The sequence below is a fragment of the Prunus persica genome, chromosome G6 (genome assembly GCF_000346465.2).
Source record: "Prunus persica cultivar Lovell chromosome G6, Prunus_persica_NCBIv2, whole genome shotgun sequence".
In the NCBI taxonomy this organism is placed as follows: Eukaryota; Viridiplantae; Streptophyta; class Magnoliopsida; order Rosales; family Rosaceae; genus Prunus; species Prunus persica.
Window position 1 is genome coordinate 17,188,938 of NC_034014.1, and position 72,089 is coordinate 17,261,026.

The following is a 72,089-nucleotide window of genomic DNA, read 5'->3' on the forward strand; positions in this document are numbered from 1 at the left end:
ACAACTCAAAATAGTGGAGTTTATTTACTTGCACATACCATGCAAGTTGCTAGTGCCAAGGATAAAAACCCAATTCTCTCAAATATGGGTTTCTATGGTGTCATTCAAGAAATTTGGGACCTTGACTACCAAAAGTTTACAATCCCAGTCTTTAGGTGTGATTGGATAGATAGTTCTGGTCTTGTAGTCGACGAACTTGGATTTACCCTTGTAGATTTGAGTAAAATTGGACATAGGAATGACCAATTTGTTTTGGCTTCTCAAGTCAAACAAATATTTTTTGTTGACGACCCGATGCATCGTGGTTGGTCGGTAGTGTTATCAATGCCTAGTAGAGAATATAATGATGTTATTGGTGATGAAGTATTAGGTGATGTGATAATTGAGTGTGAGCCATTTACTAGAGGGATGCCAAATGTTGACACATTTGATGAACTGGTAGGTGAGTTAGGCGGTCAAAATATTCGAGATGGGTGTGAAGATATATGGATTGAATGATGCTTATGTAATTGGCAGTGTATGACATTAATTTTGTAATATATTGTAATGTGATTTCTTCACTTTCTACGTTCAAATAAAACACGACGTTATTGTGAATCAGTTATTCAGCATATTTACCGACGTCTTAAAGCAACGTAACAATGAAGAACCACGACGCTATTGTGAAGCAATTATTCAGGATATCACGTCGGTGAAGGATAAAGAACCGCCATGTAATTCAAAATAACACGACTCCAATCCCATAATACCGACGTCTAAAAAACGAGATATATAATCTGAACGTTAAAAAATACGACGTCATCATACATTTTCCACGTCGCAAGTTCTTTTATAAACGAAGAGGAACGAAATTAATTCCGACGGAAATTCATTATAACCGCCGTCTAATAACAATTAAACGACGTTATTTGTAATACGGCTCCCATCATAATCTACGCCGTCTATATGTTCTGTAATACGGCTCTCATTTATTTGGAACCGACGTTGTTTAGACGTTCAACGTCGTCTATATTATTAAGTGCGTCGTGAGTAATGAATACATATAAATACAACGTCGACTATATAAATGTATACGTCGTAAATAATGACACTGACAACTATTTCCACGTCATCTTTTTTAGAAAAATCGAAGTGGAAAATTTATTTCACGACGGTTTTTTGTAAATAAGAGACGTTGTAGAACTTTAGCAGACTAAACACGTCTGTTTTTATTGTTTTCCGACGTTGTTGTATTTAACAACGTCTAATATTTATGGTCGTTGTTTGTTTCTGAAAATAGGACGTATAAATTTTTTAATACGACTCTCATATATTTGTAACTGACGTTGTTTAGTTTTTCAACGTCTACTATAGAAACACATACGTCGTAAATAATGACACTGACAACTATTTCCACGTCATCTTTTATCGAAAAATCGAAGTGGAAAATTAATTGTACGACGGTTGTGTTTATATGTGCGACGTAGTAGGTATCAATAACGTCGTCTTCTAATGTATTTAAAGACGTCATATTTTTTATTGTCGTGAAAATTATATTTAACGTCGGCGTATTTTTATTGTCGTCGTTGTATGTCTATCTTGCGGCCTTGTTCTCTTAATATGTGTCATATTTTCCCTTTTTAACGACGGTCTTTTTAGAGAATTGGTCGTCTATTATCATCCTCGATTGCTTTTTTTAGATCTTTTTGCAGTACAAAGACGTCGTTTTGTATTTTTTGATGACGTTGTATTGTTTAACAACGACGGTTATTTAGCGTCGTGGTTTATGAGGGAAAAGATGACGGTGGATTCCACGACCATTGAAAAACCAAATACACGACGGTGATTTACCGTCGTCTTTTTGCTTTTTTGTAGTAGTGAATATATTATGAACAGATTTTTCCTTAAAACAAACAAATAGTTATATAAATATAAATCTTTTGACTAGCTTTTGAGTAGAAAAAGTGCTTTTCACCCTCATGTTGTGTTTTTGTTTTTGAAGTAAACATACGTGCCTCCATCTTATTAATGGAAAAAAAAAAAAAAAAAGCCACGAAGTGCATGAAAATTTGACACTCTCTTACTTTAGAATCACTTAAAGGATGCTATACGTATTAAAAGGAGTGATTTGAGGTGAGGTAAAAAAAATGTGATTAAAATAATGTAGCCTTGGATCTAATCTGTGGCATATTAACTGGCACTTTGGAGGACAGGTGGTGTTTTCAGTAAGCAATTCCAAAGAATTTCTTACAACACAAACAAAGGGATCGCAGGGAAGTCAATATCAATATTGGAAGAGCACAAATAATCAAAGGAAATGTTGAATATACTCACAAGGGTCAATCGAAGTTTCATTTTTGTTAGGCAAATACCTAATTTCTCATATCAAAGAGGGAAATAATGAAGCATAAAATAAAAGAATCTTTTGCATACGTGGGCTTAGCCAAATTGATTAGATGAATGTGCTTTCCGTAGTTTAGATTAATCTATATATATAAAGCAAAAGGCAGAGAATGGTGAAACATTCAAAATACCAGAAAATGCCCTTGGTTAATGCAAACATTAAGAATTCAAATTATTAATTAAATGAGGATAATATGGTAAATTCACACTTTTTCATATTTAAAAAAATTAAAAGAAAAAGAAAAATATAAAGCAAAAGGCAGAGAATGGTAAAACATTCAAAATACCAGAAAATGCCCTTGGTTAATGCAAACATTAAGAATTCAAATTATTAATTAAATGAGGATAATATGGTAAATTCACACTTTTTCATATTTAAAAAAATTAAAAGAAAAAGAAAAAGCAGATAATGGATCCTATTTTTATGGAACACAACTACCCATTATCTTTTTTAATTCTAAAATAAATTTACTTATTTTTTTAAAAAAACCTCTCGCAAGCGCGGAAGCGCGTGCAGAGAGGCTAATGTAAAATAAAATATCTCTTATATAAAAATAAAAATAATAAAAATAAAAGAATCGTTTGGCCATTATACCTAACAAAAAAGGAAGAAAAGGATCTTTCATAACGCATATATTTATGCCCAAACATAGTTGAAAGTTCAACTTGGTCCATCATTAAAGGCAGAATTGGGTTTTCAACAAACCCATTTCTATCACCACATGAACAACAATGAAAAGAAATGGAAAAAGATGGCACAAATAGAGAGAAAATGACACTATGCGCCAAGCCAACACATCAAAAACCTATTTTATATGTGATAAAATACTAGATTTTGAAAAACCCAAAAGTGAGAGATTTTAAAAGAAGTCAAAATAGACAAAATTGCTCTTATTTATTTTTGGATTTCCTAAGGAATCCTTTACATTTTCATGTCTTTGATTTGAAAGTTGAGAGGTTTTTCTGTCTTTTTTGAAAAAGCTTTAGTTTTTTCCAAAAGTGAAAGTTTTCTTTTGGTTAAAACCTAAATTTACTTAAAAGTTAATCCAATTTAATGAATATTAGCTTACAAGGTAACCCAATGTTTAAAAATAAACTCAAAACATTCTATATAAGATAATGTGTTCAAGTGGGAGACCCGTTCAGGACAATTACAGTAGTCAAATTTTGTAAGGAGTTTGTAGTTTAAGTGGTTAAAAATAATTATCATGCATCCGAAATAATGTGTTCAAATCCCCCTCCCTTAATCTATATATATAAAGCAAAAGGCAGAGAATGGTGAAACATTCAAAATACCAGAAAATGCCCTTGGTTAATGCAAACATTAAGAATTAAAATTATTAATTAAATGAGGATAATATGGTAAATTCACAATTTTTCATATTAAAAAAATTAAAATTAAAAGAAAATTCAGATAATGGATCCTATTTTTATGGAACACAATTATCCATTATCATTTTTAATTCTAAAATAAATTTAAATTTTAAAAAAAAAAAAACTCTCGCAGGCGCAGAAGCGCGTGCAGAGAGGCTAGTATTACTTATGTGAATAATTAAAAAATTATCAAAGCATTCAAACTTATGTAGTTTAGAAATTATCCAACCAACCACAAAGTGTAGTGCGGTTGGCAAACTGCCACCTTTAATTGGCAAGCTACCTGGTGCCTCAATGGTAAAAGTTCGAAACCTGTTAGAAGCATTTTATGGTTGAACTCTGAGTAAGAATTAATCACAGCCTTTGAATGTGGGGGATGGATGACTATTGCTATAAAAAATAAAAAATAAATAAAAAGATCCCAGAAATATTTCCTTGCTCCTTATATCACGGAATGCGCACAAAATGAAGCACCTCCTCTAAATCAAAACCCAATTAAAATATTAATTAAACCCCATTAAAAAAAATAAACAATAATTAATTAATTAATAATAAGATAAAACGTAGAGGTAAGAGCGGCTCATTCACTTTCTCTCAGTCTACGTCTCCATCTCTGGCTTTAATGGCGAGGGCGGCGTTCCTTAATTTCACATACGCCATTGATTTTTTGACGTTCTCTCAGGCTCCTATTAACTGCGCAGATCCCGAGGCCTTCTCCAAACCTTCCTCGTCTTCTTCGTTTCTGAGGTTCGTGCTCTGAGCTTCGCACTTTTGTTTTTGCTTTTCATTTCACATCTCGAATTTTGTTTCCGGGGAATTTCATTTCATCTGAGCAATGGGTTTGCTTGCTTGACTTGACTTCCATTGAACTGTTCTCGGCTATGTGATTTGCAATTCAAATTATTATCATACTTTGCTTTTCTGTGGTTTTCTGTGGATCTGTGTGGGATAGTAATAATAATGCCGCTTCAGTTTCCGGAAATTTGTTTTCCATTTTGCTGTATTGCTATGTTCTAGTTCTGGCATTCTCTTTATTTCTAGTCTGAATTCATCGATTTGATAATTCTTTGTTCTTTCTTAGAAGTATCTTAGTCTAGGAATTCAAATCAGGGATCAATTTGGCTTATTTGAAGCACGGTATGTGAAACTGCTGAGTTCAGTTTCTGTTGACAAGAGTTGATTAGTTTTTTTTAGGGTTTTTCTTCAAATCTGACAATATGTGGGTGGGGGATTTTTTAACAGTTTGTCCCACAGACTTGTCATTTAATTTGTTTTATGTTCAATATACATTGGTAAACTAGTAAAATATAATCTGGTACAGCATTGTCAAAGAGTGCTGTGCCTTTTCTGGGGTTTACTTGCACGCAAAGAGAATGCTTCATTTTTTTCTTTTCTTAAATAACATGATTTTTTACACAGATAGAACTATTGGTCAATGATATTCAGCTCATAGCTTTATGAAGACTGAGCAGTGAAGAATCTGGTGATCAATTTGAAGCTATAGGTTAAAAATGACTTCAGCAGGCAAAGCAGATAGGAAGGCGTCTCTTGATGCTGCATCATGGTTGTTCAATGTTGTCACATCTGTTGGAATAATCATTGTCAATAAATCATTGATGGCTACTCATGGGTTCAGTTTCGGTATGTTTCTGTTGTCGTGATTTACTCACCGAATTTCTTCATTCGCATTGCCTATCTAATCAGTTGATTTTTTTTCTTCTTGATGCCTTCGTTTAGAAGATCTATCAATTTCTGAGGATTTTAGTTCCTAGAATCATATTGATTGGCGAAAAGGAGGTTTTCTGTTTTACATTTTTAAGTTTTGTAAATTAGATGAAACTATCTATTCTTGGCCTTTGGGTTTCTATTATCCTCTCCTGAGTCGGAAAAGTTTTATTCACTTGCTTTTCGGAACGTTGCCTTTTTTTTTTTTACCAAATTGTATTCACTGCCCTTGATGCTCTGTAATCACTCCTCCATTTCCCCCCAATGAAATGTAAAGATGTTAATTATACTTAATGATTTAGGTTCCAATAGTTTTAACTGAAAGTCGGTGCAGGAAAAGAAACGAAAATACCTTTATAATGGAGATGTTCCAATTTGTTGTAGACTTTAGGCCCTTCATTTCTTGTCAGTTGCAAGATCAAAATGTAGGGATGATGGGCAAACAATTTGGCATACTAAATAAGATAGATTGCATATAGTGATGATAAGATTTGGATAGGGTACTTTTTGAATATACGTTTCTTATTAGTTTTTAAAGATTTCTCTGTAAAACTATGATTACCATCAGACCATTTTATTTAAGTTTAATCCTAGTATAGTTGTAAGGTTGGTTTATAAGCAAAAAATTTCTCGATGAGGAGATTGACTTTTGTGCACTTGAGTGTCCCTGTCCTTAAGTGGATTAAAATCCTCTAAATCATATTTTGGAAATACTTTTTTTCTTGACGGAAAAAGTAACAAGTCTGTAAGTCTGGATATAAATGCAAAATGATTTACTGTGGACTCTGTCCAAGTTGTATTCTTAATGTGTAACAGGCACGGCCACCTGCTAGTGGTGTGCATGCTTCATAGTCTAACATACTGCTTCCAAAGAAACAGAAGATTTTATTTTGGGGTAAATGTACCAGAAGATTTTCATCCATGTTGACATTTTTCTCTACATAATGTAGCTACAACATTAACGGGTCTGCATTTTGCCACAACAACCTTACTGACAGTTATTCTCAAGTGGCTGGGATATATACAGCCCTCTCAGCTACCATTGCCTGATCTTTTGAAGTTTGTTTTATTTGCGAATTTCTCCATTGTCGGAATGAATGTGAGTTTAATGTGGAACTCTGTGGGATTCTATCAGGTGAGTTTTGGTAAACTAGTGAACACTTCTCTTTCTTCGATATAGATTTGATATGCTAACGTTCTTTTTCTTTCAAATCTTATTGTCAGATCGCAAAGTTAACTATGATCCCAGTATCATGCTTTCTAGAAGTTGTCTTGGACAATGTTCGATACTCAAGGGGCACAAAACTAAGCATAACATTGGTTCTCCTTGGTGTTGCAGTTTGTACTGTTACTGATGTGAGTGTCAATGCCAAGGGTTTTATAGCTGCTTTAGTGGCAGTTTGGAGCACTTCCCTGCAACAGCATGTAAGTAACTCTTAACTGAATTCATGATCTTATATAGATAGCGCCAGGATGGAATGGGTTAGGGGTCGTTAAGCGAGTCCTGGGCTCCCGAGGCCCGACTGAATCAAGTTTCAGTTTCATCGGTGCTTCCATATTTCTACCTGTTATTTTTAACATGCATACTAAAGAAATGTTCAAGTTATTTAACCAACTAACGATAATATAATAACCGTTTTGTTTCTAAATGGGTGGGGCTGTGAGATGTTGATTATCAGGATCAGTTTGCGTTTAGGATGTGATCCTAAATGAAAGATTGTATTGACTCATGTAGGTTAACTACAAGCCCCACCTTAGCCAGATCTGATTTTATATATCCCCTTGCATTGTGTTACATTGTTCAATATCTATGTTTGTGCAGTATGTACACTCTCTGCAACGGAAGTATTCGCTTGGATCTTTCAACTTATTGGGACATACTGCGCCAGTACAGGCAGCATCTTTGCTGATATTGGGCCCCTTCTTGGACTACTGGTTGACAAATAAAATAGTTTATGCATATGACTATCATTTGATATCCATGGTAAGTTATATATATGTTGGTCTTATTATTTCTAGATTTTATTGCAAGGTTTACGTTTCTATAGTCTATACAAGCATGCCTTCACATTTGGGCCCAATTACTTCATGATTCATTTAGCCTTTACACGCTTATGTGATATGTGCTTCCATTATTCATGCTCAGTTGCATGTGCTTCTATACTTATACACACGTCTTTGTTTGTGACTGCATGTTCATTATTTTCAGTATCATAGTTAACCCTTCAAAATAGTGCTAGTCTTAAGGTTTCCTATTTAGTTTTTTACCTTGTATAACATGAGAAATTTGCATAATAATTAATTGAGTCTATCTAGCTAGATCCTTGATTGCTTCAATGTAATGTTGATTATTGTTTCAACTGTAAGCACTACATGCATGGTTGTGTTAATTACTTCATGTATTTTCTGTCTACTCAATGGGAGGCAGCTCCTAATCTGGTGAACCGGAAAATTTTGCTTGGCAGATTCCATAAGAGATTTATGGTGTCAAGTCAATTAGTTTTTGCAATATTATTTATAAGGAATAAAAACCATCTTTCCTGTCTCTGTATTGTATCTCTCTGAAAAAGAGCCAATATTACTGCACAAAATTCTTTGCCACTTCAAGCGTTGATAAAAACCTTTTAATGACAAAAACTTCACAAATAGGAGTCTGGTTCTCCTGTGCAATAACTCTTCTGAATATGCAACGTCTCTCATTACTCTGTTGATCCTAATGTCTTCATCCTAAGGTGAATGTAATTGATGATGCATGATCACCTACGATATCCTACAACCAAATGTTTGCTTATAAATAGATCTCTCTCACTCACACACAAAAACACCAACACACACTCCCTTACCCGTTGATGATTTTTTTTTTCTCTTTCTACCATTAAAATCGAACAAAGAAGTGATCATTCATCGTGATACTTCTTAAGTATAGATCAATTGATTTTCATGTTTCGTTTAATACACAGTTTCTTCATTGTGGTAACCTTCATAAGTGTACAGGTGACTTTTTTCTCTTGTAGAGCTGTGTTTCTGATGCAGGACGCGTAGGACCTAAATTTATTAGTTTCCAAATATATTTGTTAGTTTCCTAGATTCTCTAGTTTTCCAAATTCTAGTAGGATTTCTACTTTTCCAGATTTCCAGATTTCTAGTTTTAAGTTTCCTATTTTATTTGGGTTAGGATTTCTGTTTAAGCGAGGGATTTTTATCCTATTATTTCTAGGTTTTAGTTTGCTATAAATACCCCCATGTAGTTCTTTAAAATGCAGATTTGAATGTTGAGTAAACCTTTTCCTAGAACTCTCTGATTTCGTCCCTTGGATCTATATTTCTTCTCCTCAATCTCCGATATTCTTCTTTGTTCTACTGTTTCTGTCCTTTATCTCGTCTTTCGATCTCTATTTCTTCTCCTCAGTCTCTTATATTCTTCTCTGTTCTATTGTTTAAGTGCTTAATCTAACACCTACGGGCTGTACTACATCAATTTCCCTCCCAGGGGCTGATTGGCACAAATATTCCTCAATGTTAAGAAAACTTTAGCAAGATCATAATACCATAGTTCTTTTCAGACAAATAAAAATGAATTGAGTTTAAATGGTGTTGTGTGTGAACCATGGTAGGATTATCCCACAATGTATAGAGCTGGAAACGTGCATGCCTGTGAGCACATATGCGAATACATTTTCCTAACAGCTGCTTATAATGACTTGTGACAACCCACATTTTGCTTATGGCTGGCTATAACTTGTGACTACGGTTAGTGATTTGCGATGCTATTTGTTTCCTGCAGTCGTTAATTGTCCTGTCTTGCACCATTGCGGTAGGGACCAACCTCAGCCAGTTCATCTGCATTGGTAGATTTACTGCTGTGTCATTTCAAGTCCTTGGCCATATGAAGACAATTCTAGTCTTGATCCTAGGGTTCATTTTCTTCGGGAAAGAGGGTCTCAATCATCAAGTAGTTATAGGTATGTTCATTGCGATATTGGGAATGATCTGGTACGGCAACGCCTCATCCAAGCCAGGGGGCAAGGAGCGTCTTCCAAGCAGCAAATCCCAAAAGAACAGTGCTTTATCAGAATCTTCTGAAGTCGATGAGAAGGTATAGAATTCAGCGACAGGTTGTGACAACAGTCGGGGATAAATCTAAAGAGAGAGAGTGAGAGAGAGCAATATAGGTCAGCTGATTCAAGGAGTTTCTTCACAACCGGAAAGCCAGATCCCTTGTTGATTATTATACTTTTTTTGTTTTCACCATAGTTCATATTTGTGTTCTTGAATTTAGTCAAAGTGAAAGTTCCCATTGCATGGGTGTAAAATTTCAGCCCCTGGAAGTTACCTTGTACCACAGTTATTTTTTATAGAAATTTGTTTATTAAATTAATTTCAGACCATCTAATGTGAGGTAATAATATGTGGTAAACTCTATTTTAACAGAATTAAACCCTATTTGTCTGTCTTCCCCTGATGCAGTTTGGCATTAACCAATGAATTCGAAATTTTTCATATATTGGGCGTCAATAAGTTGCACTGCATATCATCAGCCATTAAAAGAGCTTTTATGGAAGTCTGATATGTGTTAGGTGGGCTTAGTATATAGGAGAATTCAGAATAATTGAAACTCTCAGATTCTCACTCTTGGTGGTCCCAATACACATCATAGATCTGCCTATTTAACACAACCGTACAGGACAGGCCTGTAATAAACCATTGTTTTGAAGCATGGGGAATGATGCATCTGTGAACATAAAGCAAATTCTTTGAAATTATGCGATAAGGGAATTAAGAGCGGTTAATTTGCATATCAACTACTGCGTTATGTTCTCTCATTCTCTAATATTCTTCGTATAAACAAAAAATTTAAGGAAATTTTGCAAGAATACCATCTGAACCTACAATATCCCAAATTAATTTTCCTCATCGGCGAGCCCTATACATGTAGATGAACTAAAACATCCCTCCAAATGAGGGGCGTGTGATACATTTTAACAAAAAAGTGGACGAAACATGACATAAAGAGTAAACTACAACACTTTATAGAGTCAAAGTGATTAATAATAAAAATTAACAAATTCAATTGAGAATCACGCAACATGTCTAGAAGTTCAAATAGCATTTCTGTAAATTTCAACAAATAAAAAAAAATGGATACTGTGGACAATCATGGTATGAAATACCTGCATACCCTTTGGTGTCACCTGGTTCTATCACATGCTTTGTTTGAAGTTTTAACGTTTAGGGAAAAAAAAATAATTCTTCCATTTGGTCAAAGTTGGTACATGTTTTTTAGTAAATCATAACAGCATCGAAATAAAATTATAAACAAAATGATATTCTGGCAGTGATTTGACTTTGATGTATTAAGGTGCCTCTTCACCTACTTTACTGTTCAAGTACTGCAGATACCAGCTATGCATTTCTGCCGCCATTTGCACTCCAGGTGATTTCACCAAAAAATAAAAAAACATTGGTAATGTGAAGTCTAATGGCAGTGGCACAATGAAAAATGTTTTAGAATTCGCCACGAGAGTTGGTTTAGTTGATAGGGTTTTTACATTGTGTATAGTCTCATTAGTGTTTGAGTCTCTTTGCTAGCAGTTTTTATTGGTGCTCGATCTGTAATTTTCTACATAAATTCACATCAACAGTAACTGACAGTTGGATCCCATGTGTAAGTTATTTCAACTCGAGATTGTGGGTTTGCCTTGACGCTGACAGTGAAAGTAGTCAATCTTCCTCTAAACTTTAGCTCAAAAAAAATATAAAATAAAAAAATTAGAATTCTGATTTTTTTTTTTTTTTTGTGTGGTCCCAACTCTCAATACTTTGTTCACATTTAATTATGAGATATTTATTGTTAGTCATACAGTCAGGGATCCAAGAAATTTGTAATCACTCACTGTTGAATGTAAATTTAACGATTCACTCACTCTTGCACTCTTTTAAAAAACTTTTTTGAACAATTGGATTAATATCCAACGGTGGTGACCACAATCTCTTGGACTCCTGTGGTCCAAGAAATTTGTGGTCACTCACCGTTGGATGTAAATTCAACGGTTCACTCACTCTTGCACTCATTTTAAAAAACTTTTTTAAACTATTGGATTAATATCTAATTGTTTAGTCATATATCCATTCTTAACACCAATAATATAGATAAACCATATACCATTTATTTTTATAAACAAACTCAAAAAATGACAGCTGACCTTATTGAATTTAATTTTCATTATTAAATTACTTTGATGCCCTATTGAGTGTTTTGGGGCTTTTTTTATGAGGTTTTTGGGTTGGGTTTGTTCTAAAAAATCAATAGCAGTTTTGTAATTTAAAAGAAGTTAAAAGTCTTTTTGTTATGTTGTAAATGAGTTTTGGGTGTGATTTTAAAGTCCATTTCATATAGGGTTTTTTTTTATAAATAATTTGAGCTCCTATATTAGGTATAGGAGTTTTTTTTTATAAATAATTTGAGCTCTTATATTAGGTATAATAGTGAATCTTCTTTTAATTATTTGTATTTCTCTATGTACCTGAAGTCCTAAATTTTATTTCTTCTTTAATATGTTTATATTTTAAATGATAAAAAATAATAATAATTTAAAAAAAAAAAAAAGGAGTAATATATTGATAGCAGTCGCAATTCTGCAGAGTGATAGAAAAAGTGAGGCACAAACAGCCCCAAGGCCTAACAAAGCAAGAAAAATGAGAGCATGCATAGTGTAATTACCAGAAAATCATACCTAAAATTGGTCATGAATAGCAAGGTTCTTTTAATTATTATGGAGAAATGATGCACACAGAAATCAGATACAGAAGAAAATTTGGTTCACATACAGCTGCTTTGGCCCTACATTTTATGCCTATCAATTATACCCATGAGCTAGGGATAGTTTGAGTTTGACCCAAGCAAGACATTAAGGCATTGTGGCCTAACATTTTCATCTCCAACCACATCGATTGTAAAGACTCCATTGAAAACTTCTCTTTCATCTTAACCAAACGTGACATTATTAAGAAAAACTTTACCGAATTATTCTGTCACGCGACATGCGTTGTTGTATTGTTTAAATATGTCACGTGGAAAATAGGCATATAAATTTCTATCCCCGAATCTGCCTTATTAGCAATAATCGTGTGGATAATATTTTCAATAGGATGATATTGTTATGGTACAGTCTATATTTATGAGACGAAGAAGACCCTTTTGCAATTATTTATTTAAAAAGTAGATGCAAATGACAAAACTCATAAAGGCACACGAGTGCCATTAGCTGTATCTCTCCTTGGGCTAGCTGGGCTTTACAATGTGACTTCTCTGTATTTGAAGGGTTGTCCAATCACCCTTGTATGGCCCAACTCTCTCCATAGAAATCATAGCCAACAGAAAAATACTCGCCTCCTTCCTCTGGAATGGAAGTAGAAATCCTTATTTTTCTCCAAATTAAAATTTAATAAGTGTGAAATTATTATAATAAATTATTTTTACATATGTGTCAAACTATAATTTAGAAAAATAAAAAAGTTATTATTTCAAGAAAGAAGGCAAGCAGTGTCCTAGCCAAAAATAATTTGGTGGAGGTGGGGTTCGGGGGTTGTGGGTGGGGGTCAGTCCTCTTTTAATAAGTGATATCTCTCACCCTCCGTGTGGCCATTAGTTTTCATTCTCATTTTCCAATTTGTACTTTGTGCTTGATTACTTGATAGATAGAAAAGGAAAGACAAAGACAAAAAAAAAAAAAAAAAAGGACCAGAGGCCCACAACCTTGACCTTCTTTCCTCGTTCTTCAAACCCTAAACACATAAACACAAAATTAATCATATTATCTTCATTAACACCTCCTTTAATTAATCACATTTCTGTGCATTAAAATTTAGCCCTACTACTTAATGTGTGGGACCAACGAAAAACCCAACAATAATTGCTTGTGAGTTTGTGCACGTGTGGGGGGTTATTTTTAGAGATTTTTATTCATATTCCTTTCTTTTTATTTGTTGAGTGCCCGAAATCCAATGCGCACGATAGCAACAGAAATAGTAAAAATTGGGTTGGAAATAGTATGAATCCACCATTCTCTCTCTCTCTCTCTCTCTCTCTCTCTCAGAGAAGCGAAGCGTACCGTAACAGTGACAGTGACAGAATGGCCACGCTGTCGGTGACGTTGGGGTCAAACTAAACGGCTCCGATTGGTCCACGTCAGCACCACGGACATGGGCACGTGTTGATTGCAGCTGCTAGGCCCCACCCCCTCCAACTCAAGACATCATCATTTTTTTGTATATCTCCTCAATTTTTCAGTGCCCATTTATTCAAAATTAGATGAGAAGCTTATCAAACTCGGGCCCATCCGGACCCACCTGGGAAAAATGATGTAAATGTGGGCCCTCATATTACCTAGACAAAGAAAGAGGAATGGGTTGTGAGAGGTGAGATGGTGACAGTCCGATAATCATATCAACCCTGATCAAAGGAAGAATGAATGTGTCCAAGTGACAACCGAGCAATTTTGTTAACGTTTTTTTGTTTATTAATTACGACGCTAGAAAGAAAAAAAAAAAAGTAAACGTTACGCATGCTGGTGAATGGGTAAGCGACACGTCGTATAAGCGGTTAACATTTGACAGCCATTGATAAGTATCGGTGTTTGTGCACGGGAGAAAGTGACGTTAGGCGAAGATTCACTATTCTTTTCTTCTTTGCTGGTAAAAGATCCAAATAACAGTAAAAACTGATTATCTATCAGTATAGGTATTTTCAGTCACAATTATTCCTTCAAATATGTCTCAATTCAATCTTAATAAATACTTTTCTAAATTCCATCTTTACCCTCGTCTTCAACATATCAATAAATTCTTAGGTGCATTGTTATGGTTTCAAGAAATCCACTGAGGAAGAAAGAGTGAAGTATTTCATCAAAGCACATATCTATCTACTATAAATATATAACCACATGCTTCACACATGTATATTTCAATAAGAGAGTGTAATGGTCAAGTTTGGAAGTTTGCCATGGTTATGGCAAATCACAATGCCCACTTTTGTTTTTTTATTTTTTTTAATTATAATTTTGTGTTGGAATGATAACTTGTTCGTTAAGAATACTAGCCTCTTCGCACGTGCTTCCGCACCGTCGAGAGGCCTTTTTAAAAAAACTTAAATTTAGTTTATAATTAAAAAAAGATAATGGATAGTTGTGTTCCATAAAAATAGGATCAATTATCTGATTTTTCTTTTAATTTTAATTTTTTTTAAATATGAAAAAGTGTGAATTTACCATATTATCCTCATTTAATTAACAATTTCAATTCTTAATGTTTGCATTAACCACGAGCATTTTCTGGTATTTTGAATGTTTTACTATTTTCTGTCTTTGGCTTTATATATATAGATTTTATTCAGAAATAAATTTTCACTTAAACAACTCTAGCCCTACTTCTTTGTATTTTCGCTGAACCATAGATGTTTTTCTTGTTGAGCCTCGCTCTTTCTTTCCCTATCTCTTCCTCTTTATGTCTTAAGAACTTTCTCTCTTCTACCTATTTCTCCCTTATTCACCACTTCCTCTTTTTTGAAGGATGCATACACTTTTTAGGTTAATAAAGCGACAATCATGATATTGCATTTAATCTCTAGGCAACGGAAGCAATGGATTAAAACTTTGAGCTTTAAAACAAATCCAACCCAAGTATCTTTAAGCCTAAGCTTAGATTGTTCCAACCAAGACTCTATACACCAAGAGAGAGGGAAATGAAAACTTTTTTACCTTTGTAGCACTACCAATAGGAAACTCTTAGGTTGATTAGCTAAGGATGGGCCTTCAACACCAACAAGAATTTCTCAAGCAGTCCAAAAGAGGGTGCTCTATGTTTCCACACCAAAGAAAAGAGAAGGATGAAGATTAATCTAGAAGGTTGGATTTGCTAGAATCCCCTCCTAGATGGTTGACCCCTTTAGTAGAGAACGAGAGGATTTGGTTTGCCTCTTAACTCAAGAACACAAGAGAAAACCCTAAGATGAGATGATACCATCTTTATCTATATAAAGGGGTTCAAATAACCCATGTGGCCTCACCCAAACCCTATGGCCAGTTTTGGCCTTGTTACTCGTAAGTTTTTAACTACAACTTAACTTACAAGCCCAATGGGTCCAACCCCGATGGGCCTTGTGATCCCAAAATGATTTTAGGCCCAATCCAAATTTCCCGAGCCGTGATGAATTAATTAATCCTTGTTCATCATCTCCTAATTAATTTCATCTCTAGCCCTTATGGGTATACGATCCATTAGGTTTTAATAGGCAAAGGTAGTGGGCAATTCGAAATCTTTCTTAATCGATTATGAATTAAAAATCCTTTTTAATTCTCTCTTTAATGAGGACCCACATTTAGTATATCCTCAAAGTTTCCACAAGTCATGGGTAACATCTACAATCGTGCCATGACTATCCAACCCGATATAGAAGTGGTAGAGAACCTATTCAGTTGGAATTACAGTGTAATTCGGTCCTTCTCTAACTCAATGCTCTTGTTCACATCATTAAGGCTCCGAATACATGTTAAGCCCGTAATGTAAACTCTTAAGCTTATATGATTCATAAGAGCATGATCAGAATCTCTATTCTCAATCGTAGTCAATGCTTTGGCTAAAGACTTCTTAATCATATCACCAGAGCATTCTCTCTCTTTACAGAAGGTATAGATCCCTTGTTGTACACTCATCTACCTCTATGGAGTGATCATGAACCCTAACCATACCTTGGAGTCATTCCTTCGAAAGAACTCGACTATTTATTCTTATCAAAGACCCGCAACGCTTCCATAAGACAGTTGTGATGCCTTAGGTCATGGCTAAATATCTTATTTGACTATGTAGGTAAAACTTCCATACAAAATCTCTTGCTTGATCACGTTGAATGAATTCATTCTCTAATGAACACCAATACACCTATCTTAGTGTCACCTACACAAATGACTTGAGACCAATCATCCTTCCAATTGAGCATATATGGTGTATGCCGGTCTTTGTGGATCGTTAATGCCTAGTTGGATGATCCTATGACTAAGAACTCTTTAGAGTGTGAGCTATAGGGAAAGGTGTCCTAGATCTAACTTCCTTAGATCTCTTTCCTCATCTCACAGTCCATGGACTTGTTGATTAAGTAAATAATAGTTAATGAGACATATACTTAAATCAACATCAATTCCCCTTTATATCAACAACGTCTGAAATATCCAAAAGTTTACATATCATACTTGGCTTTAGTTCATATTTCCAACATTTTTATCTTCAACCAAACTGAAAATAGGCCAAACCAAACCAAAACCGTATAGGTTCAGTCGGTTCCTCTAGACACTGTGTATGAAACCCATGGTACTTTGTATGAAAACCCAACCAAACCAGATTGTGCCCATCCCTAGATAATTATGTACTTTGAAAGTTTAAACTTGCGCAAGAAAACTCAATTTAACTAGCATAACTATCTTACTAAACTAAATATACTATATGTTGGTAAAAATATAAAGATAATTGCTATATTTACAGAATTTTGAAAATAAAACTTCACTATAAATTCGAAATAAATACAAGAAAATAACGACAAGGTAAATGTTAAGAATACTTTACAGATGATTGAGTCTAGAACTTGGTTCTATCTCCTTAAGAAGAAATTGCCTCCTCACAGGTGCTTTTAGAATTTGTTTGGCAAATGTCTCCCAGGATACAACATTGACTTCTTGTTGAAGTAGCACTACAATCCCCAAGAAAAGCGGACTCAAACTTGTGTATGAATTCTCTCTTACTAACTCACTATATTTCTTAAAAAATATAATGCTATGAATGCTCTAAAGACTACTATTGTCGAATACAATTGGATGAATGAAATGTTGTAGGATCTTCTCTATTTATAGGCAACAATGTAAAATCCCACATCAACCAATGAAGAGGGGGCGATGTGCCTTATATGTGCACACCCGCATTCATCTAGCACGAGGCCTTTTGGGAGCTCACTGGCTTCGGAGTCGTAGGAACTCCGAAGTTGAGGGAGTTGGGGGCTAGAGCAATCCCAGGATGGGTGACCCACTAGGAAGTTGCTCGTGAATTCCCAGAAACAAAACCGTGAGGGCCAGAGAGGGGGGCCCAAAACGGACAATATCGTGCTACGGCGGAGCCGATTCCGGGATGTGACAATTTGGTATCAGAGCCACTCTGCCGTGTGGTGCGAGTGTGCCGACGAGGACGTCGGGCCCTTAAGGGGGGTGGATTGTAAGATCCCACATCAACCAATAGAGAGGGGGGGATGTGCCTTATATGTGCACACCCGCATTCATCTAGCACGAGGCCTTTTGGGAGCTCACTGGCTTCGGAGTCGTAGGAACTCCGAAGTTGAGGGAGTTGGGGGCTAGAGCAATCCCAGGATGGGTGACCCACTGGGAAGTTGCTCGTGAGTTCCCAGAAACAAAACCGTGAGGGCCAGAGAGGGGGCCCCAAAGCGGACAATATCGTGCTATGGCGGAGCCGATTTCGGGATGTGACAAACAAGGCCTTTATTCAGAAAAGATGTGATTGAAAAATATCAACAAATGTGTCTTTTCATGTTGCAACCATAAGCCAAGAAGTGCAATGTTTCATTTATTATGAAACAATGCAACTTAGGCCAAGAAGTGCAGTGTTTCAATTTCTATGAAACAATCAAACTTTTCATATATGAAACAATGCAACTTAAGGCAAGAAGTGCAATGAAACAATGCAACTTTTCATATATGAAACAATGCAACTTATCACATAAAGTATTATTATTTTACAAACAAAATAAATAATATTTTATTTTTCCTCGGCTAAGAACATGACTATTCCCAGTGGATACATACCAATTCATAAAATTCATGTACTTAAAGTCACAAGTCCCAAAATTTTAATTTTCATTAAATTATTAAAAAATTAAATATAAATATTATAATTTTCTAACATTATATTAGATGTATTATAAAGAGTTATTCTATGTTAAGGGATCTCTTAGCTTAATAATATTCCATACATTTGTCCTAGGGTTTCTCCCACAATGTAGTTCAACAACTGGAACCGTCTATGTTTTAAATTATTCTTCAAAGGTCATCCTTAGAAAAAAACTATCCAAATAGGAAATTGTTTGGTCATCTACACAAAAGACACATTCATTAGATAAACTTGGAACTAGCTAATCAAATAATTAAACAATTTCCAATTTAGTTGATTTTTTTGGATAATCCTTGAAAGAGAACGTTATAATTGAATTGTTCCGATCATTGGATTACAACCCAAAAGTAAGATGTATTTATTTATCTTAAATATGGAGATCCTTACTAGGTAAAGCCTTTTGCCATTTGCCCATATGATATATGTTCTCATAGTTACTAACAAACTAATATATATGAGTGATGTTATTGCACCTACGAAGGTCATCAAATCCATAAAAGTGTTCGGGTCCTCCAAATGGTGAGGGAGGGTGAGGAAATAGGTTAAGAGTCTTAAAAACCTAGGGTTTTCCTTAATAGCCGCATGTACTATAGAAGGGGGTTCTTCCACCCATTAAGTAGTGATAATTGTTGTCTTTTATAGTTAATAACATATTTAGGGTTGGAATAGTGGTACTTTGTAGTTCAATTTTTTTTTTAATTTTAAATTTAAATTTAAATTTTTTAATCGGGGAAGGGTGGTCATTTTATCAGGAAGGCTATTATGGTGAAATGTTCAAATAGTCCAAATAGGCCCTAATTTAATAAGTATTTTCAAAACACAACTATTTCAATTTAAAAAGGCAAATATGTAAAACAATATTATATTACAATATAAATAATAATAAAAAATTCCGTGTCCACATAAAAAACATATTTTATTTTAAGATAAAATAAACAAAAAAAGTTAAAAACTACTATATAAATAAAACTAATAACATTATAAATCTTAAAATAGTAAAACAAAAGGCTTATTTTCATATTTTTTTTGAGTTTATTGTCCAAATTTGAATTTCCACATTTACACCTCATGTTCGTATGTGTACGCAGTGATTGTTTTTTTTTTCTTGTCTTGTTTTTGTTTTGTGTACAAAGTTTTAGTATTCTTTTAAGCTATACTTAGCTAAGTTTATCACATTAAGCAATAAGTTATTTGGTGAAAATAAGGAGAAGGAGATTGGTAAAATGCTATTTGGTAAATTTTTCAGACTAGATATTTAGTATGTTTATGTTATTTTTATACAAGCGAGGGAAGATGAATCAAATACATAACCTAACGTGCATGGGTAAATACTCTTAATCACTTGAGTTGCAAGCTGCAATCCTATTGTATATTATGTAAACAAAATATTGTTAGTGAGATAATATAATCTCCACTGCGTACTTATCTCTTAACTTAAGAGCATTCACCTCCGCACTCGAGGTCCTAAGTTTAATTCCACCATTCTGAATATTGCTTTTATAAAAAAAAATAAAAACAAAAAAATTATTTAGTAGGATAATTTTATAATTTTAAATTACAGTAATAAGAAGGTAAAATAAGATTTTTGTATCCGTTAAAATTCATAGTTTCTTTGTATTTTTGTATAAGATAAAAATGAAAAGAAATGCAATATAATATGATAGGTCTGAAACATTTAAAAAATAAATAAACATAAATAAAAAAAAAATACAAAAGACACATATCGTAAAATGAGTCATCTCAATAACAATATAGCACAAGAATAACAAAGCTTAAAAAAGAAAAAGAAGTCCATATAAAATTGACCAGATCCCTTAATTTTTGTATTTGATAAGACCAGATCCCTTAATTAAAAAAGTGCCAATAAATTAAGAGGCTGGAATCTTCATTAATCGACAGTGATGGATGTATCATTGGTTTTGATCTCTCAGTTCATCTCACGTACGCAGAAAGAAAGCCATAAAGCTAGAGAGACAAGCAGATAATAGTCCCCATAATTAAGCCTTGAGGAGAGAGAGAGAGAGAGAGAGAGAGAGAGTGGTTTTCTTAAACTCCTCCATTACAGAAACAAAGGAAAAAGATAACTGAGAGTTAAAAGAATGATTGATAATAAAAGAAGAAGAAGAAGAAGAAGATTAAAAGGTGATTTTAAAGAAAAAAAGTAGAGAGAGAGTGTAAATTCAGACAAACAGACAGGCAGAGAGAGAGAGAGAGTCACATGGCATGTGAGCAATCCCTGTGTCCACTCCCTCCACTTGATAAATACCCTTCTTACCTTCCTCATTCCGACTTTTGACTCTCTCTCTCTCTCTCTCTCTCTCTCTCTCTCTCTCTCTATCTAAACCAGCAGGTATAGCTTCTGAGCTCTCTCTAATGGCAGACCTCAGAACATAAAACCAAAACCATTTCTCTTAGCACCTCAAAACTGCACTTACAAAATGAAACTCCACAAAGCTATTTCACAGCACCACACTCACTTCTCCTTCCCCTTCCTTCTCCTTCTTCTTCACTTACTCTTTCTCCAAGCCTTCTCTGCATCACGCCCAGCATCCTCATCTTCTTCGTCTTCTGCTTACAGAGACACCCAGAAGCTCCTCAACTTCAAATACTCTCTTCCAAGCCCAACCCTTCTCCCCAACTGGCTCCCCAACCAAAACCCATGTGCCTTTAATGGTATTTCCTGCAAGCAAACCGGGGTTTCCTCCATAGACCTCAGCGGCACCGCCTTAAACACCAATCTCACCCTTGTCTCCACTTTCTTGATGACACTTGATTCTCTTGAATTTCTCACTCTAAAATCAACTTCTCTCTCTGGCTCCATCTCTTTCCCTCCTAAATCCAAGTGCAGCCCTCTCCTCACCACCATAGATCTAGCTGAGAACTCCTTGTCAGGCCCAATATCTGATGTCTCCAGCTTGGGTGCTTGCTCTGCCTTGAAGTTTCTCAATCTCTCTTCAAACTCTCTTGATTTCTTCACCAAGGACTCTACTGGGTTCAGGCTCAGCCTCCAGGTTCTTGATCTTTCATACAACAAGATTTCCGGCCCAAACGTGGTCCCTTTGATATTATCCAACGGTTGTGGTGACTTGCAGCAACTGGTTTTGAAAGGGAACAAGATATCAGGGGAGATGAGCAGTGTTTCTAGCTGCAAGAAATTGGAGCACTTAGACTTGTCCTCCAACAATTTCTCTGTTTCCGTTCCTTCTTTTGGTGATTGCTTGGCTTTGGACCACCTTGACATCTCTGGAAACAAGTTTTCAGGCGACATTGGGCGTGCTATATCTGCCTGCAGCCAGCTCACTTTCTTGAACCTCTCTGTCAACCACTTCTATGGTCAAGTTCCAGACATGCCCACAAAGAAGTTGAAGATTCTTTCACTTGCAGGAAATGGGTTTCAAGGTACATTTCCTATGAACTTATTGGATACTTGTGCAGAGCTTGTGGAGCTCGATCTTTCGTCCAATAGCCTTACCGGTACGGTTCCTGATGCTTTGACCTCTTGTACTTTGTTGGAGTCCTTGGACCTGTCCAGAAATAATTTATCTGGTGAATTGCCTATTGAGATTTTGATGAAGCTTAGCAACTTAAAGGCTGTGTCTCTTTCTTTGAACAATTTTTTTGGTCGTCTGCCTGATTCTCTGTCCAAGCTTGCAACTTTGGAGAGTTTGGATCTCAGTTCCAACAATTTGTCTGGGCCAATTCCTGTTGGGCTCTGTGGAGATCCCAGGAACAGCTGGAAGGAGTTGTACCTTCAGAACAATCTGTTCATTGGTACTATTCCTCCAACTCTGAGCAACTGTTCTCAGCTGGTTTCTCTTGATTTGAGCTTCAATTACCTCACGGGCACTATCCCTTCAAGCTTGGGGTCTCTGTCGAACCTTCGTGATTTGATCATTTGGTTGAATAAGCTTAGTGGGGAAATCCCACAAGAGCTAACGAACCTTGGGTCACTTGAGAATCTTATTCTAGACTTCAATGAGCTGACTGGGTCCCTTCCTGTTGGGCTAAGCAACTGCACCAGTTTGAATTGGATTTCATTGTCAAACAACAAGTTGAGCGGTGAGATTCCTGGGTGGATTGGGAAGCTTACAAAACTTGCAATACTCAAACTCAGTAACAACTCATTCTATGGAAACATTCCTCCGGAGCTCGGTGACTGTAAGAGCTTGATATGGTTGGATCTCAATACCAACTTCTTGAATGGTACAATCCCGCCTGCGCTTTTCAAACAGTCTGGCAACATTGCAGTGAATTTTATTGTTTCCAAAACGTACGCATATATCAAGAATGATGGTAGCAAAGAGTGCCATGGAGCAGGGAATTTGCTCGAGTTTGCGGGGATCAGAGACGAGCATCTGAACAGGATTTCGGCAAGAAATCCTTGCAACTTCACTAGAGTGTACAGAGGTATGATCCAACCAACGTTTAACCACAATGGGTCTATGATTTTTCTTGATCTTTCACATAATTTGTTATCCGGTAGCATTCCCAAAGAGATCGGGAAGATGTACTATCTCTATATTTTGAATTTGGGCCATAACAACATATCTGGTTCAATCCCAGAAGAGCTTGGAAAATTGAGAAGCGTTAACATTCTTGATCTCTCTAGCAATATTCTTGAGGGAACTATTCCACAGGCTCTGACTGGCCTTTCCTTGCTCATGGAGATTGATCTATCAAACAACCATTTATCTGGAATGATTCCAGAGTCGGGTCAATTTGAGACATTCCCTGCCTACAGATTCATCAACAATTCAGGCCTCTGTGGCTACCCTTTATCTCCATGTGGCGGAGCTTCTGGGCCAAATGCAAATGCGCATCAAAAGTCTCATCGACGACAAGCATCCCTGGTGGGCAGTGTGGCAATGGGATTGCTCTTCTCCCTTTTCTGCATCTTTGGTTTGCTTATTGTTGCCATCGAAACCAAGAAAAGGCGAAAAAAGAAGGATTCAGCCCTTGATGTTTATATCGACAGTCGTAACCAATCAGGCACTGTCAATGGCTGGAAGCTACCTGGCACTAAGGAAGCGTTAAGCATCAACCTTGCCACATTTGAGAAGCCCCTTCAAAAGCTCACTTTCGCAGACCTTCTTGAGGCCACCAATGGTTTCCATGACGACAGCCTTATAGGCTCTGGTGGTTTTGGTGATGTATACAAGGCCAAACTGAAAGATGGCAGCATTGTAGCCATCAAGAAATTGATACACATCAGTGGACAGGGTGATCGTGAATTCACTGCTGAAATGGAAACAATAGGGAAGATCAAACACCGAAACCTTGTTCCCCTCCTTGGATACTGCAAAGTAGGAGAAGAACGGCTTTTGGTTTATGAGTACATGAAGTATGGAAGTTTAGATGATGTTTTACATGAGCCAAAGAAAGCTGGCATCAAGCTGAACTGGGCTGCAAGGAGGAAAATTGCGATTGGGTCTGCGAGGGGACTGGCCTTTCTTCACCACAATTGCATCCCACACATCATTCATAGGGACATGAAATCGAGCAACGTGCTGCTCGATGAAAATTTGGAAGCCAGAGTCTCTGATTTTGGAATGGCAAGGCTTATGAGTGCAATGGACACCCATTTGAGCGTGAGCACTCTAGCAGGCACACCTGGTTATGTCCCTCCTGAATACTACCAGAGCTTCAGATGTTCTACGAAAGGTGATGTTTATAGTTATGGTGTAGTATTGCTTGAGTTGCTGACAGGAAAGCGTCCTACAGATTCAGCAGATTTTGGTGACAATAATCTTGTGGGTTGGGTAAAACAACATGCAAAATTGAAAATAAGTGATGTTTTTGATCCAGAGCTCATGAAAGAGGACGAGAGCGTTGAGATTGAGCTTTTACAGCATTTAAAGGTAGCTTGTGCTTGTTTGGAGGATAGGGCATGGCGGCGTCCCACAATGATTCAAGTCATGGCAATGTTCAAGGAAATCCAAACAGGGTCCGGGATTGACTCTCAATCAACCATAGCCACTGACGACGGAGGTTTTGGTGCAGTTGAAATGGTAGAGATGAGCATAAAAGAAGTCCCTGAAAGCAAGCAGTAGCCCAAAAAGCCAAGCCAATTTTCAAATGAATTCTTTGGAAGAAAGAAGAAACAAGGTGGAGATGATACTTTCAGCTCCCCCAATTTTTTTCCCTCTTCTTTACAGCTTCAAATGCTGTGAAGCTGCCTGTTTTGCTGTACCATTTAATGTATGTAATCTTGTTATTTATACATAGAAGGTTGTTTAACTTGTGATAAATGTGTATATAAACAGCTTCAGTTGTCATGCTGCTTAAATTTGGTTCTCAGTTTTTATTTTTTTCTTTTATAAGAGAGCATTTGGGTTCAGATCAAATCCTCCAAAAGAAGCTGTTGCATCTCTCTGACCTCATTGATGATGACTTAGTGGAGGGGGTTTTTTGGCCCTTTCCTCAGACTTCAGTCTACCTGATTTGTTTTAATTTTCTCTTTTATGGTACCCTCAACTTCTGCTCATTATCCTGATTATTGATATAGCATGGCAACCCATGTGCCCATAATTTAAAAGCAGAACCAAGGGCACCACCAAAACCTAACTGAGGTGTCTTCTAGCAAGTTTCTGTAATTTGCTGAAGGGTTATTCAAATTTCAAAATATAAAAAAATATAATATAAAAAAAAGGAAAGAAGAAATTTAAAAAAAAAAAAAAAAAATCAAACTAGACATGTAGCACATATTGAAGAAAACGAATCATATACACTGATTACTGCAAAGGACCTGTAGTTCAAGTGATTAAGAGCATTTATTCATGCACCCTTATATCTTAGGTTCGATTTCCTCTTTCCAATATCGCTTTCTATCAAATTATGATATATATGAATGCCAAAATGCTTGATTATATTTACATGGTATTGTTGGAACATTTCACTTAATTTTAAAGACATCTCTAACTCTGTTTGCAGAAGTTGTTTCACCATTCACATATTTGTGTCTGAACTCTGGACCATCTTCTAGTGAAATCCCAATCCCATTATTGCAAACTGTAAGCTCAAAATTGGCATGCTCTTAAGTGTCAACAACACTTGGATTCAACGTTTCCTTTCATTTTCCAAAACAAAATTTAATATAAACAATAAAAATTTGTCTCTTTTTCATCGACAGTGTGCAATGGTGCACCGCACGTGCTCTCGGTCGAGACAGAGAGAGAGAGAGAGACACAGAGAGAGAGAGAAGATTATAATTTCTCTTCCAGCTGGGAAAATGTGCGTCCCTATTTTAAGCATGAACAAAACCCCGACCCCTTAAGAAACAAATAAAATAATTGTTGGCTAGATGAACATTATCAACTTCTTGTGTGAGATCTTGACTTGGAACAGAGCCCAACGTCCCCACCACCCATGCCATGACTAAGATGTCATTTTATGTATTTATTTCTTTCCTAACTTGTGATAAGTTTGTAGATATATATAAAATGGGGACTTATAGATAATATATATTATTTTCACCCATTTTTCATGTCAAAAAACAAAAAAAAGTAAGGATTGTTATTATTCACGTGAATAGTGCAAGTTTTTGCAAAAGGTAAGTTGTGTTTTCACCTATTGCTATGTCAAAAGACAATTACTATTAACTTTATTTTTTATTTTTAATACTTAAACGATTAATTTGGATAAGATTTTCAATTGTCACGTGTCAATATCTATTATAAAATTCACATATCATATTTCGGATAAAATTTTTGGATAAGATTTTCGGTTGCCACATGTCCATATTTATCAAAAAATTCACATCTCAATTTTCGGATAAGATTTTCGAATAAGATTTTCGATTGCCAAGTGTCGATATTTATTATAAAATTCAAATCTTAAATTTCAAATAAGATTTTCGCCCTCTAAAATTGCGCCACGTGTCATCTCTAGTTTCTAAATTCCTCTATAAAACCACAACCTCAACTCAGACTTCTCACATATATCCTTTCTATCCTTTCATTTCTTAGATTTTAGAAAGCACATTCTACTCTCAATGTCTTACACGAGAAGGTTGTTGGAGAGGCAAGAGTGAGAAGATGAAGAAAGAATGCGCAAATGAGCTGAAGAAAAAAGGGAGTGGAAAGAAGATGATGATCAAGTTGCCATGGCAATGACTATGCTCCATCAATCAAGCCAAGGTCACCGTGGTTCACAAGTCGGCTGTGGCCCGAACATGGACAGATGTAGGCATTCTCGGGGTAAGAATCTCTTGGAAGATTACTTTTCCCAAATTCATTGTACTCTAGTTTTGATTTTCAAGGGTAGTTGGGCAATTCTGGAAGCCGTTGCATTCTAGCATTCGATACTTGGGTTGGGCATGCTTTTTTTGGAGTTGTGGGATCTCAACCTTAAAGTGCTTGGTCAATCCCCAATGTTCAACGATGTGTTGAGAGGTCAAGTCCCTTAGATCACGTATGAAATCAACAATACCGTCTACTCGAGTAGGTACTACTTAGCAGATGGAATTTACCCAAGGTGGACGACATTCGTCAAAACAATTCCGCATCCCCAATCGTGAGAAGGAAAAATACCTTGCTATCTATCAAGAGGGTTATAAGAATGATGTGGAAAGGTGTTTTGGTATCCTCCAAGCTCGGTGGGCAATCATTAAGGTGGCTGCTTGTTTGTTTGATGAAGATGTGCTTTGGAGCATTATGATGACGTGCATCATCCCCCATAAACATGATTGTGGAGGATGAGTATGATCATGATGAACCAGAGATGTTCGAACCTGATCCCATGTGACAAGAATTTAGAACGGCCCGTGGGAGAAAATGAACAACCATCGGAGCACGAACAGTGATTAGGGATGGTCGTTACAACAACGGTACGATTGACCGTTATACGGAAATGCAATATTCTTATATTCACAAAAGACATCAAGTTGACTTGATAGAGCACTTATGGGCACTGAGAGACAATCACTGTCAATGAAGTTAAGTTTAGTGCTTTGTTTTAAACCATGCTTTGTTTGTGTTTTGTTTTGAATTATGCTTTCTTTGTGTTTTGTAATGAATTATGCTTTGTTTTGATGTATGCAATGTTTTAAATAAATAGTTATATTATTGAATGCTTTCTTTATTCAATTAAAAAAAAAGCAATACAACTAATTAAGAAATACAACTAATTCAATAAAAGACAAGCATTACAACTAATTAAATAAAAGACAAGCAATACAACTAATTAATAAATGTCAACTCTATCAATACAACCTAATGGTTTTCATCATTTATCCACTCCGTGTTGCTAGGTCTATCGTCACGGAAAAGCCTTCTTCTCATAACATCCATTCATTCTAGCTTTCAAAATGACTTTGTTTATGGGGACGATGGCTCGTATCCATGACCATGGTTTCCCGATCCTTCTTGTCCATGTCTTATTTGTGTGCATACTCCATTTCTTTGGAAAATGCTTCATCTCTTGTCTTGTTAGCCGCATCTCTTTTCATGTCTCTCTCAATTCTCATTGTTCCGTTGATAGCAATTTGCTCAAAAAAATTTGTACAATCATTGGTCGAATTACTCCCTCTCTTGACCTTCGCCGCCTTCCTCCCAAGAGGCCTCGGCTCCCTTTGGATTTATGAGTCTTGATTCATCGAGGACTCTAACTGCGAATCCGATGCCGGTGAATCGTGGAACGGCGTCTCATTCAACACAATGGTCGGACTCATGAGAATAATTTTGAATCTCGAATAATTTTTCACAACCTCCCAACATTGATGATTGTTGAAAGATTTTTTGCCTTGACCAATGGAACCAAACTATATTTGTGCTTGCATAATCTATAATAATAAAAAATTCAAAATATAAGAAAATATCAAAAAATATGACATTAAAATTAATAAAACGACAATTACAAATAATTTACCTCGTTGCCAAGATTTTTGCCACTTTGAAAGTTGTCCCTTACTTTTGCCAAAGCATCTCTCCATTTCCCTAACTCTTTATTGAAAATTTTCCACCTACTAGCCAATGTCATTTCCGTATGAGCCGAACCCGATCTCTCAAAAAATTTGGCATGAATTTTTCTCCACATATGAGAGAACTTCATCTCATTGCTTGTGATAGGGCAATGACCAACTTGGACCCACTCACACAACAAAACATCTTCCATGGTTGTCTACGACCCTCCGACTTCGATGGAAGAAGCCATTTGTATTTTTACACAAATGAAATTTAGTAGTAGAAAATTTGGTGTGGAAAGTGAATAATATTGGAAGGAGAAGAATTTGTATGAAAATTTGGTGTGGAAAGAATATTGGTAGGTGTTTATAGAAAAAAAATTCAGAATTTTTTGGTATTTTTTTTAAAAAAATTTTGATTTTTTTTTTCAACTCTTTTTACACAAAAATTGATAGCCATTAGATTAGAGGAGAAATATTGGATTGGACGCCCCAGGAAGCACCACATAGCTTCTATCTTGTTAGGGGAAAGCAGGGCTGACACCAGGCTGGTGTCATTGCACGCAAGTTCAAATTTTTTTTTACTGTTGGCACGTGAAATACACTCGCCAACGGTAAAAAGAATTCAAACCCGTGCGTTGACGCTAGCCTAGTGTGAGCGATGACGTCAACAGCCTTGGTGCAGGAGCACGGGCTTTATTTGTTTTTGGGCTTGCCCGGGTTGGTGGCCCCTACCTGTTGCCCAGGCTGTTGAAACGTGCTGGAAGCACATTGTAGGTATTTCTTTATAAAGCAGTTTTGTGACCTATTGGTAACGATTTTGGTTGTCAGAAAGAGCTTCCAACCCAATTGAAAGCAGTCTTAAAACCCCTAAATCATTTTTTTGATAGGTTTTTATTCGAACACAAGACCCCATGTGCACTGGTAATTGCTCTTAACCACTTTAACTACAAGCCTCTTACTATTTAATTATAATTAAATAAATACTTAAACACATTTTATTTGATAAAAATACTGAAATGATCATGATAATAATCAGATGTCTAATTAATTTATCAACTAATAATAGCATATAGGGTAGTTTAAAAGCTTTTGAGCACCCTTTTCCTCAGAGCATCTCCAAGGGATAGGGCAAAAGAGTAGGCAAGGCTAATTTGCCTTGCCACATAAGCATTTTCATGCTTCAAGGGAACATGTAATGAGCAGGCAAAATATACATATTCTCTCAATTAAGGCAGTGTTGCCTACTTCAAAAGCATTAGGCAAATTGGATCCCACATGTTTTTAATTTTTAGTTGGTAGTAACTTTTTTCCACCATCCCACATGTTTTTAATCATAAAATAATGATTGGTACAATTGTATTGCCTAGTCCATTAGAGTGACTATTTTTTTTTTCATGAGGCAAATGAGTAGGCAACATGTCACTTAAGTAATTAAAGTACATATTTGTCTATTTCACTTGCCTTATCCATTGGAGATGCTCTTACAAGCCGGTTTATGAGCAAGTTCTACACATGCACTCTTAATAATTGACATTAGAGCCTGGTTTTACCACGCAATGGGGCATAACTTGACAGAAGGGGTGATCTATAGGCTAGATTAAGATGAAAGGTAATATAGCATAATATCGAGTCATTGAATACTAGTAGATGAGTGAAGCCAACTCAAAGGAGGGAAACGACTATAAGTTATAGCATGCCTTTGAATCTCAACACTAACCTTGGCCTAATCTACTCAGCTCCTTAGCTCTCTCTCTCTCTCTCTCTCTCTCTCTCTCTCTCTCTCTCTCTCTCTCTCTCTCTCTCTAAAGGGGGTGAGATTTTATGTTTGAGTGTGTTTGGCCAATAGGGAAGAGGCATATATTTATAAGTAATTACCCTAGTGTCTTTCCCATCAAGAAACATTCGAGTAAACTTCGTTGCATTAGATAGGTTGTTTCAATCCATATGTAATTAGGAATCCTCAAGGCTCCTGTGTTTCAATTTAAATGCACTTAGAACAAGAGCTACAAACATGTTAGAGTTGTATATCTTGATCAATGCAAACTCTTGAGTCCACATGTGATTAGAAGACCACAATTGTGGTTAAGACAAGATGTTTTCTTACAATCTCCCACTTGGTCAAATAATCACAAAAGAAGAATTGCATTGTCCACTTTAAGGCCTTGTGAAATATAGCCAAACAAAATTCATACTAAGCCTCTGTCAGTGATAAAAAACAGTAAGGAACTATCAAGACTTATTGAACATACAATCATCAAAGTCTTTATAATCACACTTAAAGTTTTCTAATACTACATGAAGCTTCGATCAAGACTAAAACCATAGAATAATCATGACTAAACTAAAAGTGCTTAACATAAGTCACGTTTATTCAGTTGTCCCTACAAATGACTACAAAGGTCTCAATTTGAACAAGCAAAGATACAAACTATGTCACGAATACAATTCCAATGCAACTATCTTTAATGCTAGCAATGCTTCTTATATGTATTCAACTAACAAGTAATTACAAATAACTAATAAAATTTAAAGTGAATAAAATGAATTCTATTAAACCTCAAATCTAAAAATCGTTCATTGAAACTACCACTAGTTAATCAAAACTGAAAACTAACAAAACAAGTTAAATCTACCAAAATAAAACTAACTCCCACTGTTTTAGCCACTCATATAAGCTATTAATCCCATACTAATGACACGTTTATGAAATACACCATTTGGAAGCCCCTTAGTGAGAACGTATTATAACATATGTGCTAATATGATCCAAAACATCGTAGCCATTATTGATCTTTTCTTTAACTGTGAAGAATTTAACTTTTAGAATTCCTGAAAACTTTGTCCTCTTATTCCCTTTTGCCAAAAGAACTATTGCACTGTTGTCATTCCAAAGTTGTATAAGTCTATATATTTACTCAACTACATTCCAGCTAGTTATAAAATTCTTTAACCACATAGCTTGAGAAGTAGCTTCAAAACAAGCTAGGAATTCAGCCAACATAGTTGATGCAACTGTGAGAGGTTTTTTAATACTTCTCCACGAAACAGCTGCTCCTGCAAATTGAAACACATAGCCAAATGTTGATTTCAGATCATCTTTACATCCTACAAAGTTTGCGTCTGCAAACCCCTCTAATTCCAATACATCACTTCTTCAAAAAATCAACTTGTAATTCTTTGTTCTCTATAGACATCTCAAAACCCTTTTACCTGTCATCCAGTGAGCATGTCTAGGATTTGATTGAAATCTGCACTCATTTATAGGAAATGCTATATCAGGCATGGTGCAAACATTTGCATACATTAAATTTCCGACCAATGAAGCATAAGGCTTTTCAACCATCTCAAGCCTCTCTTGATCAGTTTTGTGCTTGATCTCTACTCAACTTATCTCCCTTAGAAATAGGCATATATGTTCCTACATAATCTTGCATATTGAACCTTTTAAGTATCTTCTCTATATAAATTTTCTTTGAGAGTCCTATCAAACCCTTGTCTTTATTCCCGCTTATTTCAATTCCCAAAACATATGAAGCTTCTCCCCGATCAGTCATATCCAAGTGTTTGGCCAGAAAAGCTTTGCAATCATGCAACATTGATTAGTTGGTGCAAACTAACAAAATGTCATCTATATAAAGCACCAAAATAATAAAGTGACTCCCACTCATCTTCATATAAATGCATTCATCCATGACATTCTCTGTAAAACCATAGACTATAACAACTTCAGTTTAGATGCTCGTTTGAGACTATAGATTGATTTACAAAGTTTGCAAACTAGATTTTCTCCCTTCTCCTGAATGAAACCTTCTGGTTGTTGCATGTAAATCTCTTCTTCTAATTTTTCGTTCAAGAATGCAGTCTTAATATCCATGTGATGTAAGTGTAAATTAAAATGAGCCACAAGTGACATGATCACTCTAAAAAAGTATTTGGTTGAAACAGGTATAGGTTTCATGATAATCAATCCTTTCTTGTTGTGTGAACCTCTTGGCAACTAATCTTGCCTTATATCTATTTGTGCAAATATTTTCACGGGAGAATATTCGCTTCTAAATCCTTCAACCTTCGATCTTCCTTCTCTCTCTTCCTCGATTCCTGTAAAAAAGATTGGAGTAAATAGACCACACCCGGGGGGTGTTGGCCAAAGGCCCTTCGATGCCTAAGTTAGTTCGAGTGTTTGTAGAAAAACAATAGCTAAGCAAAGGGTACGGAGTTGTATGTAGGGTGTAAACCGGGTGGCCGGAGCAGTGTGTGGTGGCCGGAGCCGTGTGGAGAAAATATGGAGAGTGGAGAGGGAGAGAGAGTTTTGGGTATTTTTCTCAGGTATAAGGAGTAGGTTTAGATGTACCTTGAATGATAAATGAGGTCGTCTATTTATAGGAGCCTCGGGGCTAGGGTTTCGTAGGGATCGAGTCGGACTTGATAATATTCGAATTAAATATATTATCTCTTAAGAAGATAATATCTGAATTAAATGATATTATCTTCTCTTTATTAGGATAATATATTAATTAATGATATTATCTCTTTAAATAAAGATAATATCATATTAATTAAGGTATTTATCCAAATTAATTAATTAGCCAGATAAACTGGTTTAATTAATTAATTTAAGAGACATTCTTCTTTTCCATGTGGCGTGCCCTGATTAGAGACGAAAATATATACTCCCACAATATCTATCAATATGCTTCTTTGAGTTTCTTTTTGTTTTGAAAAACCACTTACATCTTATTGGTTTGCAGCCTTGTGATAATGATATAAGTTCCCAAACTCCATTCTTTTCCATGGAAATCAATTATGACTTCATAACACCCCACCAATTCTTACTTTTACCACTAATCATTGTCTGCTTAAAATTCATGGGATCTTCAATTCCATTTACATCATGCTCAGATTCTTGTAAGTAGACACCACAGTCGTCAGGTAGAGCACGTTTCTTAGGCCTTTGTGATCTTCTTAATTCCATGTTTAATTGAGTGTTGTTTCCTTTTTCTGTTTAGGCTGCAGTTTGAGTTTCTGGTGGAAAAACTTGATGTGCTTGAGTTTCTTCTTCAATCTCCATTAGACCTATTTCAATATATTCTTCTAAATAAGTTTGCTTGTTGCTCAAGTCAAAGCCAAGTAAGACTAGAATGCCATTATCTGTATGTGATTTCATTGAATTCTCCGTTTCTATCATAACTTCATCAAACTCAAAACCTTCTTATTCAATTCTCTCATCCTCAGATTCTATAAACACTGCTCTTTGAGTTTCTACAAATCTCGTAGTGTTTTTGGGGCAATAAAATATGTATCCTTTAGTTCTTTTCCATGGGATTGTATAACTTAGCCTCAGCCTTGCACCCCTATATTCTTAAATGTTTCAAACTTGGTTTCCTTTGGTTCCAAACTTCAGAAGGAATTGCGTTGACACTTTTGGTAGGTACTCTATTAAGTTTATAATTAGGTGTATTTAGTGTTTCTCCCCATAGAAAAATTGGTAGATTAGTGAAACACATCATGCTTCTAATCATATCCTTTAAAGTCCTATTTCTTCTCTCTACAATGCCATTTTGCTATGGAGTTCCTCGATTAGTGTACAGTGCAATGATTCCTTCTTGTTGTAGAAACCTTGCAAATGGACCAGGATTTCTCCATGTTTCATCAAACTTCCCATAGAACTGTCCTCCTCTGTTAGATCTTACACTTTGATCTTTAAGTCTAGTTGGTTCTCTACTTTAGCTTTATAGATTTTTCTTTGATTAGAAAAACATGTCCATACCTTGAATAATCCTCTGTAAAATTGAAGAAGTAGTTGAACCCTTTATGAGTTGGAGTTGGGAATGGTCCACAGATGTATGTATGGATTAACTCTAGTACACTTTGACTTCCCACATCACTTTTCTTTCTTAAGTTAGTTAATTTCCCCTTCACACATTTAATGCAAACCTCATTTGTGTTGTTATGATATAATGGTGCTAAGACTAATTCTTTGCACAAGGTATTGATTCCTTCCTTTGATATATGTTTGAGCCTTTTATGCCATAGTTGAATGAGCATTCTTTGCTTGGTTTAAATTGAACATAATTAATTTTCATAGTTTCTTTGCAATTCAATAAAAACATTCCATCAACAATACTTGATTTTCCAACTAATTCTTTATTTATGAAAATAGAACAACCAAAATCATCAAAGTTCAAAGTGAATTTTGACTTTACAAGCCTAGTAACTGAGATTAGGTTCTTCCTCATTGAAGGAACGTAAACCACATCTTCTAATTCCTAAATAAACCCAAAATTCAGTTCAATCCTAACTACTGCAATGAAATCTACTTGAACATTGTCTCCATTGCCCATGAACACCTTCACTTCATCCTTGTTTGGCAGGCTCTTCCTTATGAACCTCTGCAAATAATTAGTCACATGAATGGATGCACCACTGTCTAACCACCATGAATCATATGAGAAATCAACTAACTTAGATTTGAAACAAACCAAAACTTGAATACTTTAACCTTTAGCCTTTTGTTTATTTCTTGTAACTCCTACATTCCTTCTTCATATGTCCATTCTTCTTGTAGAAAAAATATTTCAATCCCACTGGTTTCAAAGCTTTTGAATTATTATTTTCCTTCTCTTTCTCTTTTCCAAAAACAACAGCTTTGTTCTTATTCTCTTATATTGTTTGGTTTGCACTATGTTCGCTACCTTTGTACCTTGTTCCCTTATATTGTTATGTTCCTGTTGAACACTTATATTGATGAGATCGTTGAGTGTCCAACACTCTTTCTGAGCAATGTAGGTGTTTCTAAGAGACTTAAATTCCTTAAGCAGTGAATTCAAAACAAAGTCTACCATCATGTCTTCATCTATATTCAAATCCATCTCTTGCATTTTTGACCCAATGCCGATCATATTCATGATGTGAGCTCTTACACATCCTTGTCTATCATATTTCATCTCAATTAGTTGGTTTAGTAGTATGCTTTTCAAAGCTTTCTTAGACTCTTTGAATCTTTCTGCAATGCTCTCATAATACTGCTTTGCATTTTCAGATTTGGGAATGCTTCCTTTCATAGATGATGACATAGACCTTTGCATAATCAGCATGGTCATGCAATTTGTCTTCTCCCACTTGGCATATTTGGCTTTGACTTCTGTAGAAGCATCTGCAGCTGGTTCTTGGGGTGGATCTTCTTTGAGAACAACATCATAGTCCAAAAACCCCAAGGATATTTGCATATCTTACTTCCAATTTTGATAGTTTGATACAATTAGAGTTTCCATGGATTGATAGTTTGAGGTATTCACTGTAAATTTATAACAAAAATAAATAATAAATAAATTGTTCCCATGGTTCTGTATCTAAACATTATCATCTCACACATGTGGGTTGTGAGTTGAACATATTCCAAAGCATTGAATTAGGGTTTGAATAGAATTCCTGCACAAGTAAACCTCTCATTTGTGGATTAAGAAGGTTTCTTTGTTAGTCTGTTCAATCCTTTCATTCACACTGTTCCATCACATCTGTTATCAATTTGTGTTCTTTCCATATGTAGATAGAAATAGCATAAAAGGCTACTAGTTGTGATGCAAATCTTGATCAATTTGTTGATTGACAATCACTCTTGTAACATTTAAGTAGTTGTGGCTTACTTAACTTATCAGACTGAAAATTTCCAATCTTTCATCAATAGCCTTCCAAGCATGATTGAGCATAGAATCTTGAAGCCCTTGATCATACCTTGTCACATAAGATATGCAATTGTTTTTAAGCTACATGCTTCATGACTAATGATCAAAATTAAAGATGAGCTTTATGCAGACTTGAAAAATTGAAAAAGTTAGATTAAAGAACAAGACCTAGTGCTCTGATACCACATGAAAGTTCTAGCATGCCTTTGAACCTCAACATTATCCTTGGTCTAACATGGTGAATAGAAATCTTCTTATCTACTCAGTTCCTTAGCTCTCTCTAGATGGGGTGAGATTTTCTGTTTGAGAGTGTTTAGTCGATAGGGAAGGGACATCTATTTATAAGCAATTACCCTAGTATCTTGTCCATCAAGAAACACTTTAGTAAACCTCATTGCATTAGGATAGGTTGTTTCAATTCATATGTAATTAGGAATCCTCATGGCTTCTGTGTTTCAATTTAAATACACTTAGAACAAGAGCTACAGCCATGTTAGAGTTGTATATCGTGATCAATGCAAATTCTTGAGTGCACATGTGATTAGAAGACCACAATCGTGGTTAAGACAAGATATTGTCTTACAACGACTACCACCAGGCTACCAATAGGCTCTTAACAATTGGCATCAGTGCTTGGTTTCTCATGTAAGTGGACCAATGAGGACGTTCTCCTGAGTACCCTTCCCTTACAAGCCAGGTTTTAAGGACAAGTTCTACCCATGAGTTCTTAACATATATTTGAATTTTTTTTTTCCTTTATTAGTATGCATTCAGGAATTTATCATGAATCCAAATTCTTATGGACAATGCTAGGGGATCCTAATTTTTTTCTTTTAAATTTATTTTTTTTAATCTAGGTGGCACTCACACATATTTGTTATTTTTTATGCAACTGTTTGAGATTGTTAACATAATAATTTGTTTGTCATTTGCCCAGATCAAAAAGCCCATTTGGTTGTAATATTAGATTTAGGATAGCATAAGTTTTGGCCATTGATTCCTTGATCAAGAATGTGGAAAGCTTCAAAGAGGTTGTTTTTTAAAGGATGAAGTTTATGAAAAGTTTGGAGTTAGCGATAACTTCATCTATATCATGCATTCATAAGTTTAAATTGACGATGATTTTAATTAGGCTAATATGCATAGGTTGGATTATAATTTTTGTTCCTCATACACGAATATGGAAACACTGTCTCCGTTCTTGATCAATCAACATAATTACATGATCGATCAAGTTTTATAGGTTATCTTTTTTATGGCGTGTTCACTTCATTAGGCTATAAATATTTTTCTGAAACATTTTTCGCTTAGAAGCTTGAGCAAAGATACTTACAATTGAAAAAGTCGAAGGCCTTGTAAGAGCTTAACCCTTTTACAATATGAGATTGAGTTTCTTTTTCCATCTCTTTTGATTTCAAATATGTACTTCTACTTCATGAGGATCATTTAGATGTTGGAAGATGAACTTTGAATATGTTTTTTTCCTCCCTTTTGAGTAGAGTTCATATAGATCTTACATGAATTTATCACGAATATTGCATCTAACTTGATTTGAGTTGCCGATATGAGTTATTGACTTCAAGGGTATTAATTTGACTTAATTTTTTCATTGTGTTCTTTGTGTCCATATTATTTTTCATAGTGGATCATCAGCTAGTGGATCATCGGCTAGCTTATACCCTCAATTTTACCCAATTGTGGGGTTTATACGTAATGATGTATTTTGTGTTGAGTGATACTGGCTTACTTGATGAGTTTATTTGGATTTAAGCCTTGATTCGAATTGAGTTGATTAGATGAATTGAGATATTGACTAAGTAATGCAAGTAGAACACAAATTTGATGACATTTGTCTACACACATGAGCTGTAATAAATTTAGTTAATTGAAATGGGACAAAATTCGTTCCATTGATAATCTGGCGAATTTTTTTACAAAATTTTTTTCAAAGTCCACATTCCAAAATATTGTGTATTGTAACTAGATGAATCGAATTTAAAAATGATTTGATTGAAGCATGCAGTTATCTAGAGCATCTAAAAGTATGCTATATATATAGTACGTATGTGCAATGTACTTTTCTTTCCTTCACTTAGGTTTTTATTCCACTTGGTTTTTCCTAACAAGATTTTTAACTAGATAGCATTAAGCGTGCCCAACGTGATATTGATGATCCAGACAAAGATTATACAAATTTTTCTTCACGTGTTTTGCCTTTATTCAGCTTAGTTTTGCTAGTAAGGTTCTAATTACAGTTGGGAATTTATAACTAAAAAAAGAAAAGTCCTAATCAGCTAAACCAATCATGTATGTTCGGTTTGGTGTATTTTTTATTTTTATTTTATTTTATAGAGTTTTGAAATTGAAAATTTTTTATTTTTTATATTTACCTTCATCCATGATATCTCATTTGAAGTCCCACTAAATATGTTAATGCTATCACGTCCTTCTGCATTCTCTCAACCTTCCTCCTCTCTCTATCTCCTCACCACTTGTCGTCATTCGTCGCGTCGTTAAAGACCTCACCACGATCTATGACAATCTCTCTTTATATCTCTTCCTCATTCCTCCCATCTTGTCAAATGTGCTCCAATTGTCCCAAATATCATCGAATATAGTTTTTTTTTTAATCAAATAGAAACTTCATTAGATTAACTTCAACGGTACAATCAAAGACATCTAAAATACCAATCCCAAGAGGGCAACAAACTAACATGCTAAAAGTAAAACTAATGCAGACAAAAATCGCACTAAAACTACGAGCCACATCACCACAATTAGCCATAAGCCCAAACAAAGCCCACAAACCCAACATAACCAAAACCCTAAATTAACCCATGAGCCTAAACGAACCCTACCACCACCACCTGAGTAAGCGTTGTTACGGCCACACCCACCACCGCATCTGTAACAGATCTGGGAAAAATATGATTTTCAATGATCTACCTGTGCATAAGAGCAAACAAATAAACGAAAACAATAACTTTGCTAAAGAACAATTAGGTGATTTGCAGCAACCTCCGTCAAAGACGATGTAGAATCAAATTTAAAGAACATGAGCGGCGTTAAGGAGCGGGTTTTGGGAGTAGGATTTGATTGAGAATATAGAGTAAAAGAGGTAATGGGGAACTTCAATCTAACCATGGCTTAGAAGAAACCACAACAAGAGGCTTTTTATTCAAAATGCCCTAATAGACTTATTCACTATCATAAAAGGAAAAGATGAGAAAAGAAGAGGGGGAGGAGGGGGAGGAGGGACAGTGACGCTTCTTCCTCCTCCCACCTTAATGGAATTTTCCTTTAGGACTCGCAGAGGGAGAGAGCGGCTGTTAATTGGCACACTCAATGTTGCCAAATTATCATCGAATATAGTTGAAACTCCTTTAGTCTTTGTCGAATCTCCTTTCATGTGCATCTCATTAGCACTACCACAACTGACCACAACCAATTCAATTTTGTAATGAAACGATCGTGGTTGGTAGAGCCTCCATTAGGTCAACATCAATCATGGAAGTTTCCTTGCCGACGTAGTTAGTTCGGTGGCCAATTTTAACCAACAAACAGACCAATTCAAACCATTCCTACCTATAACTTTAATGAGTCCACTTATGGTTAATTAGTGAGTCAACTCATTACTCTCGATACTAAGTCATATATCGATGTATTTATTGGAGATAATATTCTCTAAATAATATCTTCGTTGTTCTTGTTATTTAGCCACTCTAGTACTCGCCCCAACTACTAGTATGTTTATATATATATTTTCTCCTATGCAAACATCCGAATGTTATTATTGTGTGAACAGTATGTATTTTCTCCTACCCCTCTCTGCTTTCCTACATGTTTACAAGGGCGTTCGCACGAGTCGGAATAAGAGAAAAACTATATATATATATATATATATATACCAAATATTTTGAAGACTTGGTATGAGCAAAAATTACAACATGGAGTGTGTAGAGGGAGGAGTTTACATGAAAACTAAGAGTGTGTTTGGTTCATGGGAAATGAGGCTTGGGAATGGGAAATCTGATAAGTCTAGGCATGGAAAATGTTCGCCTCTCTCATGGAAAAATATGGGGGAAAATGAGACCCTCCACCCCGTGGGTTTCATTTTCCCTTTCCATCGGAAACTAGGCCCATCATTAAATGTACTTTTTTCACGACTATTTTTCATGACCATTATGTTCTCATTAACTATTTAGATTTACAATATAACATTAAATGCATTATTCTTTTATTTTATTTAGTTCATATTTCTAACATGGGTATAATTGAAAAATTAAACAAAGTTTGTTTTACATTCCTACACAAATCAAACATCGGTAAGGAAATAAAGTGATATTTCTTAGTTACTTTCCCAACATTACTAAATATTATAATATAAACAATGCTTTCATTTTCTATCCCTTGTAAATGATTTCCCTTACGGTGCGTTTGGATGAGGAAATTTAAAAGTACAAAGGATTTCATAAATGACAGAATTTAAAATGACGTAAATTAATGTTCTAGAATTTGTAAAGTTTCTTGTTTGAGTGATGTATTTAAAACACGGAATTTAACCTTTTTTATAAAGTTGTCTTTTTCAAAAACTCAATCTCTCTTGGGATTTTAGAAATGATGACTTTTAGATAGAATTTAAAGTTGGAATTTTTTCCCACTGGAATTTCTAAATTTATATATTTTTATTATCCAAACACAAGAATTGGTTCATGTCAATTTAGAAATTCTAAATTTTGTCAAAATCTCAAATTTATTTCCTTCATCCAAATACACTGTTAAATTATTTATTCGAATTAAACGAATCAAACGAAATTAAAAGTGAGCAAGACCTCGAAATTAGGGTTTGAACGTGCGGCTCTCCGGTGACCCGCAGGGCATGCAATCAATACATTCAAAAAACAAAAAAAAAACTTTAACCGGGCAGTGCCCTTGGCAGATTTACGAGGTGGGCCCTCCTTTTAACGCATTTTCTTAATTAAATTACAAACCACGAACCAAATTCATGTTTTTGTTTTGGAAGTATGTGAGTGAAAAATGCATGATTAGTGAGAGATAAGTAAGATTAACGTACTAGTTAGTGGGCCTCACGTGCTCGTGTTTATGTGTGTCTTCCTTTTGCTAAATTTAATTGTTCTTTTTTAATGAGCTTTGTCTTGTAATAATTGTCACGGGAGAGTAGGATGTGCAATTAAGAATGAATGGGTTTTCTTTCGGACCTAAACAAATGAGAATGGATGAACGTGGGCAATTGGGAAGATCGTAAAAAAAGGGAGACATAGGCGAATATTTTTGCTTGTTATTCTTGTAGAAAATTATAAACTCTACTTTGAAAATTATATATATAGAAACCTCAAACGCTAGCTCGTTAGTAAAAAAATATGAGGTTATCCAATCGTTTAAGCTCCTCATGATATCATCTCATAATTCGATTTGTTTATTTTTTGTGTCATTAGTCAAAGATCATCTTTACAAAAACTTAGTAAAAAAGATATACATCACATGTAATCCCCTTAAGAATAGCAGCTTTAAAAGCACGAAAACGAAACATATAAAATTTACTCTCGATTTAGCATCCGTGTTATATGTGTGAGTTTAGTGTATTATTGCTCTTCTCAATACGAAAAGTGCTTTAAAAAAAAAGAAAAAAAAAGAATGGCTTATAATTAATTAGCAAAACTCTCTTCAGCATTGTTTTAGTAATAAATATAGACACACGTAGTTTACAACCATACAGATCACAAACGTACATCGTACCATTGTACGTACGTATACACAATTCTAAGAATAAGATGCTTTCATCAGTTTATTTTATTTTTATTTATAAAATTGTGCACTTCGAAAGTTTCATATACATTTAAAAAGGGTCTTCATTCTTGATTACTACTATATCACCAATATTTTTTAATACCACAAACAAGAAATACAAGAAATTATTAATTCCTTTGTGCTCGTGGACTGAATTTTTTTTAAATATATTTTTTTTTGCCAGCTGCATATGGCACATAATGCCAGCATCTATAATTTATTGGGTCAAATGCTAATAGTTAACTCCTACGATCTGTCCGATTCCAAGTGTATCGAGTTGGCAAAACAGATATTTTCTATTTTCTTTGTGCCACTTGAATGTATGTGACCCTCGGCTTTCGGGTGTCGTTTTTATAAAACTAAAAACAAAGCAGCATGACACCCCATGCATGCATCCATTCCCAATTATTCCTATTCAAAAACAACAAAAAACCATAACTTTGAGATCAAAATTTGAAAAAGGGAAGGAACATTGAGATGGTTTCAAGTTTTAGCAATACCAATTTGCGACTAATAGCTACATTAGGATATCATTGCTTTGCTAACGGGATCTAGTCCAGTGAAAAGGAGTCTTAATTTACAAATCAGTGGTCTCAAGTTCGAACTCCCATGGGACCTTGATGTGTGTGTGAGATTCTGCCCTCCTCTTATAGTTTAAATGATTGCTTTGTTTAAAAATAAAAATAAAAGAATATCATTGTTTAGATTAGGAGTTTAATGTGATTAGGTCATTAACCATTTGGTTTAATGACACCTACTGATCATCGAGGAGGTCCTGAGTTCAAATCTCATGAAATTATATTCTTTACTTCTATTTTCTTGTAAATATAATCTTCATAGTCAAAATTAGTCCAATTCAAATTTTCGTTTTCACTTTCTTTGTAATAAATCTTAAACCTAACCCTAAACCGACCGTCATTTTGGCGATATATAGAGTATAAACACTAGAAAATATACATAAGTAAAAGATGATTTTTTTTTTTTTTTACCAAATAAAAATTAATTATAGTATTTTCTTTTGGAAGAAGGTGATAAATATCATGTGACAATTGTAGATAACATTTCGTACATTTATTCTGGCTAGTAAAAATTGGGTAGGCCATGTTAGCTTGGTAAATTCACCCTAGAGCAAATGCATTCGCAATTTCTCATTTGAGCTCTTTTGTGTTTTGGCACACTCATATAAGTTTGTCTTATGCACCATCAAGGAAAAGTCCAATTCGGAAACATGATGGGCTCCAAATTTGTACAGAAAGGCCATTGGATTGACCACTTTTGAGAGAAAATGGAAACTGTAAAGGTGTAATAATGCACTCCAATCTGAATAGAATCAGTGATATTTGGCAGGCATACAAACATGAAGGTACGGTGGAACATAATTGCATCATGGTTTCTGCAAGATACCATAGGAAAGCTCCTCTTCATGATTGCAATCTATTGCACCCCTTGCTGTTCTCAGCCATGGACATAACATCAAGTGAAGGCTTGGTTACAGTGGCTTGTTAGGAAAATGAAGTCTGAATCAATCTAGTTTTCAATCAGTGGGTTCTATTTGTACCATCGATGAAAGTCCAATGTTCGGAGGGGGCATGAGACAGTTGGTTATTGATTAGGGGTGGGTGCGATCTGAACTGGATCAATTTTACTTTATAGTCCCGGTCTAACTAATTATAAAATAGTATGATTCAGTTTGGTTTTGACAAAAATTATTGAGGAAATTGAAATAAACCAATTGAACGGTTGGGTGTAAGTAAAATCTTTTTTCTATTGCATTTTTTTCGACTTTGTTAGCTAAGTAAAACAAAAAAAATTGTAACTTGCTACGTATGTATTATTTTCTAGCAAATCAAACCATCCTTAAATTCAACATGTCATCAAACTTTAAAATCCAATAACTAATATAGTTACAATTCAAAGATCGATAGTTTCAAAGTTCCATCAAACTTCAAATTCAATATCCTTACCCATTTATTATCCAATAAGAGAACTGTGTGTGTAAAATAAAATAAAATATAAAATAAATATACAAAACCTCAAAAATCGTAACCAAACCAAACCATAAAGGTCCTGTTGGATTTTAAAACATTTGACTTTTATCTTGGTTAAAACCAAACAAAACTAGCCATGATGGTTTAGATCGGCTGAATTGATCTCCACCCCTATTATTAGTGGTCGGTTGATGTTATGAACTTAAGGATTGAAAGTTCGACCTAAAAACCTAGAGCGATCAACTAGTTATTGATATGGTATCTTTTTTTCTTCGTTTTATTGATATAGGTCTCAAGTTCGAATATCCCTCGGTCAAATTAAAAATAAAATAGGTAATTTCAATTTAATACCCTGAACTCTCACCTTTAAGGCATTTTTGCCCCTACAGTCTCCATTTCAGCAATCATGTACCCTAATCATTTTCATTTTTCTTTTGGCAATATGGTTCCGGCGTTAACTTCACCGTCAAATTTTTCTTTAATTTTCTACATGGTAGGCATAGGTCCCACCTATTCGCTTCTTTTGATGTCAGTTGAAGGGTATTTTCAAGCAAATGATATCTTTCGCAAGTACTATTGTTAAAAAACTATGACACATTTTCTACAGGTTTGGGCGTAAAGACACCTATTGCCTGAAAAATACCTTTCATCTGACCCAGGCCCACCACATAGGAAATTAAAGGACATTTTGATAATGAAGTTTACGCCGGAACTAAATTGTAAAAAATTAAAATGATTAGTGTAAATGACTGTTAAAATTGAGAGTGCATGGGCAAACATGCCTTAATATTAGGGTTCATTTAAAACCATCTAAAACATGACACCACATATTTTTCCCCACACTTCTCTTCTTCTCCATCTTAGCATTTGGACAGCTAAACTCTTTTATCTCTCAAAACCAAGCCCAATAGAACCTCTTCTCCTTTCAATCACTGTTCTTCTCCAAACTTATAATTTTTTCATTTTTCTCATCTTTCAATACAAAAATTCCCTAAAATATTTGAAGCTCCTTGTAAAAACTTGTTTTCTCCAATTTCCCTCCTCAAAAGTAGCCACACGAATCATATTGGGGCTTATATCAGCAAGCAAGGCAATCAAAAAAAAAAAAAAAAAAAATTGGGTGGTCATGAATCAAAGATTTCATTTTAAAAAGACAGAGACTGTAGATAGGCTAACCTTGTCAACCCCTGGTTGAGAAGGCAATCAGAGTTTTTTTTTGGTTTTAGATATTGGATTCATTTTATAAATAAATTAAAATAAAACAAAAATCAGACGGCATGAAATACTATGTTTCTTAGGAAAAAAATTTAAAACACCGAAGCTGCAAAATTAAGTATTTTAATAAGAGTGATTCCCTTACTTAGTATTATTATTTGATTTAGGATCAATATCAAAGAATTATGTTGAACGTTTTTGTATCATTAGTTAGATTTAGGATATATCAAAAAGAACAATATTGTCTAAATTGTACAGTTAAAAATTTTGAGAATCAAAGTATGGAAAAAAAGGGATCATAGGGAGATCGATGAATGTTGTTTTTGTTTGGCGAGATAGAGTGTATTAGAGTGTATTAGAGTGTATTAGAGTGTCTCATGGGTATTTTGGATAGTTAAATAGAGTGTATTTAGTTAATTTTATATTTTGATTTAAATATTAAGGTGCACTTAGATCATAAGGTGTACTCAATTAATTTTAGTCCTCAATTGAAATTAACCCAAAATAAAAAATGTAGAGTGATGTTTTGCAAATAAATCATTCTTTTAGTATTGTAAGGTTGAAGGCCCAAGTTCAAGACGCAAGCAGCTCGCGCAGGATTGGCTCTTCAGGCCTAACACACTTGTTCAATATAGGCTGGGCAGGGGACATAATATTAGTTGGGGCCACTACGCTATTCATTCCAAGCCCATGGACCACTTCAGAGAGAAGAAATACTAAATCAGCCCTATCATAATATCGTTGACAAATATGATATTATGAGATTTCTGAACTGTAGTTATTTTTAGAGGGTGTATTCAATTTAGATTTTAAATAATTTTAAAAGAGTTATAAAGTTGATGGTGTTTAATTGAATTTAATTGAGTTTGACTGAATTCTACAAACTCCATATATATTTTGACTAAATTCGTGTATAGATTTTAACTGAGTTTGTTATAATTTTATTATTAATTTTAATGGAGTTTATAGCGATGGCGAGCGGCGGTGATGGCGATGGCAGTGATGATGGTGGTTTGTGGCGAAGGTAGTGGTGGAGGAGGTAGGAGTTGTATGTTGTGTTGTGGGAATGAGTTGTGAGTTGTCATTATGTAGTTTATGTTTTATAGTGAGGTGTTGAGGTGGCGGTTGCAGTGATGGTGGTGGGGCTGATAGTAGGGGTGGTAGTGGTGGTGGAGTTGGGGGTAAGGGTGGTGGTGGAGGAGGCAGTGATGGTCATGGTGGTGGCGGCTGCAGTGGTGGTGGTGTTGGTTTGGGGGGTGGGGGGGGGTTGGGGTTGGCAACGGTGGTGATGGTGGTGGCGGCGGAGGCAACAGCGATGGTGATAGTCATGATAAGATGGTAGTAGTAGAAGTAGTGAAATCATATTTTGAGAATAAAAATAATATATCTATCAAAATCTACAGGGGGAAGCAAAAATTTGTCGTGGCCTAAAATTAGTCTATTATCAAATGAAATCTACTACTTTTTGTATTTCCTTTAAAATCAATGAGTTTTTTTTAATACACCCAAACTTTTATGAAGTCTTTTAAAGTCGTGATTGAATACATCCAAATTTGAATGTAGTTTAAAAAGTCAGAATTAAATACACCCAGAATTGAATAAACTGCCATAAAATTGTGATTGAATACACATAAACTTTTAAACTTCTTTAAAATCTTTTAAAAACGAAATTGAATACACCCATAAGCTACCATTGATTACTTCATCCCATCATGTCCCTCTAATTAGCTAGAAAAGAAATCTTAATCCCAAGGAAAGGAGAGCAGAAATCAAAATCCATGATTGATTTAGAAAACTACAATAGAAAAAGTGAAAGCTATGCAAAAGTTGGTAATAAAAATGGTTGGAATAATTGCTTTATTCATTAGGCATTTTATATATTAGCGAAAGCATGAGGCGAGGCTGATCAACAAAAAGGGGCAATCAAGCCCATGCATCATGCTTATTATCCTATATATCCATCCAAACACTGCCAAAGACATGCATACACAACCACAGTGCAGCCAAAGGATACAGAAATATAATATACAGAATGGTCTACCAGAAGAAGTTATTTAGGTGAGATGAAGCTTGCTGTGAATCTTGATCAAGATCGTGCGACGGAGAATGCACGTGCCGGCCTTCGTAGGTTGTGATCACCATCCTCGGGTCCTCGGCTAATCGCTCCACTCTTTTCTTTACCCGGCAGTTGTCCATGGTGCAACGATAATAGCTCCTGCATTTGCATGTACATATGCATGCATGCACCAAAAAGTAATTCAAGAAACTTTGAAGCAGCTTGATAAACCTAACTAAATAAAACATGGTCATGTAGAACTAAGCAAATGCAAGCACACAAATATCTCATCTCATCACTTCAGAAAAGCATTGTGAACAGAAAGATCTCGGAAAGATCTTCGACAGAGCCTTATAGCTAGCTAGAATGTTAGGTCTCTAAACTTTGATGAGAGCTTAGTTGCCTTTTGGGACAATGAAATCATAAGAGGACTAGTTGTGGGACCTACATTTAACCCTGAAATTCCAAGCCCAAAATACTATTTCTGCTTTACTTTAGCCAAACAATTTAATTAAACACAATAAGCACTCACCTGAAAACTGCACATGTTTTCTTATGATGCAATTTGTTGACTAACCGATCCAAGTCTTGGTCTTTTCTGGTTACAAGATGTCTGGCTTTCCGATAATTTTATAATACATTTACAGGTAAATGTGTTTTTTTTTTGCCGAACTCATATTGTCGTACAACTATTTTATATTATCAGACTATGAATTTAAGTAACCTAATTAATGATGACAGTATGAATATAAGCGTTTTATATTGCCAAACAATCGACAGGGAGTACATGACATATAACCACTAAATCAAATATCATCCAACGATCTAAGTCAAGGATCATGCATCTAAAGAATTCCAATTCTTGCATGGATATTCTCTTTACCAGTAATGAGATACTCCTCCTTCTTACGAATTACAGTTTGACACATATGCAAAAATAATTCATCAAAAACAAAAAAAGAAAAACTTCTGCACACATGTCACACTGCTATTAACAGGAATGTAGGAGCTCTTACTTACCTGGTAAGGAGGGAAGTATTTTCCTTCTTCCATAAGCGCTAATTAGTGCATAAAACTTTGGTCTCTTCACTCATTATATCCTATTTCAATATTCTAGGTTGAATGCTCAAAGCTTATATAACTCAACTGTATATCAGATATTGTATCAGAGGAGACAATTCATTCACATGTCTTGATCAGTAGCACACAGGCTCCACATAAGTTAACAAACCCAGCTCTAAAAAAGGTTTATAAACTCAGAAAAAGTTAAATTAAATCTTAGTCAAGTTCAGGTTGGAGTGGGGGAGGATTTCCATTTCATGCAAGATATTCTACTCTAATTATAAGTCCAACTTTTGACTATTTTGTATATAGCTTTGAACACCATAATTATTAACTCTTGGAAAACACATGACACCAGTAAATTCAACAAATGAGGCATATGATTATGCAGGATATATATACGCTCACATTCAAAGTTAAAATCATTTCTGTGGAATTTTGCTGCACTTAATTTCAACTCCTGTGGTGACTCACACCCGGATAGATATATACATATGGCAAGCTCCAAACATGTTAATTAAGTCAGCAGATTAATCTAAATTTAAATAATATTCCACGTAATTAATCAATAGTACTTGGTTGACAATGACCCTTAGATGTACGACATCAGAAATTTTTCAAAATGCACACCGTATGTAACTTAAAAAGTCACAAACCACCATGGTAGGCCAACATCCACAACGCAGTTTCATGATCCGAACTGTCTTCTAATCAAAGTGAATTCAATAGAACTTATTTGATAAATTTTTGTAGGGGATGATGACCTTCCTTGGAGGAAGGAAAGACCTAAAAATGAACATTTGGATTATGAAAACACATTGTGATCAGGTGGCACCCAAACTAGTGATTTGTGCTGTAATAAGTTATTGGTGTGCATTTGAAAATTCCTATATCTGACATATAAACATGAAGGTAACTTGTAGAAATAGTAGCAATAAATACCCAACCCATGCATGATGCACCCCTTCCAAAACCATGCAAGTAATAATGTGCCTGTGCTTTCCTAATTTTGGTATAACCTAGTTTTGCAACCAATAATTATAATCAAATTACCCTAATTCTTATGATTAAACATGGCCAATGAAATGGATTGAAGCTCCACCACATGTACAGTACTTCTCCTATTCTGGTGATGATTCTTGTCCTAGTACTGGCAGCTTTCTTCTTCTTTTTCATGGAATCCAATCTTAGGGACGTACATTAAATCAATATTCCAAGAAAAAGTGATTTTAGGGTACTCATTTCCGGCAATATCATCCGCCCCGTAATAATTTCGCTTCGGCATCTATGGGATTAAGAAATTTTTTGTTTCCTTTTATAAAGCATTATAATTGATCAATCTTTGCACAGTATGTTGGTGTTTCGTGATCTTTATATTATGAATTTTATCTCCAAAAGTACTAATAATTAGTTCTTTTTGGAAATGGCATTTGCAAAAGGCTCTAAAATATTACAAGTGCATTAATAGTTAACCATCTTCTTTTTTCTTTTTGGTCGGAAATATTATCACTGTACTTATCAATATTGTAAATTATTCAGACCCATCTACCCGTCAAATCTCCAGCGCCAAGCCTGTAAAAGCCTAATGATAATAATGATAACAATGACAATAATGAGAGAGAGAGAGAGAGAGAGAGAGAGAGAGAGAGAGAGAGAGAGAGGAACACATCATGTGTATGGGGTACAACTAGAAGCTAAAATCCAATTTGACATGCAATAAACTTTTGCTGAAGATGTGATTAAAGCAAAAGAATTGAAGAAAAAGAGAAAAGAAAAGGAGAGACCAGTGTAGAAAATGTGAATTGTCTAATTAGTATACCTGGGATGCTGTGTGTTCTTTACCACTTTCTGTCCGTACTTCCTCCACTTGTATCCATCATCAAGCACATCAACCTCACTCATGGTTTTGAAGCAAAACCTAGGCTCCCTCACCTTCCTCCTAATTGCCTTCATCTTCTTCATCTTCATTGCTGAAACTCCCATATGGTGATGATGGCGATCATCTCCACCGTTTGATCTCTTGCTGCTTAGGCACTCATGATCATCGCTCACCTCTCCCCATGCCCTAGACCATATGTACCAAAACATGTTTATGCTTTTAATATTCTTAGTTTTACATGAGTAATTGTATTGCATGCAAGAGAATTCAATTAAAAAAGGAGAACAAGATTCAAGACTACATATATAATCACTAGATGTGGAAATTAAGTGTGATATTAATTATATTATTTTACCAGAGATTTGCAGTGGATCTTTGCAAGGAAAGGAGTTGGGATCCTCCAAAATCAGAACTAGTAGTGATGCTATGATCTTCTCTATGCTTTAGAGGAGTGAGTGATGGGAGTAGGGTTTCAGAGAGATTGGTGCTTGAAGGTATGCTAGAAGAACCGAAGGCTTTGAGAGATCCCAATGAAGAAAAGTTCAAGTTTGGTGGGATTGAAAAGAAACCCATCTGTGCATTAGAACCCTCTTCATTCTCAAACAAGCCCTGCTGCTGGTTGAGCATGGCCTGGGACGTCGTAGATGCCATCTCTCTCACTCTCTCACTCTCTCTCTCCCTCTCTCTCTCTCTTCTTGAAGGGTGTAGAAAATCGATGAGAGAATAATCCAAGGAAATCTATCTAGGAACGAGTATTAGCAGAGTCTAGATTAAAAGCACACCAAGAGGCTCTCTCTCAAACTTCAAGGATATATAGATTGAAAAAGAGAATTATATACCAAGATTTGAAAGTAACCAAATACCTATAAATTTAAACATGACTACCACTTTCCCTTGTTGCGTTTCCTCTCTCTTTCTCTCTCTCCCCCTCTTTTTGTGTGTGTCTAAAACACCCTTTCAAATTTAAGGATGAAAAATTCAGAATATAAAACAATAAAGGAGAAAAAAGTGTGATATTATAATACTAAGACAAAGACTTTAACATTTTCAACTGAAGCTGGTGGTTTGGATTTTGGAGTAATATGTGGAGTGGCGAAAACCATGTTGCCATTTGACCTCAAAAGTATGGGATATATGTACATGTCTCACAAGAAGTACTTGTTAGTGGGATTTCACTGTTGTTTTTGTGTGAAGGTCAACAATAGAGGACAAGTAAATATGAAATATAGCTGGTTTATTTGCGTGCTTAATTATAAAAAAGTTGTCATTTTTTAGATATGAGTTTACTCAAGTTGGCTCGAATGGATGTACACCCAAATTTGAATTCCCCTCTCTGCAATGTAAATTAGATTAAAATAAAATATCGCTTGTATAAAAAAAGAAGTTGTGTTTATGATAAAGTTGCATGAAAAGTTTGTCCAACCTCTATTGCCGTGGATGGCTACATTGGGTTGGGTGGGAGAAGGAGGGAGGGGGGGACTGAATAAAAGTTAACATAGATGAGTACACAATAATAGAACAAAGATCTGAAATATAAGTGTGCATACAAGTGAAAATAATTATATCATTCACTGCAAAAGCTTTCAAAAAGAAAAAGCTTACTGAGAAGGTCATTATAATTCATGTATCTATCAATTTCTAGGTTTCTTTTGGACAATTTTTTCTAGGGTTTCTTTTGGGACACCAAAAAGAAAATATTTAGAGGGCAATGATGATGAATCTTGGGTGCAAATCTACCCCCTCTGCATCGGCGGTGAAGATATCATTATGATTTGTGAAAGAGGCCCTATTTGACTTTTTGCAGAGAAAAAGCTTCTCACCTTTCTAATCTCCCTTTTGCAATTAACTTTCTTTTATGCCTCAACCAACCCCACATCTACCACACAATTTCTCCATTTCCAAACCCACCGTATCATATTGTTATCATCTCTGCAATTAGACATGGTAATCTTTCATGACCTTTGTTATCATCTCTGCAATTAGGCATGGTAATCTTTCATGACCTTTCTTTGACCCCAAAAAAAAAAAAAAAAAAAAAAAATTCTTTGACGACCTATAATGTGTCTTTTGTACTTCACCCGTTTGTTAAACTCAGATAACATGATTAACTTATAACCCCATTATGTTAATACAAGTTTATGATTCATGACTGAATAGATCATTAAAGAAAATGCAAAAGATATATATATATATTTATTTATTTATATAACTTGCTAATATAGGCATCGCATATGATGGTTAGAATGATTTATCATTCAAACGACTAATTGCTTGCAGGTTGGGAACTTGCAATGATGTATTATGTAACATGCAAGATAGGATTATGGTTACATAATTACTTATTTGAAATGGACTTATAAATTTTTGACTCAAATGTTTTGACCTTCATAATTAATTTTCTTAACCACTAAACCTTTTCTCATAATTTGGAATATATTAGTTTTCCACTGTTGAGTTCCATAGGAGTTTTATACTTCAAAACAATAATGTTAAATTCATAAGTTTATTTACCAAATGACGTGTCAATATACGTGTCAATGCCTAAAAGTTAATATTTAAATCACACAAACCTTGTCACATTATTTGGTGAATAAAATTTGAAGATCAAATTTGGTACTCAAATGAAAATATAAAAGAGCGATTGCATATCCTATTCTGATGATTATTTGATCCTAAATTCAAATTTCATGGATGATAACTGTATAATAATAATAATAATAATTACCTAATCTTATAACTATAACTTGATTATTTAATGTATGAATTTTGACGTTTCTAAAGAATTTTTTTTTTCTTTTTCTATACATGAGATATTGGGGGAGGGAGAATCAAACTTAAGACCTCGAGAGCATGAGTAAATACTATAAACTACTTAAGTTAGTAAAGAAAAGGGTCAAGGACAATAGGGTCCAGCCTAATGAAAAAAGGGCATTAAGTTGAAGATCAATGACCTCAAGTCTGAACCACCATAACACCTCATTTTCTCTTGTAGTTTAGACTTTTTCTTTCATTCCAAAAAAGAAAAAAAAGAAAATTAAAGTGCCTTACTGGGCCATTGCTTGAACAAGCTGCATACCTGAGTTCTCTTTTTTCTTCTTTTTTTTCCTTTTTTTTTTCCTTTTCCTTTGTCGTTGGCATGACTTATTATTATGATATCCAAATCTTTTTTTTTATTTAAATTTTTTATGCATGACTTAATATTATGATACCTCAATCATTTTATTTTATTACTTTTCTATTGTGTTAATTTTACAAGAGCAAATGTTTCTTCTTTTTTTTCTTTTTTTTTTAAAAAAAATCAATGAGGGTTAAGAATTTGAATTTGGAATTTCTTTTAATATTGGCATTATGTGGCATGGCACTACGCGATTAAATGAGAGGTGCTGACGCAAATTCAAAACGGCGTCATTTTGATACTACGTATACTCGGGTTGCAAATCTATAGTGCCATTCATCTCAGTTGTTGATATCTTGTCAGCAAGAAGATCTTGGCCGTTTATTCAAATGACATGTTGTTCACTTAAGTGATGCTGTCGTTTCTCTTCGATAATCGACGCAATCTTGACTTTTGATGAGATTTTTTTATTACGATCCAACATACTAGATTTCACCGCGCCAAAAAATTAATCTCAACCTTCCATTCTTATATATATTTTTTGGCAAGAACCTTCAATTCTTAGATAGCCCCAAATCCCTTCCAAAAAAAAAAATTTCCATTTTTTTATTGGTTTTCTCTTTGGAGTTTCTCGCTCTTCCTTTTTTTTTTCTTTAGAGAAATGAAATATATTATATTCAAAGGCAGTCAGCCATAAGGACCAATACAAATACAAACTAACCACATAAGATTTATACAAATATGGAAGCACAATAACTACAAGTGGTTAATCCAAATAATGCGGAGGAGTCCAAATACACAAAAGGTGTACTTCCACTCATAGTCACGCTAGGCCTAACAAATTACGGTAAAAAACAGCAATTAAACAAGACTAAAACATTATATTATTAAGTAATGTTTTAGTCTTGTATAATTACTTTATGGAGTTTAAAATTAATAATTTATTTAAATTTTATTTAAAAACAGATTTAATTTATTAAAAAATAGTATTTAATTCCAAAAATGACTTTAAAAATAAATGTAATTTTAAAAAATTCTTAAAAAATTATTTTAAATATTCAAAAATATTTTAAAAATTAATATTGCAAAAGGAGGGTAGTTCAAGTGCAGAAAAGCTAAGAAAAGAAAATTGTGCAAAACTAGAAAGAAGGATACAAATTTAAACAAAGGTCTCTGTGTCTCAAGGGAGCCAAAACTAGTCCTAGAAAGAACAGTATGTATTTTCTTTTCTTGAGGAAAAAAAAAAGGAAAGAGAAAAAAAATGTATTGTGTGAGAGTGAGACGTTTAAGAGAATAATTGGGTTTAAATTGGATTTAAATTGGTTGATTGCTGGCGTGGGCGTGGCGTGGGTATGATGTCAGAGGGATACTTTTTTTTTTTTTTTCCTCAGAGGGATACTTAGAAAGGGAATAAAATCTATATCTAGGGTTGTAAGTTGGGAGATGAAGAGAGAGAGAGAGAGAGAGAGAGAGAGAGGAGTGGGGTGGCAAACAGACATCATTTCTTTTTGTCTCTGTTTATAGGTTGTCATAATTCCACTCAGATTACATCCCCCTATTTTATATTTTCATCGACTTTTCTTTCTTGCTTTTCCTCTCAAAAAGCCAAAACAAAGGGGAAAATAATTATATGGGAGCCATTCTGGCCTGGCCTTGGACACAATTCTCCGTACAAAAAAATTCTTTCATTTGGTTTTTTTTTTTTTGCTTTCTGTATGACAAATTCTCACATCTTTTGCCAAAGTTTAATTACCATATACAGTTTTTGGGCTCCAGTGGTGGGCAATGGCATGTAGCATTATGATGACTTGTGCTATGGCAAAAGAACATACAAGTTATTAAAACTGACGGAGGAAAGCTTTACTTTAAGAAACAAAAAAAATATTATGTTAGCATTTTAGTGTGCTAATGACCTAAAATTCAAATTTTAAAATGGAAGAGGCCTAGATAATAATGTCGTTATGTAGCATGTGATGATGTCCCATTATACTGGTGAATTGTTGTTGTTTCTATGTATTCTTTCAAGTCTCGTAAGTTAATTTGTTCATACTTAAGTCATGGAGATGCTTACATAAGTGCTCGTAAGTTATTTCTATGTATTTCTTAATTTCTTAGGGTTTGATTGGCTGTATGGGGAAGGGGATGCTCTATTAGAGGTTGTTGTTCCCTTAAGAAAGGGTAGGCTACTTGGTTAGTTCAACGACCATGCCCTTATAAATTCTCACCTAATCATCTTGACCTTTATCCCTATAATTTGTATCCAATACCTCTTTCAATAATATTTTATCGCTATTTTCTCAACCAAATAAAAAAAGTCATAATGAATGCTATTTGTCCTCTCAATTGCATTCTTGCACTCTTTTATTTTTAATAATTTTCGATCATAAGATTTGAACTCGTTAGTTTCTCCAACAAGGTGAACATTAAATGCTACTAGACCAAATAATTATTAGTAAAAGTGCAAAAATATTGTTAAGCTCAAGCATCGTTTCTCATTTTTATTGGTTTAGGTTTAAATTTTAAAAATTTTAAAAATTAAATTGATACTTAACTTTTTTATTTCTTTGAATATACGCGATAATCTAAACTACAAGAGAAGAAGAAAAATATTTGGACCTAATTAAGAAAATGGATTTATTAAAAATGCACGTGTATTTATGGTATTTTGGTGATGGATTTGTAACAATATTTCACCCAAATACCATAAATATACGTGGAGTTTCTAGCATCAAACTGTAGAGCACTTTATTTCATATCATGACATGGGGTCGAAACTTGCCCTCTCCTCCCTCCCCCTGAATTTACCAAAAAATAAATTCTTATATACAATTTTGCATGATATGTAAATGGAATAAAATGTAGAATAAGAAGAAAAAAAAAAAACAATAAAATGAAGCTAATTTGAAGATATACCGATACCTTCTGGAAGTAGGGCCGAAGGGCTAATTTGGTGGTCCATTGAACTTCACAATTGCCGTCACAATTCTAATCATTTCCTTATCTAGACATTCCCTAATTTTTTATTTTATTCTCCCATACTTGTAATTTCTTAAATTCGTGTTAAATTAAAAAACAAAAGCTTGCCACTAATACTAAATGACCTTAATTAGTGAAAAGGAAAAATAATAAAAGTAATGACCATAACTATTTTTATGAAGACGTGCATAATTTAGTGATAAGGTTGTCCGTCCCTCTCCCTGTTAGAGTAAACTATCAAAATCCCCTCTTAATTTATAGCTAAATTTTTCTTTATTTGTCCCCTAACCTTTTTTCTTAGAATAATTGTTTCTTCGACTATTAACATTAGTCAATCTCTCCCGTACCCTTAATTTTCCTCACATTCCATCCAATTTACCACTCATTTTGATTTTCTATAATAACTCGTCTTGAATTTTCTTTTAATTTTTGAAATTTTTAGCGTAAATTGACAATTTTGCACCTATAGTGTTAAACCCTAGATTTTTGAGCCACTTTGTTTGGGACAAGTTTTGATAATTTTCCTAGCACCATGAGGTTGGGCTAAGTTTCACAAGTGCGTAGGAACAAACGACGCGTAATTCAACATTGTAACGGAGAAGTTAGGAGGGTTAGAATACCAAGGGGATTTGAGCTCGAAAGTTGCCAGTATCGCTCCATCGCCACCATCCCTTTCGAACTATTTTCTAGCCACCACTGCCGGCGACACTTATTTAGTTTTGTTCTTCTCCTTGTGGGGAACATTTCCCCTATTTACCCTTAAAATATACATCATCTGTCACTCACGTGATTAAAATTAATGAAAACTATGACAGAAGGACTCAACTGGCATGACTGAGTCCACGTCTAGGAATGCTTTTTTTTGGCAAAAAACCTGCTTCACTTTAAAGTTAAACAATTTAAGGTGTTTAGTAAAAATAAAGTATGTCAATTATTTTAAAAGTAGTGATCTTTTGAAAGCAACTTTTTAAGTAGGCTCTGGGTTGCTTGTCAAAGCTGCTTTCAAAAGAAGCAGAGATAAAGCCTTTAATGAAAATTTTAAATTCCCAAAATACCATCTTTAATTTTTTAAAATGATACCACCTCCACCTCCACCTCCACATCCAACTCTACCACCTCCACTACCACTGCCACCACCACCACCACATCCTCCTTCGCCACCACCACCACCATCCCCACCACATCCTCCTTCGTCACCACAACCACAACAACCACCTCCACCTCCTCCTCCATCTCCACCACCTCCACCTCCACAACCGCCATCCCCACCACCACCACTACCACAACCACCACCTCTTTCACCACCATCTTCGCCTCCATCTCTTTCACCACCTCCACTACCACCAAAAATTAGTTCATAACACTTTTAAATTATGTCTATTTGAATCATTATTTATAGTTACAACAATTTTATATTAAAATTTACTAAACGATTTTGACACTGCTTTTTGTACTAACAGCACTTTAAAAGAATTATTTACTAAACATGGAGTTACTTTATTTTATAGCTAATTATTTTCAAAGCATAGTAAAAGCAACTTTTTAAAAAGTGACAGCAATCCCAAACTGGTCTTGAGAGAGTTGGAAGACCAAATTTACTATATATATAAAAATTCGAGTACCGAATTGAAACTTAGATATAAATTCATGAACCATTGCTGTAAAAAATTCAGCAACTTTTTTAAAAGTGACAGCAATCCCAAACATTAGAGTTTTGGGCTTAGTCGAGTTCTTCTAATCAAGTCTCTTTATCCAGGTGGCTTTCTATTTAGTTGCCATGTGTACGGTTGTTTTTAAGTGAAAATTTCTTTCCATCAGAGAAAGATACTATTTGAATAATGCTACTCTTACCATATTTGTATACCACATTCTCATATCACATGATGTGATAGATGAGGTGGACAACCATATCAATTAAAATTAATTTGACGTTTCTTTTCTTTTATGATTTATTGACACTTTTAGTTGATGTGGTTGTCCACTTCATATGCCACATAAGGTGATATGAAAATATAATAAATATAATAAGAATAGTAGTACTCACACCATTTAGTCTCACAATTGTGAGGTGAAGCTGATGTTGCTGTAGAGGATCATACATGAACAACACCCCCACCATATATACTTTTTTTATTTGTTTGGGTCTCTTTCTTCTTTTATAAATTTGAAAAAAAAAAGGAAGAAGAAAGGGAAGAAAGTTAAAGAGGAAAGTATGGTGTATGGTTTTGTATGAAAGGATAAAAGGGTAGGTAGGTCCATAACCTAGATGTATGGAGAGAGCATATGAGGAAAGCAGCTTTACACATTGAAGCTGAACTACTTCTCTCCACGCCCTGCCTGCCTGCCTGCCTGCCTGGCCCTCTCTCTCACTCACTCAACTGATCAGGTGAAAGAAAGAAAAGAAAAGAAACAAGCACATGGGACTAACTTATACGTACAGTACTGAATATATACAGTCCAATAATAACTTCAATGGTCCACTGGGTAAAATTATTTGCTTCAAATTTAACAGAACTCCTTCCTTTACATATCTATACATTAAAAAAAATACATGCATATTATATATATATATATTGGTTAAATATTATTATTATTATTTTAGAGTGCTGATTTTTTCATTTCTTTTTTCTCCACTTACACTCCCTTTTGTTTTTTAAATACTTTTTACTATAATATACAAGGGAGTGTAAGTGGACAAAAGAATAGTGGGAGTATATAATTTTCAACGAAAAGAGTGTAAGTGGATAAAAGGGGAGTTGGAAAATCAGCTCCCTTATTTTATACAAACAATATTAGAGGTGGAGAAATTGAATTTAGGATTTTGAGTTCAGAGATAAATACTTATAATCACTTAAGCTACAAGCCCTAATGAATAAAATATTATTAAGCTCGATGTTAGATATATATATATATATATATATATATATATATATGACGGTACAATATCGGAAGATATGCATGTCAGTGAGAGGAGCTTGAGAAGCTGTCATGCGTGCTCTTCGGCCTCACCACATTGTCGGTCTGCAGACTGCAGTTAGTGGGGCGTGATGAGCTACTTGGACTGTACCAAACCATTGACTGCCGGCAGCTGCTAGCTGCTGCTGCCAAAGTCTACATATGCGAACCTGGTTGAGTTTTATTTTTATATCACCCTCCTTTTATCCCTACTAAGGTTTCTATTTAATTTCTCTCACAATAATTAGTCATGTAATTAGTATAAATGATTAGGTATGTGCAGTGATTGCACCCGATTATTATCTGTGAGAAATAAAAAACACATGATTAAAATTAGGTTGTTTAGTAACGTCCATCTTGTGAATAATCATTTCGTTCAATAACACTACTTTCTTGGAATTGATAATTGATTAAGGAAAACATAGTGTACTTTGTTTTTCATTTCTTTTTAAAGCTTTTTAAAGAAAACGTAGTTTTCTTAATGACCGTATTTACCCTTAATCCGCCTTAACTCAATATTAGAGTTGGTTGTGTGGGCCGAGTCATTGGACACATAAGTTAAAATAACATGCTTTTGGTTGGCTAATGTTTTTGTAATTCACTGAACTCAGATTATATTGGTCCTTTGCCAACTATGTTTTCGTCCAGTTGGGATTAAAGTTATTTACAACACTTTCCAATCACTACTTGGAATATGGTCACAGGGATTGTGAAAACCTTTTTCCTCCCCTGCTCCTTCTCTCTATCTTCCTGTTGGGAAAACTTTTGGATGTCTATCTCACTGGAAAAAAGGAGAGAAGAGACATAGCCAAACTCCTAAATCATGTTAATCATTCCAAGATCCATGAGTACAATCCAAAGTTTCTATTTTCATGCAATGGACAGTTCTCAATCTCAAATCTTATATTTTGGGTCACGAAAAATATAGATTTTTTCATTAGAAAGTGCATGATAGCTATTTCGGAGTGCTAATATAGTCCCATTCATTTAATATGGTCGTGAGCTCTTTGTTGAGGGGGTCAGTCATTGGAGGGTGGAAGCTTTGCAATGCTTACAAGATCTCAAACTTCTTCACCCATTGACAATTGATTTTTTGAGTTAGATGCTTATATTCTTATATGATATTAGAGCATGATATATCCATGTATCAAGTCCAATTGTCACATCATCTCACGTTACTTAATAAGAATTTTCCACGTGTAACGTGCTAATTATAAAAGACGCCATACATTAAGGGGCCTCTCCACCCATTAACACTTGGTTTTACGATGGATGCCCACATTCTAATAATACTCTCCATTGTTATTGCCCAATTAGGATCTAACTAGTGAATTAGAAAACACTTCATCTAATTACCAAGAAGCCTCACAAATCATGATTACATTTCAATATTTTATTAGAGCTTTGTCGCAGTTTGAGACTAGTTGCAAAAGACGCCATACATGAGGGGCCCCTCCCCTATTAGCAATTAACCCGAATTGGTTATTGTAGGGCTTTCCCATTTATCCTCCATTTATGATTTCGCCACGCCTTGATGGTTTTGTGACCCATATAACAAAACATTTTTGTGTTAAATATGTATTCTTGACAACTTTGGAGAACTTATAAATTTTGTATTTTCTATAAGTTGATGAAGTTCTTCTTTAATTAATTTTATATTTTCTATATGTCAGGTTAATTTCTTGGCTTCAAGTTTGGTAAATTTCTTCTTGAATATTGTGATTAGAGTGAGCTTTGTTGTTGCAAGTTTTTATTGTATTTTATTTATTTTTTATTTTTAATAAAGAGCGATATGCAAAGACTCACTAATATAGTGGATTAGAGCAAATGCTCTCCTTAGAAAGGTCATGAGTTCGAGTTCTAATATTCGTGTACTGTGTGTGAGTTTAGTATATTATCGCCCCTCTCAATTGAAAATGTCCTCAAAAAAGACAAAAAAAGAAGAGAGATATTTTTTTATTTATATGAGAAAAAAACAAGTACAAATCCACTGCCAAATATGGATAAATCTTCTTCAGTGACCAAACACAACAACAAGTTGAATTGATATGGAGAGAATCACTCACAACCTAATAAGTGATTAAAATCCCTGATTCAACAACCAAAAGCAAGTCTCCTACAATACAAATCTACCGCAAAACGACATATTCATAGCGAAAGCTTAAAAGAGAAAATACAGAACAACAAACTCCTAAAAGAGTTCTTGAAAATTATTAGACAAAAAAACTAAGAAGCAGGATCACCCTTCCACATCCTCCAAGGCAACCGAAGAGAGAGCCATAGTGGCTAAACCCATATCTTCTATATATGCTTGAGATTTGAGTTGAGTAAGTTCCTCAGGAATTGAAGTGTCAACATCAGATGCAAAAGGTGTATCCTTGTTATCGTTACCACTTTTTTCGAGGAATGAATAAATAGTTTTTCATTTCTTTGCCGATCTATTATCATTATGTGACACGATATCCTAAAAAGAAATACTAGACACCAAAAATTATATATGCTAATTAATAATTCAAGTTGCAAAAATAAAACATATATAACAATCCTCAAAAAATTTTACCCAAACCCTAACATAATTCTTAACGGAACCTCATCATGGACTACCTGTGAGCACAAGCGTTAACTTTAATGACACAAAAAATCATAAAAGATGGAACTTGATAATTTCTTAAACGCTAAAAACCCAAAAGAAAAAAAAATTTGATGTGCTAATGGTGGTGTGGGCTTGTAGCATGGTACATAGTTGAATTGGGCCTTTTTATTTTGTCTTTTGGGTGATGGACTTGAAGTAAATTAAAATTTAGTGGGTTTTGCTGGGCCTCAAGATTATTATAGATTGGCAAAGCCTTCCATGATCCTTCTGAAGAAAAGGAAAAGGATAGGCTCATCCGCAGCATGAACCACTGCACACGCGTACACAAAATAAAACCCATTTTAAAATAAGAAATAAGGAGGTGTTTTTTGTACTTTTCCCACTTTCCAACACTCTCATCCTTTTCTTTTCTTTTCTTCCACCTTTCTCCAGTTGATGAGTTGAGCGAGTTCTCTACATACATGAAACACCCGAACCAGAACTCTCTCAATTTCTCTCTCATCAATCATCTCTCTCTTCTCCACAAAATCACAGCCGTCCATGAAGGTACCATGATCTGGAAAACCCCTCAATTTTCTGTCTTTTCTACTTATCTAATATGTATCATCACAATTATCATCATCATCATCATCTTCATTTGATGATCTGCATGCATTGGTAATTGATTGTGATTGTAAAGTTTGCTATTTGATTTGTGATTAGGGTTTTGTTTCTTTTGGTCTGATGCTTATGAGGTTTGACTCTTTAGGGTTTTGTTTCTTTTGGTCTTATGCTTATGAGGTTTGACTCTCTAGGGTTTCTGTGTTTGTCAGACCTCAATCATGGAAGAGTTTGAAGCGAACTGCATACTCAGCCAATCACGTGGTAACCTATGATCTGAATTTTGCTTCTGATTTCATCTGAATTTCAGGGAAAGTTAGGGGTTATGAGTAATTTGTAAACTTGGATAAATTCAAGTTTTAGTTTTTTTGGGCTGGTTTGAGTATTGGGTTCTGTTTATTGAATTTTGGGGTTTGAGGAGGTTGTGGGTTGTATTATTTTTGAACAATAATGGAGCAAGAATCACAGAAGAGGAAGCTTGATGAGACTGGCAATGAGGCCTCCAAGGCTCCGATTATGTGTGTGAATAATTGCGGGTTTTTCGGAAGTGAAAAGACTAATAATCTTTGCTCCAAGTGCTACAAAGATTTTCTATTAAAACAATCAAAAACAGCAGCAGATGATACTGCGGTTGTGGGTAAAAAAGTTAGTGCTGGTGATCAAGATTTGGAGAATAAACGCCATGTTCAACAAGTACTAGAGGAAGTAAAACAGAGTCAAGTTGAAGAAGGAACCACTTCCGAGAACCCTGAGAAGCGACCTGCAAATAGGTGCAACTTTTGTAGGAAGCGGGTTGGCCTTACCGGTTTTAAGTGTAGGTGTGGGCAGACATTTTGCTCACTGCATCGTTACTCCAACAAGCACAACTGCGTGTTCGATTATAAGAGTGCAGGCCAAGAGGCAATTGCAAAAGCGAACCCTGTCGTTAAGGCAGAGAAAGTTGATAAGATACGTTGATTAATCCAAGGTGTGGGACTTGGGACTTGAGTGTCTGGTAGTCTTCATTTACTATATGAAGTATTGCATAATATATGTACATGTTTTGCATAATAAGTTAATGTTTTAATAAGTATTGCGTCATGTGTATAGTATCTTGATTGTATTGTAGCTGAATAATGTTAGCTTTACAACAATTTGGTTTATTTATATCTCTGTGATTTTAATATTCTTGAGATTATTAATTGTGAAACACTTTGGCACCTATTTATTGCTTTTCTCTCTGGTAGCTGGTAACTTGGTTGCCCTTTCTTTATGGTCATTGTTGTGTTGTTGAAGTATTTTTCCTGGTCACTCGCATAAATTCAGTACTTTATGAAATTAAGGCATGCTATATGAGTTTGGATTGGGTTTCCATGTTTTCAATTTAGATCTTATAATAAAGTTGTTTTATGAAAATTTCCTTGGTGATCTCCAAACAATAGACTAAAAGAAGCTTTGTTTGATGTTTGTGGCTTGTACCATGTCACTAGCTGCTTCTGGTCGGTTTTAATTCCAAGTAAGAATGCTGGCTTACTTTCTTGGGCATTTGGCTAAATTTCAACTTGAGCTTATTTAGAAACTAGAATAAGGAAAATGTCTATACTGCATTGGCTAGGATTAATTGAACGCATCCTGAATATTTGTCCACTAAGCAAGTAATGATTTCTGGACTATACAACTGTTTGTTTAGTGTCTGTTGTAAAATCTTTGAATTCTTAAAGTTTGTTACATGCTACAGTCGTTTGTCTCACTTAAAGTTCCATATGCCTTGTTGTAAGAAGATTGCATTGGTTTGCTTTTGGGTTCCCCAACCCTTGTTACACTTTGATAGTTTTGTTTGAGAACATGGATTTTCCGTTGGCGTCAAGTTTCAATTGGCATTGGCTTCCCCTTTCTGTCTATAGGGATGCTTATGATTAGCCTTGGTCTCGCATAAACTTCCAACTACCTTCTTGTTGGAAGATTGCGTTGGTTTGCTTTTAGGTTCCCCCTACCCCTGTTTTCTGCTTGGTGGTTTTGTTCAAGAACTTGGATTTTCCGGTGGTACCAAGTCTTTGCAGGCGTTGGATTCTCTGCTCATGATTCTTTACAAAATGTGGTCCGTTTCTGTCTGGGGATGCTTTGTAGTTTGGTTGGTTTTATCTTTGCTCTCCATTAGATTACTTTTGTTGGGAATGAGCATTAGGGGTTCGTCATTGTTAATTTTATTGTGATAATGCGTGCTGATAGGGTTAATTGCTTATGCTTGTAATTTTATTATGAGGCCTGCTGTATTCGGAGATCATGCTTGACAATTCATAAATGCATTTTTTTTAGGGCTAACATCATTTTACCCCTGCAAATTTGGGTCATGGGTCATTCTTGATATGAGCCACGAGATTTTAATTTTGTCAATTTATGCCATGACGTTTTAAAATTCAACCAATTTATACATTTTGTCAATTTGACCATTTGGTCTTTTGTTAAGTGATGATGTGGGTGTGGTCCATTTTTATAGCTTATGTGTAATTAACTTTTAAGAAATAATATTAAAAAATTAAATTTTTTGACAGATATTTAGGGATGGCAACGGACCTTCCCATCCCCGGCCCCATCATATGATCTATTGCACAGAAATATAGTTGTGAATCTCATGAAATTTATTGTCAGTGATCAGGACCATTTTTTGGGTGGTTAAATTAGAACTTACAATTTATTGTCAGTGATCAGGACCATTTTTTTGTGAATCTCATGAAATTTATGGTCAGTGATCAGGACCATTTTTTGGGTTAGGACTTTGGAGGGCAATAAATAGTTAAGATCTATTTAAACTAATTTCACAAAAACTCACAATATTAATTCCAAGATACATTCGCGGAAGGATGTATAGATGAATTAAAATGCCAGTCTTCTTTATTTAGCTGGAATGAAGTATTAAATATAATAATTATTTCACTGTAACACAAGGGTATTATATTATGAGTAATGCTACACTTACTATATTTTTATCCCGTATTTCTATACCACATGATGTGGTATGTCCATATTATATGTCACATCAATTAAATCAATGAAGTGTATATTTTAATTAAGGCAATTAGAAAAATAAATATTGGAATAAATTATAAAAGAAAAGAAAATATTAAATAATTTTAATTGATGTGGTTGTCCATTTCAACTGTCACATAAGATGATATAAGGATGTGATATACAAATGTGATATGAGTAACATTATTCTTATATTATATATTTATTAATTTGAAAATAAATATATAATTATCGGGCTGGGTTCGGGGACGGGGATGCCAATACCTTCCCCTACGCATACCTGATGAGGATTTTTATACTTCGGGGATTCCTGTACTCGATCCCCGTTTTGTCTGGAAATCACCCTTTGTTAGGGTTGGGGAATCGACGGAGACCCGACCAGATGAGGATTTCTGCCATCCATACTCTTGCCCCATCAGTTCCCTATTTTTTTCCCTCTCTCTCTCTCTCTCTCTCTCTCTCTCTCTCTGACCACCCCATTATCAGCCTTCAAATTCATGCTCACCCCTTCTTTAGCGAATGTTAGCTCCAACTTTGCCCTCTTAGCTCTAACTTCGCCCTCTTCAACATCTCAAACACTCCGATAGAGGGCCTCGATAACTGCTCCACCTTTCACGCTCTTAGGCGCGGCCCTTTGGTGACTTTCGAGAAGTGGAACCTGATTCAGATGAATCCGCCCAGCCCCAACATCTTCTGGTTCAAGATCAAGAGTCACCGGTCCATGCACACTCTTGCCGTTCGGGTTCGATGATGTGGTCATTGGGGTTCAATAAGTCAATGTATACTTTATACTAAAATTTCATAAAATCATGTTTAATTATTTAAGATGTAAGGAATTAAAAAAAAAAATTGGTTCTAACTGTTGGAGGTCATAACCTTCTGGAACGTTAACATTTTTTTTTTGTTCATTTAATGTTTAAAATAGTTGAAATGCAGTAATTTTTTTTCTTTTCAAAATAGCCTTTGTGGGCCTTTTAAAAAAATAAAAAAATAAAAAAATAAAAAACCTAAAATATATCTAAAAATACCTCCAAATTTCTTCAAAAATTTTCACACTGATTTCATTCCACATTTCTTTAAACAATACATAGTAGTGGAATGTATGAGTGTTGTACCATAGTTCTTCTCAAAATAATGAAATATGAAAGGCCCTAAAATATAGTCGTGCATGGATGGAGATGGAAAAATTTAGCCCTACATAATAATATTTTGGAGGACTAAATTGTAGCCTTGCATTTGGCCTATAGCCCATGACTGGAGATTACATACTAACTATAAGAATAAAAAAAAAAAAAAAAAACTCACCTAGGTATATAACCTACGTGCCTGACGAGGATGTCAAAGTACTTGAGTGAAGGAGACTGTGATCCCACGTTGTTCTAGTGTGTGTTCAGGCCCCCAACGAAATAGTGATTATAGGGAGGCTCATTCGAAAGAATTCAATTTTCCTGTTACAATTTCTCGTGTGCCCACCTGTTACTCATCTAACTTTTTGACACTTGCCCTTCTACTTAACTTGTTCACCCTTTTTGATTTGATCATGTGATGGTAGGGTAAAGTTCTCCATTGGCTTGACAACCATTTGTGGTCAACAAGTCAACTTTCTTTTGTGTATGAGCGTGCCACTGCTAGCAATAAAAAATCCTAGCAGACTTCTTTAAAAATGGATAACTTGCGCCCTAAGTTACTGATTTCTAAACAAGCGATTGTGAATTTGGGTGAGGAATATCTCCCAAGTAAGTTCTTTTCTTGCCTTAGACTAGTGATGACTTCACAATTTTTCACAGTACAAAACTGGTAGTTCTGGTCAGGATGAATGATAAGAAAGGGAAATATTTTCAAGCACAACTGCCTTTTACAAAGCTCAAAAAGGAAAGACCAACTCTAAAAGAGACACAAAAGCGTTGGACTTCAATTTCTGCCTGGATAGCTGCTTTTGATTCAGACTGGACTGGGCGTGTCTGTGCTAGATTGGGCCATCAACAACTTCAACCGTTAAGTTTCAGATGTAAATCGATACCAATGTTCGAGTTTGGCAGAGCTTTAATCTATTTCAAGCCCTGGAAGGCTTCTTGAACGGGCAGAGTTGGAGCCTTCTCAGTCCGAAAGGGGCAGAAGTGGCTGGATTTGTTGATTAATAAGCTGGAACTGCATTGTAGTACATGTTCTGCTTGATCAAGGCTTTCCATAAATTTGTTAAGGTTTTCATATTTGTAAAAATCCGGACTTTGTTTGATTTGGCTTATGCTGAACCAAATTTGTAACAAGAGAAACCTCGCTTTGTATGGCTATTTCTCTGAACTGAAATGAAATCAGAGATTTTGAATTATAGCTGACTTGTTTCTTGTGGCTCAATGAGCTTTGGTTGCTTCAGTGTTTTGAAGGTTTTTTGAGATCAAGTGATCATTTTGAGTTTTTGTTTTTGATTAATTTTTTGGCTGTTTTTGATCTGTTCACCTCCTCTCATATTTATAGAAAATGCTGGAGTGGGGCTTCTAATCTTTAAATAATGGGAGGCAAATTTTCCGAAAGAAAGATCTTTTGTTTTAAATATTAAGAAGAAAGGGGAATTTTATCTATTTTGGCAGAAAAGCTATCAACGGTCAGTTCTTATGGTGATTACTTCCCTGCCTTTCCTAAAAGAAAATCTAATCCCTTCTTATTCTTCAACTGCCCTTCGTAAGAATGCTATCTGCCATGATGGTTCGTTTGCTTTTTCAGATGAACAACTCCCTGCTCCTTACTTACCTTTTTTAGAAAATGTAGTCTGCTTATCCCTTGGAAATGACACCTGCAGAATTTTGGTTGAAAGGATTCAGAGACGCCTTCCTTTTTACACATGCCTTTATTAACTCCCTGTCAACTTTCCTGTGATAGTTGAAATTTTTGACTTTTTCAAAGTCAGGTAGTCACGTGGGTTATTTGAGAAAAGATTTTCCAAAAGAATATGCTAGCTTGCACTCTGGGATTGAGATCAATGGTGAGAATTTAGAAGCTGGGCCCAATCCAATTTCTTTTTAGAAATTTTATCAGCTTGCTTGGTGACGAATTACCATTTATTGGTAATTCGATTTATGTATTTTTGTTTTTCTCAAAACTCTGCTCTCTTTCAAAAAGACGTGGGCCTCTAAGGTTGATTGGGCTGCTTTTCGGAGTCAAGGCCCAGTCTTCTATTTTTTTCTGTTCCTGAGTTTATTTGAAAAAAAATGGGCTGGCGTGTGGAACTCTTTAGGCCCAAACAATGCCCTTTAAGTCTTAATCGTTTTTAAAACAGTTTCAGACTTAATGATTTGCCAATCAGTAATGCGCGCCATTTCCTGCCATTGCACTAGCGCACGTCTGCCTATTCAATTAGGCTTCGTGGGGAAATGGGTTCTAACGGCTAATTAAATCCGAGCGAAACTCCTTTCTTCCCACTCTCCCCACGATCTTCTTTCTCAGTTTATAAAAATTCCTGAACTCCATTACTGTTCATTTGCAAACCTAATCTTGTTCTCAGCTTCCATTTCTTTCTTGAAACCCTATGTTTTTTGGCTTGTTCCTCTCAATCCTTTCTTGTTCGTCTAAGTTCGAAAAAAATGTCTTCTCCAAACACTCATGCCAAGGGTTCTTCTTCTTCACGATCTCTTGCTTATCTCACTGGAGATGGCGTCGGTAATCATGCGATAGAGGTTCGAAGCAAACTCCATCCATTTGCCCAGAAGAATCTAGATGAAAATGTCCTTCATTTATTCGAGAACACCCTTGTTCTGGGTCCTCACTGGTTCGACCATGTTCCTGCTGAAATGGCTGAGCTGTTCAAAGATGACGCCGAAGCTCCTCTGTGCTTCCAAAGCTCTTCTTCCCTGGCTTCTCACACTTGGGTCAGCAAGAACCTGAGTTGCTCGTTTACCTCATGTGAGGTGAGGAATAGTTCTGTGAAATGGGTAGACTGGATCGACATGCTTTTTCCAAGATACGGAGCTCACTGAAAACGGGCTGGAATTTATGATGCGATCCTTCTGTCCAAGCAGTCCATCAACAGGGATGAGCATCTTCTGGCTGCTACTTTGTGTTTATGGAATTCTGCTAGTAACACTTTCGATTTCCGTCTGGGCCCAATGACCCCCACCCTACTGAATATGGCTCAGATTTTTGGGTTCAGACCCTATAGAAGGCCTGTTGATGCGGTTGGTGATTATTACAGGAGGAACTCCCACCCACACCCAATCCGTCAACAACCCCACCCTGACTGCACAGTCCCCTTTCCTACTCGCCTTCGGAAACTCTCTTTCTCCCCCTTGATTTTAGATCAAGATCTATATTCTTCCCATGCTCTTCTTCTTTGAGAGAGAGAGAGAGAGAGAGAGAGAGGGGTTGCTGCCAGCTAGATGGGGTGGGTGGGAGTTTTGGTGGCTGGCTGGTTTGAGGTTGCTGAGGATTGGGGATGGTGGGCGAGAGTTCGCTCTTGGGTCTTTTTTTTTTTTTTTCCTTCAATTACTAGTTTTCATTCTTTAATTTAATTGCTTAACATTGTTAACTTAAGAGTTAAGTGAAAGGACTGATGTCAAAAAGTTAGATGGGTAACAGGTGGGCACAGAAGGAATGGTAATAGGAAAATTGAACTCCATTCGAAATTGGTCTACCAATCGTGTGCCCAACGAGAACATCATGCATTCATGTGAAGACATGGTGATAACTCGAATTGTACTATCGTGTCTTAAGTTCCACAATAGTAAAGTACTAGGTAGATCTAAGTTATATTAGCGATAGTGTGCTTCAGTTGAGGGATCCTTTAAATAAGTTTTTATTTTTTATTTTTTTTATCAATCCCTCAAATAAGCTTAGTTCTCTCAAATAAATTATTTGAGGGACACCCTTGTAGGGTTCACCATGCATTGTATTTCAATGATCCAAATGTCTAGGTTTAAGATATTACCTCAAAGATCATCTATAAAAAAAATCACTTAAATCCAAAACCATTAGACCACTCAATTAAATGGTTGTTATTATAGTCTTTTCTTTTTGAGAAAAGATTGTATTTGCATTAATTGCATAAGAACTAGTACATGGGAATAAACTAACATGATAAAAAGTGGCATTGTTAAAACCCTTCTAGAGAAAACAAATCCCCGGGGGAGGAAAGAGTACCACCCATGCTGTTGACTAAACAGAAGAGTCGAACAACTTATGCGAAAACAGACAAATCTAGAACCCAACCATAAAAACCTTAAAAACACATCCCAACACTATGATTATACTGTCAAATTATGCCTCCTATAATTTAGAGAACGCATCATAATTATTCTTACAAAGACAAAATGTACTATATGGAGATGAAAATAGATCTAGCCAACCACGAACCAAAAAGCCATTGAAACACATCCCATTACTACACAAATACTGTCAAAGAAAGGCCACTTATGATCTAAAGAAGCATCATAATTCTTCGTACAGAGGCAAAACACAGTGTTCGTGTATTTTGTTGGTTCCAACTAGATGTCTTAATAATTTTTGATTTGCCTGATTTTTTGTAATGATGATCTATGAATGGAGACTTGAAAAATAGACGGTAGGAACCTAAAGGGTGTCTCTCAATAGAAGGGGACTATATATGTACACACACAACTAGTCCTTTTATGATACATCTCTAACGTAGCAGCCATTTTCTAGGTGTTGACGATTACCCATTTTGCCCTTACAAATTATTTTCTGGTCTAGTATTTTTATTTCCAATATTGAAAAGGGTCTCAAGTTTGAATCATCTTCACCTAAGTTTCTAAAGAATTGCCTGAATTTGTTTTCTATATATTTGAAATCCATGATCAATTAAGTTTTCCATTCTAATTCGGAGGGATCAAGAAGAACTCCAAAATATGGGGTAAAGCATAAAATAGAAAGAAAAAAAAAAGTATTTTCATACGGGTTTGTTGTTTGAGTTTTTAGTTTTTGGAAATGACTGGTTTTTATGAAGATGCTTTCTGCCCAATTAGAGGCTCTGGTTTGATTAAAGTTTTAAAATTTGAGAAAACTAGCAATGCATAAAATTTTGAGGAAAAAAGAATTTCTTTAGACACAACAAGATTGAGGGGGTATGAGCAAATTTTGGGAGTTCAAGGACAACAATTCAAGATGAAATTGCTGAAGTAGAAGGAAAACTTAGCATTCCTCTTTTGATAACCAAATTTTCACCAACATTGTCAACTTAAAAATTCTGCTCCAAACAACTAACAAACTTAATAAAAGGTAGAAGGTGACACCACAATAGGACTTCTAACTTTGTGTTCTCTGTTCTCATCAACCCAAATAAGTTCTCCATATGCAACTTTGTTGTGCTCACTCCCCTTAGATTCTCAAGGTTACATTGTATGATAGCCTCTCATTTTCAGTTCTAAACACTAAAACTAGGCTTAATTATCAATGTGCCTTTGTGCTTTACTTTCGCTTCCCCCTTTCCCAAATTCCTTCAATTTGGTCAGTAAAATCATTAACTTGCTAACGTGACATGGACATTTTTATAATTTTATATATTAAATATTTAAATATAAAATTAAATATAAAAAATTAACCAAAAACTTACCCAAGAAAAAATAAAACCAACAGCCCATCCTCCCTCTCCCAAACCACCCCACAACAGCTACCTTTCCCCCCTCGCCTTCTCCCCAATCACCACGTCGTAGCCACATTTCCCCTTTCTCCCTCTCCACCCCTGCAGCCCCTCCTTTCACCTCTTCCTAACTCACTAATTAAAGAGATCAAGTTCAGATTTGGTCGACAACAAATGAATAGGGTCGAACTGGTTGATTCATTGATTTTTAAATAAAAAAATTGGTTGGGTTTTAAAAAGAAAT

The 72,089-nt window shown here is 35.1% G+C and overlaps 4 protein-coding genes across 5 annotated transcripts; 3 read left to right on the top strand and 1 right to left on the bottom strand.

Annotated features, from left to right (window-relative positions):
• Positions 4,332-9,919, top strand: LOC18775420 (UDP-galactose transporter 2). The gene is made up of 6 exons (XM_007205459.2): positions 4,332-4,503; positions 5,176-5,397; positions 6,432-6,616; positions 6,706-6,906; positions 7,304-7,465; positions 9,266-9,919. The coding sequence occupies exons 2-6, from the start codon at positions 5,268-5,270 to the stop codon at positions 9,581-9,583; spliced, it is 996 nt and encodes a 331-aa protein (XP_007205521.1). The 5' UTR covers positions 4,332-4,503; positions 5,176-5,267; the 3' UTR covers positions 9,584-9,919.
• On the top strand, positions 20,482-24,780 carry LOC18772488 (systemin receptor SR160). The gene has a single exon (XM_007208320.2). The coding sequence runs from the start codon at positions 20,862-20,864 to the stop codon at positions 24,471-24,473; it is 3,612 nt and encodes a 1,203-aa protein (XP_007208382.2). The 5' UTR covers positions 20,482-20,861; the 3' UTR covers positions 24,474-24,780.
• Positions 46,845-50,948, bottom strand: LOC18775263 (probable WRKY transcription factor 13). Its single transcript, XM_007208140.2, has 3 exons — positions 50,370-50,948; positions 49,955-50,200; positions 46,845-47,232 (listed from the first exon to the last, which is right to left on the bottom strand). The coding sequence occupies exons 1-3, from the start codon at positions 50,663-50,665 to the stop codon at positions 47,055-47,057; spliced, it is 720 nt and encodes a 239-aa protein (XP_007208202.2). The 5' UTR covers positions 50,666-50,948; the 3' UTR covers positions 46,845-47,054.
• Positions 62,023-63,456, top strand: LOC18775084 (zinc finger A20 and AN1 domain-containing stress-associated protein 6). Of its 2 annotated transcripts, none has more exons than XM_020566874.1 (2): positions 62,023-62,199; positions 62,448-63,456. In XM_020566874.1, exon 2 carries the CDS (start codon positions 62,704-62,706, stop codon positions 63,208-63,210), a length of 507 nt encoding a protein of 168 aa, XP_020422463.1. In that variant the 5' UTR covers positions 62,023-62,199; positions 62,448-62,703; the 3' UTR covers positions 63,211-63,456. The 2 variants fall into 2 exon arrangements, with proteins under 2 accessions (XP_020422463.1, XP_007206025.1); XM_007205963.2 differs by having other exon boundaries at positions 62,466-63,456.

What these genes read in the sequence shown, in the direction of transcription:
- LOC18775420 (XM_007205459.2), top strand. Translation starts at nt 5,268, where the DNA reads ATGACTTCAGCAGGCAAAGCAGATAGGAAGGCGTCTCTTGATGCTGCA. An exon ending in GCACTTCCCTGCAACAGCAT is followed by an intron (nt 6,907 to 7,303) that starts GTAAGTAACTCT and finishes ATGTTTGTGCAG; the next exon opens with TATGTACACTCTCTGCAACG. An exon ending in ACTATCATTTGATATCCATG is followed by an intron (nt 7,466 to 9,265) that starts GTAAGTTATATA and finishes TGTTTCCTGCAG; the next exon opens with TCGTTAATTGTCCTGTCTTG.
- LOC18775084 (XM_020566874.1), top strand. Translation starts at nt 62,704, where the DNA reads ATGGAGCAAGAATCACAGAAGAGGAAGCTTGATGAGACTGGCAATGAG.
- LOC18772488 (XM_007208320.2), top strand. Translation starts at nt 20,862, where the DNA reads ATGAAACTCCACAAAGCTATTTCACAGCACCACACTCACTTCTCCTTC.
- LOC18775263 (XM_007208140.2), bottom strand. Translation starts at nt 50,665, where the DNA reads ATGGCATCTACGACGTCCCAGGCCATGCTCAACCAGCAGCAGGGCTTG. An exon ending in AGATCCACTGCAAATCTCTG is followed by an intron (nt 50,201 to 50,369) that starts GTAAAATAATAT and finishes CATATGGTCTAG; the next exon opens with GGCATGGGGAGAGGTGAGCG. An exon ending in AAGAACACACAGCATCCCAG is followed by an intron (nt 47,233 to 49,954) that starts GTATACTAATTA and finishes ATGCAAATGCAG; the next exon opens with GAGCTATTATCGTTGCACCA.